Raw genomic sequence first — 67,001 nt, 5'->3', positions numbered from 1 at the left:
TATATATATATGATTTCTCTCTAGAATGGTAAAATTTACGAGGGAAGATATAGGAAATTTAATATGTTGAGACGCATCTGTTTGTGATGCAAAATGTGTTGGTAACATTAATTTTTTTTTATTTGAAGCAACTTGATTTCCTTTAGAGCGAAACTCAGAGGTCTTTCGTTTGTTAAAACACTTAGTTTTAAGCAAAGACTGCTTGTGCAATTTTTCGTTGAACTTGATGCTTTTTTGTAGCGACTGGAGCGCCGATCTCACCGTAATAAGTAATCATGAATGTAATACCACCCGTCGAACCAAGATTGTTTACGATGTTATTTTTATTGTCTTCTAACAGATTTTGAACTATTTCGATTTCGAATGTATTCGTTGCTGCAGGGTGTGCTATATTCAATAACTATATCTGTTATTAGTTAGATAACCTATAGTTATGAATAAAAAGTTTGCCGTTTATATTTAGGAAAACTATTATTACGCCGAAAGCTATCATCATTATATTGTTGTGATCTGGAGTAACTTTTAAGACACTTTCTCTACATTTTGACAAAACGTAGAATGTATTTATGTATGTTTAGCTACATACTTCTCAAACATAATTTAGTGGCGTTTTTCCGTGTTCGTCCAACTATATTTGAGGTTTCGGCTATCAACGCATGTGTGACGCTATTTGTTTAAATAAAACGAGTATAAAATCCTGTCTGTTCTCTTATATTAAATAAACACCTCATAAAAATGTGACCTTATGGGCTAAGGTTATTATTATATAGTTTATTTCTCGAGCTTTTATTTCTATTCGGAGGCAAATTTAGTCATACATTACGCGAGGGTACACATAGTCTCCAATTTTTGTTGTTCGACGTTTTGGAATAAGGTCTAGATGTAGCAGCAGCGTGATAGCAATCAGCGATTCCACTACCCGCGCAGAATTAGACTTATATTTAGAAATCTCAAACCTACAAAAGTTTTGATCTTGTTGCATTGACTTTACTTCATTTTTAAAATAGACTTCTGTCTATAATTTTCACATTTATATGTCGTAAAATCTGATCATAGGGTATATAGAGATCATAAGATCTTCATTCTCAACCGTTGCGAAAGTAGCCATCTGAATTATGAAGGTGAAATCCTAGTAAATCGTAAAGCTGTAAAATATGAGCTGAAACTTCTCAGGAGCCTTCGTGTTAATTAAGTAATTTTTTCATAGTATGAGTTGTCGAAAGACCGTTTTTTTTCTAGATAAACGACGTATATCAATCACGTATCTCAAACAACGAGTTGGGTCGACGTTAGTGTTATTTGAAAACTTAAATTTGACAGTAGTAGAAATGCAAAAATTGTTTAAACTTTTTTATTCAGATTTAAGACAAAGCGCTTTAATCATGAATGAAATTTCTGTTTTAAAAAATCGCCATTTTTTAACTTTTTACGACAAAAGCACAAATGCTGCCAAAAAAAGCTCGTAAAAAATTATGCTATTTGTAATTAAGATGCGTTATCGAAAGAAATAGCTTAACGATGGTTTGGTTGTTTTCATTTTGAAAATTTCGATGTAAAAATGCTTCTCCAATTGCGAAAAAAATTAATAAAATTATTGTGGAAGTTGAACAAGACCGACGCGTAAGTAACCGTAATATTGTTAAGTAACTGAATACACACCACCAAAGCTTTAAGCCATTTCAAAAAAGGCTGACTAATAAAAAGAAGCTCGGTGTATTATGCGTGCTACACGAACTGACGCGAAAGAATTTACTCGCCTATATTTCCGTCTGCGAAACTGCACAAACAAAATGAAAGTGAGCCATTTCTTAAGCGGTTGACCACGAGTGATGGAAAGTGAATGCCAATATGTGAAAAAAAATACGCTTCACAATCTGTAGACTAACTCGGCCTGATAGCGAAGATGATGTAATGTGTTTGGTAAAATTGAAAGGGAGCCATATTTCATAAGCTACTGCCGCATGGCAAAATGATTGATTGCGACCTTTACTGGTAACAACTAATAAGATTATAACAAGCCATTAACAAGCCAACAGTGAAGAGCAAGGACGTCGTCTTTCATTATAAAAGCGCCGTACCACATACGTCTTTAACTTCCCGACGAAAACTGAGAGGACATGTTTTATGTATCCACCGCATACCCTGAATCCTGCACCATCTGTTTCGGTCTCCACAGAACTACCTTAATGGTGTCAGTTTAGTTCCAGTGTCGATGCAAAAATCACTTGTCACAATTTTTTCAATAGAAACCATATAGGTTTTACAGTAACGGGAATATGTTGTTAGAAAAATGGCAAAAGGTCATCGATCAAAATAGTGCATGTTTAGTTTAGTAAAATTGTTTTGAAACACAGAAAGATATTATTTCAATTCTGGCTTCAAGACCATCAATAATTTCGCGATGCTCCGTTATATATATATACTAATATATATATATATATATATATATCCATGGGATTCTTCTTTAGAACTGTCTTAAAATCACCTCATAGATTGCACCTCTTTTTAATAAGTCAAATGTAACTTCATCACAAAATCCACCTATTCTTCGAAGATAGAGCAACTGAAGTTGCTGTGGATCACTAGCCCTCAGCTTTCGTTGCTGAACTTTGATAATTATTCAGTCATATTTACTTTACTAGTTTAGTGTAAATGTTAAAACAGGCGTACAAATGTTATTGTTACAACGTGTTTTCGCTTCCGACCTGTTATGGATGTCGGTGTCCTCCCGCCCACCCATCAGTCGCCAGTTTTCAATGGTCGAGCTTTGTTTGCTACAAATTTCGCGATACTCTGCGACTTAAAGGAATATGAATGACTTAATTCTCCGCTTCGCGAACAATTGCTCCGTGACCGTGTGGATCGCTCTCTACCTGTTCTTTTTCTTGCGAATGGGCTACGGCAGTCGTTATGCAGAAAATATCGAAGCGTACCAGACGCTGCCACAGGGCCTTGAAGTAGCTAACATTGTCCTGACAGCTGCGTCCATAGCCCAGTAGCGGTCCTTGACGGCGTCGAGGGCTTCTACCACGGTTTGGGTTGTCGTGCCACAGGCCGCTAAAAGGTGAACAAAACGGATGCAGTAGTCTGTACCCACTAGCACGAACAGAGATGCCTTACCAGGCACACGCAGAGGCCCCGTTAAACTAGACCTATCTTTACGAAAGGGTCGGCGGGTCTACAGGTGTCTGGGGCAGACGGCGCCCGCAGCTTGATTTTGTCCGCTGACAAATGCCACAGCTGCGGACGTGCATCAGGATTTTCGCCTATATTCTCATTTTGAGACGTAACGAGACGTCAAGTAGTGAGCAGTTTTCGTCAAGTTCAGACGATCTTGGTGGCAGAACGAATACTGCTCACACGGCAAAACCGGTCATAGAGGCATGAGGTGTGGGTAGAATTGCCTTTCCGGCCTCACAACAGCCAAACACTCCGTTTTCGACAGGTGCTACTTCATCTCTTGAATTGTGAGACGCCCATTAACATAAACCGTCATGCGCTCTAAGTCCATCTAAGTCCTCGTCAAACTAGACGATCATCACCATTGGACCGTCGTCGCTCGAGGTGGGTTCACTCATCAGGGTTCCTTTCAAGGCTTGAAATGTTGCCTGGGGAGATGCAGTTCACCGAGAGAGATGTCCGCTTTCAACAAATTGTATACTAAAGTCGCGTACTAACCGGCGGTAAGACGTCACCCCCAGAAAACTCCGTAACAAACTAGTAGTAGAAGCGCTAACGTATCTTCCGCCGCAACCTTTAGTGAGGAAGCCCCGTGTTCAAGGTACACGTCGTTCTCCACAAAGGACGAATACTTTCACATCTTAAGGTGTAAATCAGTAGCATGGAGAACAGAGTACCTCTTGAAAATTGTGTAGATATTATTCAAACTGCGCAGAGAATATGTTAACGATAGAGACTGGAGCACCCTAATACTTCAGCCTACCCAATAACGTATCAGTCGTCGAAGCATTGGCTAACCAAAAAAGCATCCGCGTGAATTAATATAGACAATTTAAGGCATAAAATGCGGTTTCTTCTTTGTGCCACGGGGATCTGCTAACAGCTATCCATAAAGTCCAGGGTAGAAAACACCTGCGCCTGCTTCAACTCATCCAGGGCGTCATTGGTCCGCGGCAATGGAAAGACTTCTTTCTTTATTACCGCGTTTAGTTCGCAGTGGTTCACACAAACACGGATAGAACCGTTTTCCTTTATCAGAAGGACCAGCCTGCCTATTGCACAAGTGCTGAATCACGTAATTTAACATTTGTTGTTTTCTTTGCGACATAAACCAATTGCATCCTCGACTCACCGGTAATGGGGGTGCTCATTGGTGAGTACGAAACGACTCACGAAGTACGTTCCCGGTACCTTTCTTAGTTTCCCGTACTTATCGTAGACTTACTAGATTCCGCAGTCGCTTGGCTTCTCCGTCCCCGCAATGCTTCTGGCGGTCGCCCTCACAATGAGTATTACAATTAGCGAGGCCTTACGCGCAGCTTCACTCGAATTACTCTACTAGTTAAAGTTTGCCAGAACTGTCAGGACCGCGGTTAGGCCAAGAGCCCGGTCGTGTCCAAACTAAAGACCGAAACCCATGCCCGGGTGTTCGCCAATAGAAACGGGTTCCAGAATATACAACCTCCTCGACAGGTGCTCCGGCCTGGGAAGTCAATCTTCTTGCATGCTTTACTCCAACATCCTCATATGTCGTAGAAGCTTCTACCTTGATTGAAGCCAGAATGCAGTGTTGAAAAGCAAATCGTACAGTACATGTACTGCAAACCACGGCAGCGTCGCGTCACTGCTAACGTACATCACATCTGAAAAGATTGGGCGCAAGATAAAGGTATCCTACGGGCAATGTGGACGAGTGAAAAGGATATATTTCTTATATCTAATATACACATATATTAGATACAATAAATCTGTTTCCGATTCTGACCTGCTATGAGTGTATAAAGCCTTTCTGTTAGCTCTTCCAGCTTCCAGCGGTCGTATTTTATAATGCAATATACGTCATAAGTATAAATATAATGTCAAAACTTGTTGAAGTTGTTAAAAATTTTACTTTACATTAAAAAGCTAGATATTTAATCTCGATACCTGATTCATCGTACAAATTAGGCTGCATCGGCCGAAATAATCTATAGAGTTTACTTTCACAATATTTACACATGCAGCTTTTCATACTATCATTGGGTTTCATAAGCCAGATAATGAAATAATTGGACTAGTAACCGCATTATTATGTCACGATCATTCCTGTTAGTAATTCAACCATTCCGCTACGACTATTAGGTCTAGAGAAATAAAAATAACACACTTTTTGACCGTATGCAGAACACATAGCGTCCGTAGGATTAAACTAGTCGTCTGAGTCATAAGAATTTTTACTGAATGGAAGCTTGAAATAAACATATTTTTTGTGCTGGGAACCAACTGCCTGAAATAATGTTTAAGAGCAGTGCCGACCTTAGGAACTTGAGACATTTACTTATTAAACCCTAAATGACATTTGAATTGACTTAGTCTACAACCAATGTTACATTTGCAAATAAATAGTTCTAGAATTTTGCAAGGTCTTTACCGTAGAGCGGAAAAGTCACGCCACCACTTTTAATTGCGGCAAATTGGGGTATTTTTAAAATGTTGCTTTTTATGATCTTTGTGATCTCACTTTTTCAAGTAATTATTAACATCCTTAACGATTATGACATAACCTTCTCAAGATACGGAGTACACGATACTTGTGAATAATAGACTGATGCATGTTCCTATACTTATTCTCTTAGTTGTCGAGACAAATTGCATAGTATGTGTTATACTACACATATTACATAATTTCGATTGAACTTGAAGTATCGGAAGAACTATCGAATATAGCTTCAACTACGTTCAAAGTTTCTAGAATATTAGATACATTTCGAAATGATGCCAAATATCGACTGTAGTTCTGGCTATTAAATCTAGCGTTCAGTGATGCTGGTTAAACCAGACTGGTATCAGAAAAACTGAAATAACTCAACAAATACATTAAAAACTTTAAAAAGTAAACGCTTTCTTCGCATAATGGATAAGACTTGAAAAAATATGAATGAAGAAATTTATCTAGACGTCTAGCTGCTTCTCATTAAACACGTTGAAATTAGTACGGGTGTCTGACATTACAGACAGATATGATCTGAGTTTTTCAATAATGTTCTTGCAAACTTCTTATGTAAACTGGACCGTTTTAGAGAAAATAAAAACTTATACTGCGATTACCTTATATCTGAATTTCAGGTATAAGTTTAAAGATCGCTCTTGAATAAATGTTATCTCAGGATTTCATAAATATAACAAACTAAGTCAGGTTTAATTTTAACAAACATTTTAAGTTGAAGCCTATAAAATCTGTTTGTTCGGAGAGATTTGACTCCTTCTTACTCACACAAAATTCTGTTAACATGTTGCTCCAAAAAATGTGGAAGGGAGTCACATTGAACTTGTAAACTTAGCTGAGGATACTTCGTTTATAATCATCTTCGAATTTTGCACCTTATGTCTAAGCGAAAGCTCGATGTTGAAAAAGTGGGAGACAAGAATTTCTTTTTGTCGAAATGAGTGTCTTTGTCCCATAGTAGTTAGCTTACTTTAGTCTCATTGAAAAAAAAATGGCTATCATGTTGTCGTTTCTATCTTTGGAATAAACGGGACTGTACATTAATTTATTTATACTACAGTATCAAATAATACAAAACAAAGAAAAAGTATTCTTTGATCTGTTATAGATACATAGTAGAAATTAGTTAAAAAAAAATGTTGTCTTTTTGTGTTATTTTCCAGAGTCAGTCAACCCTACTGCTTCACTGTTGGACTCTCCTGACGCCTCAAAGTAATCATCAAATCGCTAAAATCTCAAGCCTATTGCATAACATTAGGTTGTTCAGAGCTAATTAAGAACTCTAAGCCTCAGAAATTTTAAAATATACTTTCTCGGCAAGGATGTACTATAGAGAAGCGGTTTTTATTTACACAGAAATTAATCCCTTGATAGCTCCTGATTAATAGTATACGCTGCATATATATATATAGAAATCCATTATACTGTTTTATATATATATATATATATATATATATATAAAATAGTATAATGGGTTTCTATGGGTTAAATTAAAGGATTATAGTTATTACTCGTTAATTAAATCGTTGGCTAAATTAAAAAGTGATCGCTAACCAGTTGTTTTTCAAATAGTTTTTTCTTCCCATTTCCGTCGCTGACTATTGTTAAATGTATCGAGTAAATCTGAGTCAAGTATTGAGAGGGCATTCACAGGCTATATAGACGGAAACGACGCTGTAATGGAATAACTTTTACAACAAACTTGTTCTTATACTTCAATGGCTCCGACGGTGGTTTATATTGATGTTTCTTGGAGCTCTTGTCATTGAAGTGGTACAACAAAAACGCACTGGATGAAAGAATTCGATACGTGGTTGATCCATACTGAGTTCCAACTAAATAAGAACGGGCCTTGGCAGTTCATTTCTATAGAGGTGTTTTTTATTATCATTCTATTATATATTTGACGTTTTTAATAATTTATTATAATGTGTCGTTGCATATATATAAGTGTAAATATAGTGTATTTTTTGTAAATAAAGTTTGTTTTAAAACAGCTTACTCTCTACAGAATCGCTGTAGTCGTTCGATGGTCAGTATTTGATCGGGATCAAGGCAAATAATATAAACAATAAAAAGAGCGATCGCCGTTACTATAAGTTCAACAAGTATAAAAATTAAAACTTAAAAAAACTGCACCCCTGACAATGCATATACGTAATATGTACATACGACGTAGCCGGTAAATAGGACCGAAATTTGAACATCGCGGTTTTTGTTCTATCTTAATATCTTCTATAAAGTCTGGGAAAAACTAAACTTCAACCTCGATTTGCCTTAGTCTAAAATGAAGATTAGGTTGACAGGCTTGTGGTTGTAGTGGTAGACTAAACGGCAAGTTAGACTCTGAATGGGCTGTGGCTTGGGGTAGCTGGCCAATAATATCTAGTGTTGGCCCACAACCATAAGATGGCGATGGGCCATCGTTGGCTAAAGAGTTGCTTGCTTGTTGCCAGAGACGCGGGAAGGGGGTCTAGGTTTAAGGACAGTGCGAAAAAAGTAAGGTGAATTAGGTACGAATTAGGAAATGGTCGAGTTTTCTGCGCGTGTTGGCGAAGGGTCCGTACTCGTGCTTTCCGGCGATAACCGCTGCGCCATAGGTAGCGGCGATGGTGCACTTTATAAGCCGCGCAGCCGAGGGGGCTGCGACCCTGGGGACTGTAGGATACGTCGTGTTTGAACTAAGCAGGAGGAGTGAGGGGTCGACTCCTGAACATGATGGTAAAGGCAGTGACGGCGACAGCGGCAGCAGCGGACAAGGCTGTCGTCTTCTGACGCATGCGTGGTTTCCTTCCCCTTTGCGCGACCTCACAGACCACAGGAAATGCGTGCAGCAGGCTATCCTACCGACGTGCTGGTTTGCCTTTGGCTCTTCGTTAATCTACATATACCTGCTACGGAGTTCGCTGCTTGCTGACTTTCTTCCTCCTCGCACGTTATAAAGTTGATAAGCCATACATTCACACGCCAACATCCACTGCTTACACACATACACACAGACAAGTATGCAGGCGCAGATACGTACACTTGGCACATCCGCAAACACATAGACACACGACAAAAACGAATGAATCATAAATAGATATTTAGGGAGAACCAAATGCCCATATATGACACATATAAAAAGCACACAGACTCTCCCAACTACACAAGGCGGATATACACACAAATTCCAAAGGCAAAGACTCAAGCTGAGGGACCGACTAACCGAGCCACTAACGAGCCAGTGCCTGTTTCGCTGGGTGGGAAGAATGTGTGTGTGCGCGCGCCTCCGTGTTCGAGTGCGCGGTCGAGCGGGCGAGCGAACGAACGAAAGAACCGTGTCCAAAGGATGGCCGACGGCCGCGACTGCTGTTTCTGCACCTGCAAGTAGCAACTGGGCAACAGAGCAAAAGGAGGAAGGCAGACAAGCAGTTGTCCTGCGGTTAAAGATAGACGTGGTTAAAGCGATGTGGTGTATTCCGTACCCCAATAACAAGGAACAGGAATACAAGCGCAGGATAGCATTGTTCGGTCGCATTTATGCCCGTTTTGACGCTTTAATCAATCTGTCTGCAGACTAATTGAGCAATACCAAAACTAACTAACAGTGTCTAGCCAACTGTCCTGTGTGCGGTTAACAGCTGAGCACACGCGTTCCATATATGCTGGAGACAGCAGTAACGAGTTGACAAAAAAAGGAACGACAAAGAGTGACGGGCTAATTCGATCTGTGTGTGCGTGTGACTGGTAATTGCGTGTCATACGTGTGTGAAGCCACTTGAGCAGAAACGGCGATATTCATCAACTGCTTTATTCTATTGACGATTGCAACAACATCAACAACTAGTAAGCAAACGCCTCGACATTTACGTCGTTGTAGAGACCTCTAGCGTCGAGCGCCCGGACACGCTTAACAAAGTGTCTGAGGAACACCGAACAGGGTTAGCTGACTAAGTAGGGAACACCTGAGTTGCGTTTGACGCGGTGGCAGCCTGGAACCGTGGTTGTGACAGTTATCCTTTCGCGTCTCATTGTGTTAGTCTATTTGTTCGTCTGTTGAAACACTCTTCTCTCGAAACACTATCGGCAGCCCTAGCAGCCTCTGATACTACCGCTAAATCTGGGGCTACTGCCGTAGCAGTGTCTATTGTGAGGGCGCCAGCCATCGCAGTTACAATCGTGCATTGATAAACTGCCACAGTCACATAGCCTCTGCTGTCGTCGTCGTCATCGTTCCACACGGACGGTGGCTGTGCCAACCGTTTGTAAAAAGCGACTGTGGAAGTGTGAGCATAGTAAGCATTTCCTCGTTTTTGTCGCTGCTGCTGCCGGCGTGTAATGCTCGTACCTCTACTCGTCGTCATTGTCGTCGAGTAAGCAGAGAGGAGTAGAGCGGAGTCACATCGTGGAGCGAACGAACGTTGAGCGGTGGTCGCCCAGTTTGGTAATGTTGACAAGCGGGCGGGCGGACAAGCGAGCGAGCGGATAAGCAGTATTTCAGCAGCGAACTGCTAAACAGCAGTAGTGCATTTGTGACATGTCCTTTTTGGGTCTGTGATGCTTGTAGTGCAAACTGAGGATTGTGTAGAGCTAAAGGTTGCCGCCGAAGTTAGCGTTAGCCGGAAGAAACATGAAGATGGCCGGTCAGGGTTCTGACGAAGACACGATTCGTGCATGCGAGGCGTACTGTGAGAAGCACGAAATACAACGCTTGCTCAAAGAGTGCATCGTACAGCTGTGCGTGCAAAGACCCAGTAACCCTGTGGTCTTCCTCAGAGACTACTTCGCCAAGCTGGATAAGGTACGTATACGTCAATATACCATCAAGTGGAGCCGAGGCTTCCTGTACTAAACGCATCTTTGAAAATTCACTTATACGTGTCTAGTAGCACTAATCTGCATTTTGTTAAATAGCGTCTGTTCTCCAATATACTTCCCAATAAAAATACTGGTCGAGATGAAAGTGTTTATTTGCAAAAGTAGGTTTAATAGCAAAGTTGAATAAATTGCTCATTGTTTTCTATATCAAAAAGGTAAGGCGGATCCCGTACATCCGTCTTAATAGAAACAAGGTGTCTTATTATTTAATAGCATTAATTGCTGTAATATCATTAGAATAAGCCGTCAATGCTAGCAGATATGGTCCGCATGCAATGCTTTGCCTTATCGGCTGCTGTTGCCATTATTTGGTTATACCTGTTGGTTGGTGCCTGCACTAGGAACAATAGCCGTTATGGCGGCCGTGGCGGCGGAGCTAGCAACGACGGCAGCAGGAAGTAAATGCAACAGATGAATGAATAACAGCGTAATGCTGAATGTGCAGGAGGCGTGCGCGACTTCTTCAGAGTGTCGCCGGTAGTCATTAAGGCTTACGTTAAGGCAACCGTTTCCAACCGGGTTCTCGAGCTTGTTGAGTGTTATACATTGATATCGTCGACAGCGGCCACTGCCGCTGCCGCCATCGCCGCCAAAGCAGAAACGCGGCGTGGCACTATCTGCATCCGTCTCTGTTGTACATACGCATGAATGAATGAACGAACGAACGGATGGACGGGCCCTCCAGTGGCTGTTTAATGGTTGGCCGTACAGTGGCGACACTAATGCTGCTAGTGTCAGTGTCTATGCGGCAGCGAGCGCCACTAGTCCGCTTATTGGAAACAAGCTGTTGTAATGAGTGAGGGGGGCCTTTTTCCCTCGCCCGTTGTGTGGTTCCGCTCTGACCTACAAAGCAGCTCCAAAATGGCGGCCCCACTGCTCCTGCCAGCTCCGACGGCCATGCAAGACTGAGCAGCAGCCATACACGATTGGAAGCTGCTAACAGCAGCCAGTGAGACCCAATTAAAGTGAATAAACTCGAGTAGTGAATTGGATGCAGACGGGTGGACGAAACAATCCGCAGCGATGTGCTTGCACGTGAGTATCATTACGATGAAGATGATAACGCCAAGATTTTTAAGAAATTAATTCGACGCACAATAAACCCACATCATACTAGTAGAATTAGATATGATGACCGATACCAGTGAATACACTCACACCTACAAATATTCAAAGAAATAGATACTTATATTACACGTATTAACGCTAGTTAAGGATCGTGAAGACTTCGTCACCGCCGTTGACGCTCTCGTCGCAGTTCTGAGCGCCGATTATCCACCACATCTGCCACAAGCACATCACACACAGCACTGAATCGATGTAGTGATGCCAGTGAAACGACACTCATTATACAACAACGATTAGGCAACCAGCAGCGTATGAAGGTAGCACGAGCACGTCTACCGTCATCATCATCAAAAGCAGCACCATCGACCGCCAGTTACCTCAACCGATTCTGATTGCTTATATATGCATACTATGTTCGCTATTTCATCTTACATACTAGCCATCGGCCCACGTCTGCCTTTATCAGTACCTATCAGAGCTTTCAACGTAAGCTCTAATGTACATAACAGCAATAAACAAATAGCAACTGGGGAGGAGGATATGGATTGGAAACAATGCACTGTGCGGAACCTTAGCTTTCACTACTCAGTATCAAACTTGTGGATAGTAATTATTTCCATTTTGTTACTTTGACCACCTATGTATTGTACTATGGTTATAAATCGAAAGTGTATTCGTGTTTTGGCTGTTATTGTCGCCGATGCAGTTTAGCGGCAATGCTATCAAGAAGAAAAATGAACAGTTGATGATTCTCGCCGATCGTGATTTTGCGAGATATTGTGATCATTTAGCACATTGCGTTGAGTATGGAATGTACTTGCGTACAAGACTTCCGAGTCGTGTTTGTCATTCCATGAATAATTGTGTACCACTACTACAATTACAAAAAAACATTATTGGGGGAGTCTGCTCTGATCTGTGCCTCAGCAGCTGCTGGGAGGTTAGGTGCTCGTTGCTAGTAGGCTGATTGGCCGTTAGCTACAGAGATGACCGGGAGGAGCTCTGAGCGCCACCCTGTGATGTGTGTTAGAGGAAATTATTTTAGTCGCATGTACAGGCTTTGTGCTTCTCTCAGTTTACGCTCAGCTCATGGCTACCCATTAACCCGAGAGAAGATACGCCTGGGAGATTCTCTTAACAACAGAGCTTAAGTCTCATAGCAAGCTGTAACCTATGCTATGCTGCATCCACCGAAGAGAGCGAGAAGCTACTGATTCCCCCTCTGTGTCGCCCTTCATCGCCTTGCTCGACGAAGAACGTCAACCAGCCTTAACTTGGTGTTCCTATCTGCTTGGTGTGTACACCGGCGCGAAAAAGCAACTTTGCCATCGCTTTTGCCCATTTGGCGTTTATACCAGCCCGTCACTAGGCCGCCAGTCCCCTTGTCGTCGTTGTTAAGCGCAAGCAATGGCTGGGTCAACTGGTGACCCACCAGGGCGGTGCGCGTCGGGATAACAGCAACAACAACGGTGGCACAACCGCCACCAAGCCACTGCCACGACAGTGTCATTGATCGTCGTCTAGCTTCTAACGGTTGAATGGCTGAAAGACTAGCAAACAGTATACGGTGACGGGCGTGCCCTCTTAACTAAGAATTAATGTAGTTTGGCATTTCGGTTTGGGTTCGCTGCTGTGGCATCTCTCCACCGAAAATCGTTGCGGACAAACGCAGCAAGCACAGAGCATCTTCTCCGCCGCATCTCATCTGTCTCCTAGCAGAACTACCAACCCCTATAGTCTGCGGCAGCAGCAGTCAACTATGCTGCCACACATCTAGCCCTTGCAGCCCTTTACGGCACCCTTTCCGGCCTGTGTCACGGCTGTGGCCCGACGTTCCCGATCGGTCCTCTGTCTATGTCCAAAGACAACAACCAACGAGAGCTAAGTACTGAGTGCCAACCTGGGCCTACAACCGGCCGAAAACACACTGCATTAGAATCAGCAGTAGCACCCGCAACAGCCGAAGTAGACCACGAAACTGAACTGCGACCAGTAAACAAACAAAAAAAAGTCATAACGTTCAAACAGAAAACAAAACTGTGAAATCAGCTAATCAACTACGATAAGCCACGAACTAGTAATAATGATATATTTATCGATGTCATTAATGTGTAACAGTCAGATTACAACTGCGTAAACGGGGTCAGCAATCACGTATCGGAACTCTGCATCACACAGCGCCAGAAAGGATAAAAAGAAATCAAGAAGAAAGGAAGAATTCACGCCAATAAAATCGGACGACGATAACAACAACAACGAGGACGTGATGGCTGTACGTTATTGACTGACTGTGTGTTATACGTAACATTATAACACCACTATGAAACAAATTACGATCACCATTCTTGAGCTAGCTTAACCAAATCTGATCGGTCCAGTCCCGGTGCAGCACCAATGCGTTTCACTAAATATCTGAATCGGCAGTGACCGGCTTGTCATTTTCGTGATGTCAAAGTTATCTTCGTACCTGACCATTGAAATAATTAGAATAGACAGTGCGCGGCAATGACCTGTTAGCGAAAAGCGAATTCATTTCATCTGGTTATGGTGTCTTTGGTAATCCCAGCTATAGTCGATATCACAGTGCGTTTCATGTCGGATTATCGATGCGCTAAGCTCTCAACTTGATGCCTTGTCGTCCACGCGCTACACGTACATACAATTCGAAGTAGTTTCTTGATTGGTTGCTGTGTTGCTCAATTATTCAACATAGTGTGATGGTTCGCAGCGTGTGAATGTTGTGTGTGTGACGTCACATATTTGTTATTCTACTTATAATCATCGTGTGTTAAACAAATGTTCGTTCCAACTTATACAATAGATCGTCTCCAATTCCGCGATCACTGCAAGCCAGATTATCTCGCCGTCACTTCCAGTCTGTCCCAATTAGTGACATTCCGCTTGTTGTGCTACCTCCTGTTTTGTCGCGTTTGTATACCGAGACCTCGGCGCGTGCAGTAGCACAAACAAAGTCGGCCCGACGACGTTATTTTGGACGCGGGCGAGAGATTTTTCATCCGGATATCTTGAGGAACACTGCGACTCCTTTTACTGCAACAAGTCGCGATTCATAGCACCAACGGCAGCTGCAACAACTGTAACTGGAAAATGGTTACATGCTCTCAATGACGCTTACAGTTCACGATGTTACTATGTTTACCACCTGCTGGGCTTAACAATCTCTGCACGTTTGTATACGATAAGGCAGAAAACATATTTCGAATTTCAAGACGAACACATTTATATAAAATACAAAAGACTTTATTTACACGACCACGTGAATTGAGCATAGGTGATTCGCTAGGTAGTATCGGATCAGGTCACGATAGCATTAGTGGCAGCAGGTGATGGTGCTGTTCACGCCAGAGTGAGGATATCCGCTGTTGATAACAAGAAGCTTACTTATTTCGAACAGGAGCCTGTTCCGGTCGAATTTTCTTCATTGATTCGAACGAGCTAATATACTGCAATCAAGTAGTTGCATCCATGACTCAATTTTAGATCGACTTTTGCTTTTCCTTTTTAGAACCCGTGAGACGCACGCTTAGGCCAGTGACTAACTGCCGACCCTTTTTTTGATCGATTTTTGGGTACGACGATCAGGAGCTTCCTTTCATAATCAGAATCGAAAAAAGATCAGGACGATTATATTTTGTGTTACACTTCTACCTTAGAAATCCTGAGTGCTCAGAATTTCAATGCCAAGTAAAATCTTGAAGGGGCCTTATTTGAGCACATGGTCGTTGCCCAAGTACAATAGCCTTGATCATAAATAGATGTAGAATGTACGAATACCTAGTTCACTGCTTCGGAGGGCAACATCTTATGCACCTGTCAACAGTATATGGAAAGACGTTATCAACTATTGCTACTTTTAATCTTTGCTACGTCGTCTTGTCATGAAGCCTTTTCGTCCCTTCGTAAGGTTTCTGTCTGTTTAGCAGTCACTTGTGTTGTTTTGACAACCAACCTAAATGCAGCGGCTGCACTTGCAGCGTATGCCATTCAAAAGGCTACTGCACAGCTTTCTTGATTAATCGCCTGTCTTTGAAAGTGCACTCACAGTAATTCTGCCTATTAGTCGTATGTTAAGCCACTCGGAGCCTCGTATAAATATATGAGCAAATAAGGCTGTCTTTGACCCTCTGCACTGGGAAATCCACTAATAGAGCAAGATACACGATGCGCCTTTTTGAATGCTCCAAAGTCACGTCAATGAGATACCCAATAAGCTGGCTGTACTCTTTTCGTTTTACAGCATAGTAGCAATGTAATAATGGTGAGTCCGACGGTACGGCAGTGAGTGAGCAGGCGTTCACCGACCGATCTGACTGGTGCCGTTGTTCACTCAGTCATTACCAAGTGAATCTAGAAGCATTCAATCTAAATTTGGATTTAATCGGCACCCCGTTCGGTTGAATATTTTGGGTTCTACTGTGACACAAACAATGCAGGCAGATGCTGTGCAGCGCTACTGCTACTCTAAGCGGAATAGCAGTGGCTGCAGGTGGTCTGAATGCGTGTAGAATATGTATAATAGCATTAATAATTCGCTGCCTGTCTGATGCCTGGCTTTCTTCCTTTTTAAACGGACGACGAATGAGCAGGCACGTAACTAATGAATTGAGCGCAGTACTTGTCTCTCCCCCACTGGCCAGATCCACATTCATTCGAATAGACGCAGAAGCTTAAACAGAACATTCTGCATCATGGCAACGAGTGTTTCGAAGGCAAGCTGCTTTATCATGCTGTCGTTGATGGCAAACGGCGGTAGACCTTTGGCATCGGACTAAGTTATTTGGGCATCTCTTTCGCTGGTCGGACGTGACCTCATACTCAGCCAGTGTACCTGAAATCTTCCTCTGTATCTATTCGCGTACCTGTCGTCTCTTCACACTGATACCTGCGCAGTGGTGTTCTGTCATTTCGAATGGCCGGGTTAAGGTGCCGTTCCTGCCTGTTTCCCTGCAGGCCACCCGTTCATCTGTACATTTCCAGTGTGTGGCTGACTGCTAACGGGCGTCGACTGCCGGCAGGCACTGCAACAGTAAAAGCAGTGCTGCCTTTAATGCACAAGCGTCGGCTGTGCCAACGACGGAAGCATGGTGCGGTAACAATGATGCCCGACGTCAGCCACTCGGCGCTCACTCTAGCTGAAGCAGCAATGACGTAGGGCGCATCAGTTTGCAGGTTATAGTAGCAGCAGAAGCAATGGTCATGGCGGTAGCTGATGGAGGTGATGATAGTCAAAGGGCTCGTTTGGCCCAGCTCGTTCGACAAGATGTACGTCAATACAGAAGTGACCGCCGTCTATCCACATGGTATATGAGTGCTTATGGCAGTGGCTGAAACGACTGATGGCAATACTTTAATCATAATTCCAACATATTTGCTTATCAATCAGAAGAAAACCAAGCGCCACTCCAGGACGTGTAAATTATCTAAGTTATTATTTTTTGTGCAGGTAACGATGTGTACCAGAATGGTATTTAACGTATTAAACTGTTTTTTTTGCTGTTGTTATCGTCCTTTCGTTCCGCTTCTGATTTAGGAAACTGCGATGAAAAGCAAGGGTTGCCTGACCACGTCTGGGTCGGGGGACCAGTCTGGAGAAGAGGCTCTTTCACCTTTGCCACAACCCCCAGCGAGGAGTCGTCGAGGCGCCGTTTCTGCCGAAACCTATTCAGAGGAAGATGCGACAAATTACGTGAAAAAAGTGAGAAAAATATCTTAATCAGATTAACGCTATTATTATATTCGACTAAGACAACTGACCTTAATTTTACTTTATATCAATTTTTGTTCTGACGAATAGGAGTTTAAGGTATACTATGTGAACCAGTTACAACGTCTACACACTTGAGATTTGCTGAAAGGTTTCGAAAGGCAATTATAGTAACTTTTTATTAATAAAAGCCGTATGTTATGAAAAGAAATTCTATAAACCACAAAACAAAGTTCTGAAGGCATACTCATGTATAATACCTGTGCATTCTCTAAGCATTTCCCAGGCGACCTACTTATTATGCTGTTTTATGAGAACAACCTTACTTTTCGACTTATTCCTTATGGAGCTAGCCGATTCTAATTTGTCATTTCTTTTTCACTAATTTACCGCTCTCTTCAAGCAAAAAAAATCACTCCTTGGTAAATGAAACAGAATTAACAATGCTTTAGTGTTTATACAAAACAACGTCCGTATATAAATATACCTTAAAACGTTTTCTGCGAAAAAAAAAAGCTCTTTGTAAGGCAACCGATTGAATGGCAAACTGAAATACTGTTTTCTAATAAACGGGGATAACTGTGAAACGTACCAATTTCCTATAATCTTCTTTTTAAGGTGTCAGAGCAAAAAGCGCCCATGGCAGCCGGATATACTTGGTAGTTCGGATCTCAACGGTAGCCTTCTATAACGTATCAATGCATAGCGTGACCTCATTTGGAAATAATTTAGCAATATTTTGACGCGTCATTCACCTGTTTAGCTGTTCCGGCGTCTAGTAGACGAGCCGGGAGGTGGCGCAGTTAATAACCCTTTAGAGGTCGCTGGCAAACCATCTCGTTTGCTACTGCCGCCGGTACTGCTCTTAGGCGCCTGGTTGCTGTGTAGCAATAATCGGCGTAGTATGTGGCTGATTCGTTTTTTAGTTGGTCGGTTCCTGCCTTCGTTCCTCTCCTCCATACTACATTATGCATTAGAACACAGCAGGCAACAGCAGCAACGTCCTGACGCTGAAGGCCAGAATATTACCAGTCCTGACTAACGCACTAAAAAGAGCTAGCTCTCACCTTGAAACTTGTGTCGTCGGAAAGCGTCAGCTGACGACAAAGCAAAAGCAGCTATGTTGCTGCAGAGGTCGGAGCACTGACACGAACAAACACTAAAATGACATGAGACCGTTATTTTGCCTGCATTTAGGGTACGAAAGGCTACTTTGAATAATATAGCGTTTCCCTAAAGTGCAAAGCGTTTGAAGGTAAAAGGAAAGGAAGAAGGAAAAAAGATATAGTCATAACAAATTAAAAAAATATTGCAAATATGGTTCGTATAGGACACAGGTTAGACAACCAAAGCGGTTCACGGCCTGTTATATACTCTGTCCTTGTAATGGCTCTGCAAATAACTATGAGGAACACAGTTTGATATTGAAACTGCTCATCAATATAACTTTTTGCAAAAAGCATTAACTTTCACACGAAATGGTGGTTTAAGCGATATATAGAGCAGGGGACAAACCTAATTTTTGAACAGTTATTTTAAATAGAACCACCTCGATCTGGATCCGATTTCCTCCATGCTAGGTACAATTTTAGGTATGTAGATTTGACACAGTGTTTAATGCGCACTCATTTTGCTATAACATGTACACAAATCGGTTACGTACAATGGTGTAAGTAGGTGCCATCAGTATGATGATGGTGCTTAGGTTGGTACAGTCCTCAATGTTTGTACCGATACTGTATCTACTATTATGTATTTTTGTTGTTCTTACATCTGCTCTGTTAAGCTGTGGCGTTGTTGGATTCTTCATTGAGTAACGCGCATTGCTTTTTCAAAGTTCTGTCTATTGAACGTTTGAATTTGCGTTCTTCGATCTATTTTTGTCATCTTTAGCAATCGAAACTGCGGTATTAATAGAATTAGTAGTATTAGTAAACCTAAGCTATTGCCACCGCACTTCAATTTATTCTGTTGTTGGGTAGACAGTGGTATCGATCGTTTCTATTATCGCTGTGTGTGCAAATCGCAGATCCAAGTAAAACGATTGCGAACATGTTGTGTATGCCGATTAGGACTTATAGTCTCTAAGTCGATGTAGCTAGTCGACGCGCCGTCGAATAACCGAAGCTACGGCTGGATCACGACCATTGGTTGGACTTGCCCAACTGGCTATAGTAAAATTTGTTGCGAACCGGGTTGGCTGCATGGCAAACAATTCTTGTCAGAACTAGTTCAGATTTTGGTGCTTCTTCTCAAAAACTTGTTTCTGAGCGACCTCGCAAAAACGTACGGTGCTGATATTATTCTTGGAAGGCTGTCGCTTGTTGGGTTGTTGTTTATTTGGGAAACTAAAACCGATGCGGTTGCAGCTTCCATGCGAATTGGTAGTTGCATCTAACTTCTCTTGTTGCAAATCTTTGGACAAATTTTATAAAACAGGTTTGTAAGTTTATAAGATAAGTTTGCCATGGATTTTGTCACAATTCTCGCCATTCCGAAAGATCTTTGTTTCGTTGATGTACGATAGGCTGCATGCCTTGTTTACACTCGATGCTAATAAAGGTAACTGCGAAACGAAACTTTCAGTTATTAAAATTTCTGCCTTTCTTCCCTGTTGTCTCGTTCGGAAATACAGAGATATGTATATATGTATTATGCGCCACAACATGGTACACTTCTACTAACAAAAGTAAATGCTCTTTTTATTATACGTGTATTAACAAACAAAAATAACACAAAATCGAAAATTTGATCATCGCTAAGCAAGGGCCAACTTAAATGTTAAAAAAAATTGTGGATAATTGAATTCACAACGCTATACGGTTACGCAGTTGAAGTGTGGAAAATTTATTTTTTGGTAGGAATTACAAGTTGTACAATCTTTGAAGTAGCGTGCGCGAATTTATGTTTTCTTGAGAAATTTTGTAATTACTACTGTAAGTTTGCTCTGGAATGAGTTCCCAAATAACATCAACATTTTGAAGCAAAGGAACTACGTGGAGGTGAATTTTTGCTCTCGCCAAATCGTGTGCGGGTATACATATAATACGTAAGCTTGTAATACAGCTAACAATGCACTTTATCCATCTTACAATTGTACTTGCCCAGGAGCTAAAAATTTTACTTTAGTGGTTGCAAAATGGAAGGTTGTTGTCTATTTGGTGGGGTACACAAAAAAGGCATTCAGTTCACAAAACCGTAGAATATGAACAAGAGTAGATTCAATCCTATGCCGGCCTTTAACACTGCTGTGTACATATCTAATTTATCTCGTTACCATAGAACCTAAATTGTACTTAAACAGTACTATAATAAATAACGTGATCTCTATGGGACTATTCTCGCCTAGGAAACGAAGCCCACAAAGTGGACATTCAACTCTTTTGACAGGTGCTCTCATGGTGTGCTCATAATGTAGTAAAACGTGTAGCCTCTTTACTGAGTAGCTTTAATTGTTTGCAAGTCTTGTTTTGACAATAGAAAACTCTATGAGAAACGCAGGTAAAGTACAATCCGCTACCGCAAAAAACGGTGTTTTCCTTAGGGGCCCTTTCTGTTCTATTTTATAGTTTGAAGAACATCACATGTGCAGGTTTTACATTTGCTGTAAACATGTATTTTACGGACACGGTAGGATACATAGCTAAAAGGAGACATTTTCAAGAAAATTGTTTTTCGCCTCCAAATTTTAAAGCTTACAACAAAACAAGACCAAACTTTGACAGCTGTTTGCCCAGACTTGGAAGAAAAACGGAAAAGCCAAATCAGTTCAGTCCTCTCGGACCCCGCTGAAGATTCCAAGGTCCATGACAAGCAGATGATTCTTGGATATTACAAACGAATATCACAATAGGGCTTAAAAAAAAACAGTTGCGAACAGAGGATCTATTATTTTATTTATTTGCTTCCAGAGGTCTTAAGGTTTCAGAGAAGCTTTGTGAGACTTACAGTCGGGAGTTTTAAAACAATATTGCGCAAATCATTTAACCTGTGCCCACACAAAGCACAATCTGTTTGTCCTAGTAGTGTTATGCTCCATATAGTTATTTTCAGTAACATACCGTGCATAGACACTCAAAGCTGACTGAAAATCCGATCAGGGTTGTTATAAACTTAACAGGTGGCCACGATAATACAATGCGCTCGAGTTTAGAAGGGGGAATGATTAACGTGTGCCGTGTATTAGGTGTCAACTTGGACAAATAATTGTAATAGATCTATGAAGAGTATGAATTTATAAAAGATATTTTCGACTTGATTTCGATTTTCCTTGTGGTACAGGCCTAACTTTCTACTACAATGAAGATCTACGCAGTTACTGGACCCGAACAAATTGTCAAAGAAACTATGATTGCATAAACCGTTTTCAACTTTTCAATTGGCTGTTTCGTAATACATTACATCTTCATCCGACATACTACGAGCGTGTGAGGCTTAAAAGGGTTAAGCTGTTGCGCTGCATTTCAGTCAGATGTTTCTTCGTAAGATTTTTCTTATATGGCTGATTTGTGGAGTTTTAACTCCAATTAATTACGTTGTGAAAATGTAAGATCTGCATTAAGATTATATCATTATTAGAACCTGTATTTATTTGTAGACATATAACGAATGGAGATGTGCCTAATGCGATTTATTATTTACAGGTGGTTCCAAAGGACTACAAAACAATGGCGGCACTTTCAAAGGCGATCGAGAAAAACGTTCTATTCAGCCATCTAGATGAGAAGGAAAAGTCAGATATCTTCGACGCTATGTTCGGCGTTGAAGCAAAAGCTGGCGAAACAATTATTCAACAAGGAGACGATGGTGACAACTTCTATATTATTGATTCGGGAACCGTCGACGTAAGTATCTACATCTGTAACATAATAGAGCACTTGATTTTATTCTTCGCTCGCTATCGTTGGTTATCATACAGTTGTTGAACAAAACAGCTTTCTTTATTCTACAATGAAGAAAGCTGTTTTGTCCTATATTAACGACCATATTTAACAATATAATAAAAACTTCTATTAAATTTTCAATGCATGTCGGATTTTGCAGCACAAAATAGCCGTCACTGGTTCATGTCTGATAATTTTTTACATGACTTGCTTGGTCATATCTTGAATAGTTACTTTACTTGGTTTCATTGTTCTGCAAGAATTTCCTGTTGTGAGTTGTGTCATGAACTCATATTGGCGGTATGAGCTGCTAATCGCTACTGTAAGGACTAGGCACCATGATGATGCCCAATATACAAAAACTGCACTGCAGTCATTATTGATGTGTAACATTGAACTGGCAGTGTTAGTGCGTAGGCGCTGCTGATACTGTCGTTGTTGTTGGTGCTACTGTTTTTATCTACGCATGCTTTATACCATGTAGTCACTCCCAGATTGACGTCAAAATCGACGCACTTGAACTTAACGAGCCATTAGTGTGATGTTCACTTCACAAATGTTCTATGAGAGAAGTACGCATTAGGATTTGTAGATATAAATTGGTAAGATTATAAAAAGAAATGCGAACGGGCTCTTGTTTGCATGTACAAGTATAGGCATTCGGTTATCTTAATGATGATAGGCGTCTGTGGTGACACTAACCAATGTGTAAGCAAAAGTAGTCGAATCAGTCTCGTTTTTCCCCCAGTCTCGCCTGTGGTTGATTCGCGTCTTTATTTACGGGCACTTTTTTTACATGCTTTAGATCTACGTGAACAATCGATTGGTGACGTCCATCGTTGACGTAGGCAGTTTCGGTGAATTGGCGCTGATCTACGGCACTCCGCGTGCTGCCACGGTGAAAGCGAAAACCGACGTCAAGTTATGGGCCATTGATCGTGACACCTATCGACGTATTCTCATGGGTTCTACCATTCGAAAGAGAAAACTGTACGAGGAGTTTCTTTCAAAGGTCAATATTGCCGTCTCTCACTAATAAAAAGGTTTCCATGTGTTTACATTGTTCAACGTGGCAGAAAAACGTGTTAACTATTTATAAATATATAACTTACTCCTGATGGTGAGTGTTGGTGGACCATACAAACTTACTAAAAATAAAAAATTTATTTCTTTTCATGTAAAACACATTTACGTAAAAATTGTATAATTCATATTAGTGTGAAATAAACATGTGCGCTCATTCCATAGCTAACGGATCAACCAAAATCTCAACAAAAAAAATCTGAAAATAGCTACTACGCATCTGTTCTATATTTTTTAAGTTTTACTGAAACTGGCTGTGTAGCGTGATACGGGTTGCAGCAGAATATGGCGCTTCTTTTATCGACTGCTGCGATTCTCACATCGAAGCCGCCAAGTTATTTGCAACTTTTGTTCAGATATGTTATTCATCATTTTGACGTTATGTACTAACCTGAAGAACGCGACTTTTTTCAGTAGTTGCAAAGCCAAAGGCTTATTTTTAAAAGTAAATGGTCAATGTGCTGCATATTTTAGGTTTCGATTTTGGAGTCGCTGGACAAATGGGAGCGTCTTACAGTCGCCGACGCATTAGAGCCCGTCCAGTTCCAAGATGGCGATGTTATTGTTGAGCAGGGTCAAGCCGGTGATGATTTCTTCATAATTGAGGAAGGACACGCTAAGGTCCTGCAGAGAAGAGCACCTGGAGAACCGCAAGAGGAGGTTGGACAACTTGGGAAGTCCGACTACTTTGGTTAGTATTGCAGGAATAAGCGCACTTGCGAAAATAAACAATGAATAATAATTATAAATACAATAATTTTTAAAAGTATTTGGCTATGACTTTTTATTATCTCAGACAAGTTGGTCTGAATAATGCAATTGAACATGAAAAGCGCATTCGCTAAGTAAGTGCTCATTATACAATCGATGCTTAAAAATACTCTTTCATCGACAAAGATGACGGTTCCTACATCAACTTAGCATGGCGCAATACTCCCATTTTATATAATGCATATGCAGAGTTGTTTCATAATAAATAGGTAAGCTAATTCTTGCGTTGGCTAGTTCCGCTCAGTATAGTAAATCCGAGTGGTAGGGAAAAAGGTGAAGAGTGTAACAAATATTTTGGCAATTTAATTTTGGTGCCGTATGATGAATGAGATAGATTATTGCCGTAATGTACTTTCCAAATGTAACTAGTTGGTTTGCAGTTTAGATAAGAAAACTTCCAACAAACTAACAAAAGAACAGGCGCAAGGTTTGTGGTTTGCGACGAAACGTTTGTGGTTATGCGAGCTATCAGGAATCGAGGTGTAAGTGTTATGCGAATAGGTGAAATGTTATCAAGAAGCGACGCACATGTCTTTCGCACTTATCGGGCAAACTGTCATTGCACGTTCACCTTTAATTTTTGGAAGAAGGTCAACGTATGGCTACAAACGAAAGTTTTAACGCTTGTTTTTGTGCGGAATTCTGAACCTTAAACATTTGCGCGGATAGCTAGGCCATTTTGTGCTATCGTTTGTAGAATATGTATTTCATTTCTTATTCTTACTTGGATTCAGCCATCCGTAGGGCACTAACCTATCGATTTATGATAACGTCCCTGGCCACAAATTTTTCGTCTTCCACCGTCAAAACTTGGAATGATTCTACTCTTTGCCTGTTTGCCCAAGGTTCCGCAATCGCTGAATAACTATTCACATTGTGAGTAATGTTCACCGTACGTATGCAGTGATTTACTTTCGTCATATACAAGTTAATCTATATAATCTGAGCTACATCTTGTGTCTGTACCTTGGTGAATGAAGTTATTGAACCACGTTAAATTAATGCTAGAGTCGTTGTCTTGGGCAAAAAAAACGAACACTCCGGTACACTTTTTCAGCGATATCGTTCCCAACGTTTTATTTATAAAACATTGGGAACAAACAGGTTTCAATCAATTATTCTTTGTCGTATTTTTGGAACAAATTTGTCCGAAATAACAAAATAGTTGCATACTTTGATGTCACTTATAGATTCACCTTCCTATATAGGTACAAATCTAATTGTTTGAAGGTTTTTTAATTACCAGTTAAAATTTAACCCTCCTTGTACCACTTGCCTGTATACGAATAAATGTAATTGTATGGCTTTTACTCAAAATTCTAGGTGAAATTGCACTTCTCCTGGATCGGCCGCGGGCGGCCACAGTTGTAGCTAGAGGTCCTCTAAAATGCGTTAAGTTGGATAGGTCTCGATTTGAACGTGTTTTGGGCCCTTGTGGAGAGATCCTCAAGAGGAACATGACCCACTACAACTCGCTCATATCTCTGTCTGTCTAGGTCACTCCAGATCCTTATCGACCAACTGCCATCAGTCAGCGAACCAAAAGACCCCTATCGACCCGACCAGGCGCCATCCCACCAGCATCAACTCTAGCTACCAAGCAGGCAAACCGTTAAACAACAACAACAGTATCGGTTGTATTGAACCATCCATTCTACCCAAAATGAATGGCATCGAATGACAACAATATATGTTTAATAATGGCACCAACAACAGTAACTAAAGCCAGTACCAAACAGGTAGACGGGAACGAAACAAACAAAAAGAAACCTGAAAAATCCTATTGAACGTGCGCATAATAAACACATTATGTTAAAAATAATAGTGATAATAATTGTGAATAATATCCCACTCTACGGTGTATCTGTATTTATCTATACATAGATCAATGAGTCGATTCGTAATGATAATATTATGTATGTGCGTGTATACGAAGGATTGATAGGTAGTTGCAGTCGAATAGTGCATTGCTTATGGGACTTTCACACGTAGGCCATTAGGGCCGACACGCCCTAAGAGGACGGGCAGATTGACCATGTTGATAACATCAGGCACAATTACACGCAAGCCGGTACTACGCACAGGCCCCTTCAGTTTAAATAAAAATAATAATAAAGACAAAAATAAGAATTCTACAGAATTTACCTTTCATAACAAAAAAATGACTCCGAAATTACAACATTGTAGAGACAGTAATAAATACAATACTTAACCAGCTCTCCATGAATTGAGTCACCTCTAGAAGTAATAGTTGATAATCAGCCTGTTTCTCCTTTATTTTATTCTGGATCTTCACCGGTCAATCATCCGACCACACAAAAAGGTAGCTCGACTAGACAGACACGGGTGTTGATGCTAACCAGTTAAATATATATATATATATTATAGACAGTAACGTCGCCTCTGATATTTCAGCGGTCATCTAGGCCAACATCAAATCAAGATAAGAGGGAAGGGGGAGATAAAAAGGAACCATTTTGCGACACGTACAACAGTACAATGATGAAAAATTAATTCATGCGTCTAGTTCCGGCAAAACAAAGTCTACAACGATTACATCGAGAAAAGGCGGAAAAAAGTGATGAGCGAAACATTGGCCAGCCATCTTGCGTAACGTTGTGGAAACGACAATTAAGCAGCAGCATTCTAAATTACAACTATAAAATGTGAAAGTGAAAGTGACAACAACAACAGTGGCACCAACAACAAATAATAATAACAATAACATTAGTAAAAATCAAAATAATAACAATAACAACAATAACACCATGATCGAGCTAATGATGCATACCAAGCCACCGCGGCAAAATCATGGACAAATGATTATGCTTACGTGTTTGTGCTGCGTGCATCATGAAGATAAAGTGCATGATAAGGATAAGGTTTCTGTTGTTGCTCCTGTTCAACCATGCGTGGTGTAGTTGCGTGCCCAACATACAATGAATGAATGAATAAATGATTAATAATGATGAAAATGGACTGGCTATCTGCTCGCTTAGTCGCAACGAAAGCTTAGGGGTCGATTAGCAGCGTTGCGGGATACCTAGTGGGTTCAAGAAAGGCTCGTCGAAATTACTCTTGCGCGCACCGGGTTCTGTCGGTTCTCACCCGGGGGTTACTGTCATTTGCCAGAGAAGTATAGTATTTAATAGTAACACACATAACAATATTAATAATGATGGTAACAATAATACACTTACAAAAACACCGATTGGATCAGATGATCAAGACGTAAGCGCAGCATATCTGTGGAACAATTCGATGGATATTAAAACATTACAATGTCACACAAAGTTATTGTCGTTTTGACGCAGGCGGTGGTGTATTGTTTATTGTGACTACTCTTTTTCTATTTAATTACCAAGGCACCAGGCTGCCTAGAAGGACTAATACACAAGCAGAACAAAGTAATCATATGGCGGAGATAATAATTGGCAATTGAATTAGTGTCCTTTATATATAGTTAGGGGTAGATGGGTTGTATAAGGTTAGCATGTATGATGTTTTGTCCGGTAAATACTTGCCGATCTACCTAAAATAAGGAATTTTTTTACACATAACCTGTGGGGTTCTTAGAAAATGTCCACAAAATCTGACGATCTATTACCAGAGATGAAAGGTTAAGAAACCAATAAATCTTTGCGCCCCTTTTATTGAATTGTCTCGTCTTAATTTATTTTGAATACCATTTCACCAATTTCTGACCATGAAATAACTGATACTACAAGCTGTTGAGAAACAAGCCTTTCTGCCTGCGTAGCATACGTAAGATTTACATAAGTATGTCTGAATAAATAACTTCATCGTACTGATGGCAAAAGTTATCCGCAAACATTCTACCAAATCAAACATGCCCGTTGAATACTATCTACTAGAATGGCTTCAGTACGGGAAAGACCTCCCTAACATCCTATGTTTTCCATCATTATCAGAGAAAGTCCACCTTTGTTTTGTAAATCGGTAAGAAAACTCGATTACTATGGTATTAAACCCGCAAGACGCAGTCGAGTCTCGTAAATACACCAGGACATACCAATACGACAAAACCACCCACTGCAATGCAGTATGCGCCCTTTTAGTCTTCCTTCAGCTTCTCTTTATCACCTTTCTCTTGTATGATTACTAGTATTTTTCAAACGCTGCTGCTGTTGCGGTGAAAGCGACGGTTCATTCAGTAACAGAATAACTTAGTCAATCATGACCAACAATATTATCACTCATATATGAATGGATAAGCTGCTAGCCAGCGGGTTCATGAATTATATTCACTATTGTTTACTTATTGTTTTTGTTAATTTAAATCGATTATTTGCAGCAAAAGCTTTTCTATTTTCTATTTTTTAACTTTTAGTGAATTATCCATCTAAAAAGTATAATCGTTTATATCGTCAGTGTATGGGCATGCTGTGGCTGCTTCATAAACAAACAGTTACATGCGCAACCTCTTAATGAAATATTCTAGACTGTTTGCATAAATATATCTACTGTAGTTTCAAATAATGGGACTGGTCCAACAACAACAAACTAAATATTAAAGTTCATTTTGAGGGGTTCATTAAGGTAATCATGGATTTAATACTTCGCAGATACGCCCACCAGTCGTTGGTCCGAAGTTCTTTGAACAAAATTACACCAGACCGGTGATGTATGCAAATACACGATTTAAACCGAGTCGCATCCTGCTTCTAGAACGTGTAAGAGAAATGGTGGTTGGAAGCATCTCTTACGATGACCTTAGCAGTTATATGACATCTACGGTGAATAATGGCTTATATCTCCAATGTATGTGTATCTCGCGGCTGCTTCGTAAATATGCAGCTGCACGCGCAACATTTCAAAAAGAGCGTGAAACAAATAACAGATAATAGGAGGTATATTATACGCGGAGCGGTATGAAACGATTGTTCGATATATTGATGCAATGCCAACAAATTAGATAGGATTACAGGATGGACATAGTGAAAGACATAAAAAAACGTCACAATGGCTTTCGCTTTTAATTCTAAAGATAGCAACTTCATTCAAGACTGGTACTAACTGCTTAATACAAACAGACGAACATCGGTAAAATCACATATGCAAAAATACTAGACAACAGCTTTTCCTCTACTTCTGAAATGGCGGCGAAAGTCGTGTTGCGTTATACAGCGGCAATCGGGCCGGGAAGAATTGGGGTCGTCTGGTTTGAATGTATTACATTAGTATGTAAATGAGAATTGGTAATTGGCATGGGAAAAAAATGTCAACGATTGCAGATTAAGTTCGACTTGATTCGTGCCGGCTGCCTTCAAAAGCTTATCAAAAGAAAAGCAATAACAGTATAAAAGTTCCGCTTCCAGTTGAATGTATGTTGCAACGGAAGCAAAAGAAGCTGAGAATGTGTGGAACATGAAGCCGAGATTAAGTTTCAAAGGCAGGAACTCTCACATACCGCATAGGCTTGTCTAGCACAACTAAAACCGCACGTAAAACCTGTAATATCGAAAGACAGGCCCACAAACGGATACAACCAAACACCGATAATAATAGTATAATGACATTCATGTTGAATAACAAGATGTTGACTGTACGTGTTACTTGGTGGATCCATGATGACGATTAGGTGACAAATTAAATACGGTGATATGATTTGAAATAGTTACTGCCTTTCTAAATGGTAGAGTCGGACTTTTAATTATGTATTTTATCTGAAGCAGTTAATAAATACCGCTCCAATCACAATAAAGAATACTAATGTTGATAATAACTCCCATCTAATCCGCTATTAACATTTCGAGTTGAGTTTAACAAATCACTAATGAGAGAACGCTGCAACAAAACAATAAATAATAGAAGCAGAAAAAAAAAAGACAAGCTCTCTATTCTTAGCCTATTCCAATATATCGGCGGGATTTTTTGGGAATCACTACAAAGCGATTGTGACATTGTCACAGCATATATATATATATAGCAAACAGAAATTTCGATTTTTAAATACTCTCTAAAGACGATAACAGATTTGAATGAGTTTTAATGATAGTTGACTTAAGCAAAAAAAAAGTGTAAACTGGACCTGCTATGTTTGAAAATATCCTCCTATTTGATCTATTAGAATAACAAATATCAAACAACAATAGAATACAACCGATTTGTAATGCAATTGGCAGATTTAATTCGGTTGTCTAGTAGTCGACTTTACTCCCATTATAATCGATATCCTTATCATTTTGACCTACACTTGCGTAAGTGACACGTTTTTTCATCGTTTACAAATGCATGTACTTGGTGCAGATTCGTACATATTATTAATATATTTATTATAGAGTAATACTAATTCTTTAGGTACCTTATTCAATCTTCTTAATACTATTTTAAGTTATTAATCAAAGGAACAATTGGCAGACGTAGGGCTGCTTTGGTGGTCAGCTGGCAACATAAAGAAAAAGGCTATTGATATTAATGTCTGTGTTCCGTCCGACCTCATTTCTACTGTTTCGATCTCTGATCACTGAATTAACCTTTGAACTGGCGTTATTTATGAGTTCTCCGAGTCCCATTTGACACTGCTTCTATGCTCTTCGTTTTTAAACATTGAAGGGAAACCAGTCAGTTATGAACATGCTGATTATAAGATGAACCAGGTAGTAGAAAAAAGCATTTTAATTAACAGATCGATCGTTTGTACATAGTTTTGTTGCAGAAACTGTCGGTTACATTTTGATCAGCATCGACAAAACATTTTTTATGCCATGAATGAATGAATGAATGAACATCGTTGTTACAAATTAGTTCCATACTAATATTGTCAAATAAGTTTTATTTATCCCAAATATAGATTTCGGTTCAAAGATATAACTTCCCCGTTATTGCAAAATAATTTTATTGACCTTTTAGTTCAACATAAAAACGATGTAACCTTATATGGCGTAACGCAAAAGTTGCTGATTGGGAATTCTATACTAAAATAAATTAGAGGTTTGCTAAGTTGTTAGAATATTGAGTAAAGGATAACCTCGGCCTTAGCGTTGTGTTAATTATAATACGAAAAAGCGATATATATTATTCTATCTAGGTATCATAAGTTTTCAGTGTTATTTTAGGGTGAGTAAAGCGACCATGCAAAATCATAATCATCAATCAAGCAATCAACGCGAAACAATTACAAGTATGAACCCAAGAAGGAAAGTAGAGTGAGCAGAACAAATAAATAAGCATGTGTAGGAAGGAGGCTCTAGTTAGCTTGACTGAAAATTATGATTACAACGCGTTTTTTTTTGGAGAGCGTGTGTGGCAGTCAGGCCTGTGCCTAGATATGTCTTGAAATTGTTAGCATTCACTCTAACATAAATAAAAGAACATACAAATTTTTGTGTTTGTTTGTAACCTAAAGAGTAAAAAAATACTAAGCAAGCTTTTTAACAAGATAAAACTTTAACAAGAAAATCCTAACTAACAGTGAGTATTACTAATGAGAAAAATAATAATGATCGTGCGAACGCTATTACGGTAGTCGAAATAGTAATCACGAGGTTGAACGCCAACCGGTGTGGAATATGTTACATGGTATTGAGTATGATGGCTACACCATAAAACGATTACATGTAGATATTAACTTGTCAATTTCATTTACGTAAAAAATGCACGTCGCTCTGATCTAATGAGCCGAACAACTCGACCGTGATTTAACATCCTCGATTTCAAATAATGTAGCAAAAAAATATGAATGTAAATGGGGATGTTCACAAAACTGTAGATCACGTTCGGCACGAGTGTGTGGGATAACGGTGAACATCGCCAGCCAACTCTATCGCAACTGCACGCGTTGTGTGATTGCATGTATATATCGATTATAACAATGATTAGCAACATTATGACGATTACTTCTGTCGAAGGAATCAAAATGATATGGCGATTATAATGACATTGACTTTAACGATAACCATGCTAAAAAAAGGATAGTGGGAAGACGGGACTGACACAATGCAAGTAAAATCAAACGACTAAATTGTTTAACATGGGCACTCGGGGCAACTGCCTGCCTAAAGATACCAACACCTATACTTCAAAGAGTCAGCGATTGTAGCAACATAAATTAATTAGCCGCGATTACGAAAATAGAGATGAAACGAACAGACGACAAATGCGGAAAGCGAATACGATTTGTTATTGCAGCAACCGAATATGATGACGTCGACGAAAACCGAGAGAGGTAGAGACGGGAAGGCGAGGAGAAGACGTACAGCGAGATGGGGGCGCAAAGCAGAATACTGTTCGTGTTCTAAATGATCGCTTCGCGAACCGCCTTCGCTGACTTGTGCGATGAATACAAAGGTATAGACAAATTAACTAGCCCTTATAAGCGTCTTCCAACAATGACGCAGAAGGATAAAGAGAAGGAAGGCAGCAAAAGATCATCGTCAAGGCTACGAGCTTCGATTGAAGACGAGAGAAATGGAAGCACGTAAAAGAGAAAGGGGAGAGAGAAGTGCAGGGAGAAAAAAGGAGTGGACGGTGAGCGAACAGTAGAAACACTGCATCGACAGGTTACTATAAGGAAATAATTAATTGATAATTAAAAAAGGATACTGCGTCCTGAATTATTTCATGTTGAGCGGGTTAAATGAATAGCGCTAATTACCATCGGTAATTGTACTTCCTCGCTGATTCTGGTGTAAAACAAATTCCTTGGATTGAATAACACCTTTATTGACCCAAATGGAAATGTGTGGTATATGAATAGGTAATGTCTAGCATATAATTACTAAGGAAAAATGCACGTGTGTTACTTTCGTCGACACATAATTATCGTTTACAGTTTGATTTTGCTCAGTGAAACTATAACATATTTACTTCGAAAATTATTGGCTCTGCAAAATAAGGATTCGCATACCTTTAACCACGAGGTTGTGTTTCATGAGATTAGTTGTCGCTGAACGAGGATTGTGGTATGTTTAAGATTTAATACAGATAGCAAAGAAAGTCACACTGACATATGATTTACTATTATATCGAATATATTTATACAACATAACATGATAATAAAGAGAAAATCAATTTTTGATTTTCACCGAACGTTACTAGGTTAGCCATCTTTTCACTACAACAAAAAATGCATATAACGGCAAAGAATTGTTGTTGAAGTTTAACCTTCATCTGGTAGCCTCGTTATGGAATCCGCTAAAGAAAGCATCCACGTACGTAACTAGAAACGCAGCACCCATATTAAAAGTCATTAAAAGGCGAAACATAGTTGCGCGACCGGCCCGGGTTTATGCGTTTAACCCGTTTCTTAGTTTATTTAGCAACTGATTTTTAAATGTTTTGAGTCGTACGGCCGTTACTGGCATGAGTAACGACTGACAGTAACTGTTATCGTCTGTTTATCAGACGGAAAAGACAACAAAATTTGTGCTTCAAGTGATAGTTGGATACCTTGATCAGCAGTGGCAAGAAATGTGCACAGTTTCAGTCAGCCTTGATCCTACCACAATGTAATTCATTTTCCGAAGTGAACAGCGAAATAGAACCTAGGCCGATCACTTGGCAAATCTCTCTTAATGTGGTATCTTTCCAGTGCTCGATGTCACCTTTGACCACCTCCGTATATAAAGCATCGATGTCTCTCTGCTGTGTATCTTTGAATACACATACTAAAATTGAATCAAGACAGAGAAGGTCAGCATGACCCTTGCGCAAAGATGACACGCAAAATCGTGATGCGTTCAACATTCTTAAAGCTACTATTTCAAAAGTAATTTATTCTTAACTTTCAGATTTTCAGAACTAAATATCACGCTTACCCGAATGTCTCCTTATATCTGCAGTATTTTTGCATTGTAAGGCAGAGTTTGTAAACTAGTCGTCAATCAAACATATTTTATTTTTATTTAGTTTTCGATGGCCATCTGCAATAATAGAGATGCAGAAAGAAATGCGATTCTAGGATCTTAGGATAGCATTAGGATCTTCAAGCTTCATTTACGTAAGATCTCGTGGTTCTCCAATATTTTATAGCTAGAAATTCATAAATGGACTTCCCCCAGGATGCTGGTATCGTTAACTTAGTTGTAACTTGTCAAGTTAGAAATATTTTTCGCTTTTTTAGAACTTTTTACGGCGCTTTGGATAGCGTACATTATAGAAAGAGACCTATACTCTCATTTAAGACTTGTGCTCTGAAGCAAGACTTATATAATTTTGATACAAACGGATAGCCTTTATCGAGATACAAATCTTCGAGTTAAACATGTCATAAACTCTCCTAAAAATCGCGTTTCAATCCCATTTTGAGCAAGCTTCAAAAAGTAATATTTAAATAATTAGGCATTGTTTACACTAATTCTACTACAATTGTCGCGAATGTCAGCGATTTATAAAAAAGATGATTAGCCAAATCATAGCATTGTGGTCCGCAAATACGTGAACAGATGAGCACGTTAAGCCGTTATGATGACTACTTAATAAACTTCGGAAATGTTTTAAATTATTTTGCCAGACAGAGACAACCATGCAAGTATATGTATAAAGCATATAGTATTTATTTTAGAAGTACAAATCAGCCACACGATTACTTTCTGTCGATCGTTGAAGACCATAACTTTTGCAGATAAAGCTACTTGGTGATATACAAATAATAATAATAGTCATGATAATAGTAATAATATACAAAGGAAAGTAGAGCAGGAATATGCAAAACTATTAGCAAAACAGTATAATATAAGATATAAATACAGGGTTATATGGATAAAAGTAGAATAGGCAAAAGTAAATTAGCTTCGCAAACGTGAAATAACAGAGCTTTTAGGATTCTTGCTTGCGCTCATTATCTGTGGCTCATGCACGCATCTGTGAGGTCTTTTACCTCTTTTGATCTCGAGACAGGGGTGCCGAAGGAAGCTTACGGCTTACCCTAAGGGTTCAACAGTGGATTGTGACCTCATAGAGTAACTAGGATCAGACAAAGGAATAGTGGATAGTGAGGATAGTAAATATACATATACATTCAAATAAAAAATACATATATAGAGTAAATCATTAGTAATATTCAACAATGAAGGCGTTTTATGTCGCAAGCTAATGTTATTTAGGTACTAACTATAGCTGTTCTCTTATAATTACATAAATGAAAGACGTTATTTCAGATATAATATTTTAACAAATCTGGCTACCGGGAGATCAAGGCAAGTCGTACCGTACTGGATGCGCTTCTCCACCTACTAGGGTTTGCCATTATTACATGCAGACGAAATTCGTTTAGCTTTGTTGAATTCACGATGAGTGCAATGGATTCATGCAAATCGTTGTTGCTTTTGCAACTTCGATATTACTTCATAATCGTAGTAAGATAACAACTCGTAATTCATCCTTCGTTCTTAATTACTCTTGATCAATTTTTAACATCCTGGTTGTTACAATGGGACAAGAAGAAGCTCACCTGTACATTGTGTTGTTGAAAATTGATTGTCAATAAGAATGGGGAACGAAGAGTACGTTGGAGTTATCTTTGCTATTGCTATAAAATAATATTGTGGTTGCAAAAATTGTTCACAGCGTTTTACATTATACTCGTTGTACTTAATCTGACCACAAAAAAGCTAAACGAACTTCAGTATGCTTCCAAAATCACAAACCGTAATAGGCGAAGAACCGTATCTGGTACGTTACGACTTACATTGATTCCCCGGTAGCCAGATTTGTTAAAAAAATATAGCTAAAGTACCATTTTTCATTTATATATTTAATTATAAGAGAACAACTATGGTTAGTCATTCGATACATTGCGTGTTCAAACCTATATATATATATACATATATTACAAATAATTATTCAAGACACAAGAAATTGGCCTTAAATCCGCAATAATGTTACCCGTGTATTTGTTTACCCTGGTCTGCGTGGGTTCATTATATTGTTTTTCTTGTGAGAAGATCTTGTGAGAAAAGAAAACCGTAATCATACACTAGTCATCATAAAGACGGGACTTTTTTCGAATATGAGCTAAGGTCAACTATTTTTATCCTCTACGTGCGAGCAAACTCTTATCAAGGTATAAACTTCTAAAAAATTGACTGTCTTGTACCGTTATCGGTCATTAAATGGCTTCCGAAGGGTTTGAAACAGAATTTTGTGTGCCAAGACGCAAGACAAGAAGATGCGCAATAGGAGCAAAAGAAATGATCACAAGAAAGAGTCATTTATGACCATCTTAGGAGTTCTTATGCACAAACGAGAGATTTATTTATATCAGCTATAGTGTGCATATACGCTGTAATAGTCGGATTTCTTGATCCCTCATGCCTCCTTGTACCTTGCGGACTCCTTTGTTTTGGCCTTTTTAGATTTTTGGAACTTTTGACCTACTGTGAGCTCAAAAGGTAATCAATATACTGAATTTTGTATGATTTTTTTTTCAAAATTTTAGAAAACTGAGATTTACCAGTGTCGCTTCAATCATAATTCTAATTAGAAATATATTCGGGAATCGAAAACAAAGCTTTTTTATTTCTAATTGATTTTCCTCAATCCATAACTGCGTCCGTGAGAGACGTTTCTTCATACAATGAAGTAGTAACTTAAATATTATCAATTAATAAAAATATAAATAGATGGAAATGAGAAAAGACAGAGGGATATTCCAAGTACCGTTTTTTTCTAAAATATAGTTATCCAGGGTTTACTTTTAACTCAAACAAAATAGTGTGGAATGTTGTCGGTAATTCTTTTTTCTAGACCTTTTTCGATCTAGAAATTTATGCACGTACATATGAAAATAATCTGCTAAAAGTCGGACATAATATAGCCGGAAGGAGCATCTATGGGAAGGTAAGCAACTTACCAGAGATTAACTTGAAACATAGGCAATCTCATACCAAAATTGCTACCTTCCTTTGTTCTGGTGGTAATGAATCTATTTAATTCGGAAGAGGATCGAAATGTGAACTCGGACTAAACTGAACACCTAATTCTTGTAAGCTTCCTTTTTACTAATCACGCGAACGCGGCACTTTATTATCAATTGTAAGTAAAAGTAACATGAAAAAATACGCTATATATATGAGCCTTACTACCCTCTATGAACTGCATTTATAATAAGTAGATCTTTCAGGAACTGTCATCACTAATAAGAATAACGGGTCGTATTTCATCAATAAATAAAGTGTCGATTATATTTTTTATTGATAGCGAACATTCACTTCGATTTACTTCGTGTTCGTTTATGACGAACTTGCCTTAATTTCAAAGCGACACATTTTTACGGCATATATGGCGTGTCGCTTATTCCGACTTTCATCTCACATTGATTTCACAGTATTAATTTATCATCGGATATAGCTACTTCATTACGGTTTTTACGTCGGCCTACCGTGTGCATTTTTCTACTGATTTTTACTATTATATTTACACATTTGTACTTTGGTATAGTAGGACACGGTTTTCTTAAGACAGCTTACTGTTTCACTTACTTTCATACGTCCCACACATTTATGAACCTCCTTATTTTTTTAACCCTATATGTTATGGCCACACACGAACATCGCTGCCTTTCAGAATTTCTTTGCCTATAAATTTGTCTGGTGGATATCGTTTGCAGTCCTTTTCTCTCGTTTTTTTTTCAGTAAAGTATTATTTTCACTAGTGAATTGTATATCTCATCATATTAAATATTTCATATGCCCAACTATTCTATTTATGGCAAATGCAGGCGTGGTGTTGGCTTACCGTCCAAGTACACAATGCAGACGTTTTGCTTTACCTAGATTACAAAAAGTAATATATATATATTTTGCATATACTACATAATCAATGTATACGACCGCATTTCGTGTGTTTGCTTAGTTGTGTACTGCATGAACTTATGGGTGTTGCTTGTGATTCGTGTTAATCTTTCTGTAAGCTTTAGTATATGTTCCTGTACACAATACGGTCTTTAATCGATGATATATTTATGCAAGCATTAATTTGCGCTTGAATGAGATTCGTGCATCCTTCACAACGACAATTAATTAATGGCTGAGAGCTATTAGAACATAATCGTCTCTTTTGGTCAATCTTCTAACATCCCTCGTCATACATAATAATTATTAGTGCGATTATCGTTAATATCCACAAATTGTAATATGAAGAAATAAAATAATTGTCATTCCCTATTTCCATTATTTCTCAGTATACACTTCTCCTTCAGACTCAGATCTTAGCCGAAAACGAGTATTTGTCGTACCCGCACAATGGCGACTTCGTATCACAAAACATAATATTCATACACAATGTTATTATTCTGTTCGCTCTGTCCCGTCGCAGTTTGGTTATGTAGCGGGAAATCCGGTTTAAAAGAACCAGATATGCTATTTTGCTACGGCTCAGATCTGCAAAATGTGACCTAGCGCTAAAGAACCTAAAAGCATTTTATGAGTATTTGATGGCACTCAACTGAAAGATGGCAACTGGTTCTCATCGTCACCGGATGATTACCAGATAAGTGATATGTACAGTGGTAGTGTAGAGCTTACGACGTTGAGTTATGTGGGGCGTTGTTGAACCCATCAACGGCGCCGCCGTCATCAAAATCATTATCCACCCATATCGAATTTCCTTGGCATAGCTTATTTGCCAATTAACAATTTCAAGCGGCACGCTTACCGAATCAACGCCACATCACTCGACTTGTTATACCTTACAGAATTCGAAAGTCGAATGTATTTCGTTGATTACTCGGTCTCTTCTTCAGTGTCTTCATTATCCTTCTCCGACCGAAGTTCGTCCCTCTCAGATTCTTTTTCTTCCGAGGCGTCGCTTTTTTTTGTATCAGCTTTCTGCTTTGCCTCTTTCTGTTCTTTTGCTTGGGACTGCATTTCACGGAGCTCTTTCATTTCTTTTTCAGTTGCACCGGACCGTTTCGAGACGAGTTCCATTTCAAAGTCAAACAGCGCTTGGTGAATTTTGTTGACAACATATAACTGTTGGACCTTATCGTGAGTCCGGATACGTCCGCCAATGTAATTGACAAAGTGTTCGATGAAATCTTTATTGTCATCCTTGTTAGTTTCGCAGCCACTGTCATGTTCTGAGGCTGAGGCACTGTTCCTACAACAAAACGAACACGCATATAATTAGTACCCAATAACACTAATTAGTTGATGTCGGTAGAGCGTTCACGCAAGGAACGATGTGTTACACAATATACGGCTAAATAAATTGTAAGAGCAAGAAGCAGTGAAGAGAAATAAAAAAATGATCAAAAAACGAGCACTTACTTCCTCTTTTTCGGCGGAGGTGCATCACCTGAATCGGTTCTTTTTGGTGCAGGCGGCGGTGGAGCGGCATTTTCCTTGTGGGAGGTAAGTGAGTGATGCGATTGGGCGTCATTGCCAGACGATGAGGAAGCGGCATCATCCATCTCCTTATCGTGCTCACCATCCAGCTCTTTGTCATCATGATCTTCATCGTGATCCTGATCGTCCTCGAAGTGTGTTTCCGTCACCATGAAGTCGGCCGCTATGATCTCGTCCTTATCCGAACCCGGTTCGAGGCCCTGTGTCGAGTTAAGGCTCTGGTTCATGGCGGCCTGCTGAAGGGCGGCGGAATAGAGCTGGGCGGCATTGGCAAAATTGATGGTTGTTATTGGCGAAATAGAACCTGGCGAGACTGCGCCTGCACCAGCTTGGGTATTCTTCTGGGTTGGGGTTACTGGAATATTGGTTGAAGAGTAGTTTTTGCAGAGCATCCCGTGTAAGACATCAAAAAACTTCCAGGATGGCTGGAAATGTTCGCCTCTTGCTTGCTTCACCATCACTTCGTTAAGAATACGCTTGTAACGATCACGGATATGAGTCCATTTCTTGACCATCTGTGGCCCTGTCATAGCGTATCGGCTTCCGATCTCAGCCCATCTGCATATAAAGTTTAAAAAATTAATACCAACTTTTTGCTCATACGTTTGTTTCATCTTTAGTGCATTATTGAACATTTTATTATATTCACGTGTAAGAAATATAAGGGAAGGCACTCAAGCCTTACCTAAATATACCAATAATAATTTAACTTACCGGACATCCTTGATGTGGCTGTCCCGATAGAGGCGGTGGTATTTATCGTATAAATAAGGTGTAGCTTTAACTAGCTCAATGAAGTCTTCTACCGAGTAATACTTTTCAGGGTTTCCGACGTATTCCTTGTCTTTGGTCAACTGTAAAGGGCTTTGATTTCCGTCATTGAGAGGAATAAGGGATAAAGAGTTGTTGAGGGTCGAATTGAATGAAGAGTCCATTTTGAGTTTGTCGCTTTTTCTAGTGGATTTCGTATCCATGGTAGGAAGGCCTTGAAATGCGAGTCCAAACTGTTTCGCCAAACCCGGAATGATCTGAAATCAAACAAATATACTATATTAGGAAGATTATATCAATGGACTACTAATTTGGCGCTACACCTAAACGATTACTTTATGGTAATTCTTTTTCTTTTCATTTACTCGCTAGCGTGCTCTTACCATGTTACAACGCTTCCACTGAAAACGTTTTGGTTTTTTACCTGAATCGTTCGACTAGCCTGACTCGTCTAAGAATGGCGATGAGTAAACAAACTACTGCGAACGGCAACGGCCAGCTGCCCCTTAGATGGCATCGTGGCGTTGTCGCCAAAAGCAAACCAACTGGCGACGACCAATGTAAGTGAGTCAGAAAGCGTTAAAGCGGCAGCGATTGCCGCCGTCTATCGTTCTGATCGGGGCTTTGGCGACGTCTCGAGATTCCAGGGCGTCGAGCAGCAGCATCAATCGCCACCGCCAGCGAAGCGCTATGGTTCTTGCTGAGCTTGGCTAACCGCCGGTGGCGGCGGGCCGTCGGCCTGCCATCCTGGCGGCCGTAGCGACCGCAGCCGGCGGCGCTTGCCTTCTGCTATCACTGTTGCTGAACACCTTCCGACCGGGCGTCGTATTAGCCTGCAATATCGAGGCCGTGCCCATTGGGCGCATAGGGCCACCAGACAACGAGGTAACAGCTAAGACAGCAAACGACAAAACGCCGCTTGTTCAGTTTCAAAGACGACGACAACGCCTCCTCCTCAGTGTATTGCTGCTGCGTCTCTCGGCCTCCGGTCGCCGGCAGCCACATCCCCGCATCACGCTGTCGTGGGCCTCCTCCCTCTGAGTCGAAATCGAAAGAGCACAACCCTCAAGAAGAACCATAGCGACAATCGCAGCAACATCAGTAGCAACAGTAAGCAAAGAAAGCTAACAGCAACGGCAACGGCGGCGCCACCAGCAGCCACAGTCAAGGCGAACCGTGGCGCTTTTCCAGCGGCGGCTCCCGTTCCCCGAAGAGCGTTAGCGACCAGTAGCGTGGAGGCGACGGGCCCGGACCCTGGAAGCAGCGAGTCCCAATCACTGCAGCAGCAACAGCAGACGTGCCAGAGGCACGCTATCGCCCGTTGTTCGCTACTCTGCCGTTGTTGCTGCTTTTATTTGCCAGATGAACAACTAGCGACTCCGAGGACGGGAAGACGGAGGGGACGACGACCGACGGAGACGATGACGCCGCGGAAAGATGTTCGTTCGTTTGTGCGAAAGGCCCTACTACCGCGGACACGCCATTGGCCATGCTTCTTATGGTGCTATTACCGTCTTTGCTTTCGGCCGGCTGAAAAAAGAGTAGAAGAGGAAAAAGAAGACGGCCTGGGGGAGGGGAGGGGGTTAGGTAGAAAGAAGGACAAGAAAGCTAGAGAAGAAACAGCGATGGTGGTGGTGTTGCCGCGACTGAGGCCTCTCTTCGAGCGCTTGAGTCCAGTTCAGCCGTTGTCGTCTTTTCGGTTTAGGTTGTCTTTGCCTCGGCAGCGTGCCACTACCGTCGCCTGGATGGTCTGCGTCAATGACTAACCCAACCTAGCCGGCGCCAGCGTATGTCATCCGTAGCTGAACACTACCGTTTCGACAGTAGTAACAACAACAGGCAACTACGATCAAACGATATTCGCGTTTTGGTTTACTGCGACGCGGCGGCAGGCCTTCCTGCCCGCTAGATTTGATGCCGTGCGGTTGCTCGATTGCTCGCTTGGCCCGTTGCTCGGCAAATCTCTGTCTGCGTAGCGAGAATGGACCCGCACCGGCTCGTTCGACCGGGGACTGGGACGCCTTGCACCACGCCAATGTATCTACCTTTACGCGTGGCGACAGAAACAACGAACAGTCATCTCCGTTAATCTACATGTTCTATGTCCCCTACGGGCCGCCACCGCCTGAAAGCCCACTACTACCACTGCGGCGACACACTCATTTGCTCGCTCGGTTACTGTTTCCTTGTGTCTCCCCTTCTTCCTGCAACCCGCTCATCACGACGCAACCGCAAATGCCCGCAAGCGTTCGCGCACAGCCTGTCCTGCTGATGTTGCTGCTGGTGTTGATGTTGCCGCCACCTAGCCGTTGCCGCTGTCGCTCTTTCATCCTACCCGTCGTCGTCGCCATCGTCGTCATCGAAACGCGTGCCGAATCACGCCAGCAGCCCGAATACGGGAACAGGACCAACCTGACGGTCGCTATTATTAGAACAGGCCACGGGCAGCACGACAGCGAATGACGAGCTTTTACGGAAAGCGGTTTCCTCTGATCAGAAGCCGCGAGCTTGGATAGATAGAGGAAGCACGGCGGCCAAACGGCCACACACGCTTAAACCGAATGACGACGGCAAACCTTAGATATGACAGACTAAGCAGCACAGTACTTTCTATTGAGACGCACATACGGAATAAGAATTCCTCTCGATTCGCTCGCCTGCCCACATCTCTCACTGTCTGTAAATCTGCGAGTGGCCTGTTGCTGAGAAGCAAAATTTTGATGTAACATATTTCGTTGTCTCATCCTCTTGACCTCCACGAGAACAGCCGTACGTCCTGCTACGGACGCTGATCTATCCTGTTTACCAGAAAGATCAACTAATATTTGGAGTCGCTGATGCGCGTTGCCCGATCGTTAGCGCTATTTAAATTTGTTGCGATGACTCGGGCAGCAGTGGCAGCTGTTTCTTCGCAAACGTTCTTTAGTCATACAGCCTCAGCTGAATCTGAGGGTGCTCCGCAGTAGGGTTTAACCCTGGGGAATCGCGCGAGTTTGGAATATCAAAGCCAGTAGATGCATTTAGCTGAGCACCATTGACGCTAAAGCAGCTTGAGTTCTGCGTTTAGCAATGACAACTCAACGCATAACTAAGCTAAATACTACTCAGTTCATATCGATGCTTCATGTGCTTGCTCGTATTTAGTATCACAGGCGTAGTAGACGTGTAATATGCCAGGATGCCACTGTCACGGCCAGTCCCTTTGAAAAGCTGAACCACTTTAGTCATTCACTATTTTGTTATTATATATGGATTTTTGGTCATTCAGTGTGTGACAGTTTCTAATCGAACCGAAATTAGCGCTCCTGTAATCTGTATACCGTTAATGTAAGATTCAATATTTTTAAACTCCAACACGTAAAACTCGTGAAAATAATATTCAGCCATCATATGTTAGGGTTCAAGAGAGTTAATTTTTTGGCGTAGACACGGAATGCCAACGTGCGACATTCCTAGGATAATCGCGATGGCGAGTGTCGAAAATGTGTCCTATTGATAAGCCTAAGCTAGTCGAACCCTATCAGCTTCACTACAACGATATATCGCCGTACATGTATAATATGAGAGAATGGTACTGTTGTCGTTGCTGCCACCGCATCGAGTCAGTTGATGGTGGGTCCTTTGCTTAATGCTTATGCGTACCTCAGGCCTTTGGGTATCCGTCCGCATTGCATAGCTTCGGCAGCCTCTACTTCCTCCTGTAGCCGAACAAGAACCTCGGTCACTCCCGACGCCCCAGAGCCACGCCGCTTCTTTGCTATAGCAGCACCTTGCTCCGACCACCACCGATCTCTGCTCTCGGTCGGTAGCGCGGCGGTGGGTCTAATCGTCCGGTCAGGAGTCGTAGCAGTAGCGCGAATAGCAGCACAACGGCCAGATGCACTCCGAGCAAACCGTGAGCCCGAGACTGAAATGACGCATCCGCCACTCATCCGGGGCTCCCCTCAACAAAATTCGCATCTCTTCCTCCCCTTCTCTTGGTGTCTCGGTCTCGAATTCGCTCAATTCTCTTGTCCGCGTATCGCTACCGCCGACTCCTCTAGTCGTCCTTTGCGAGCGACGCTCGCTGTCACTGGCGACCGCGGGCGTACAGCAGTACAGACATGAGCCACAAGAAGAATAACACACGGACTCTCGGAGTCGAGGCCGGAGGGAGGAACGGAGGTAGGGAGCGGACCGTGTTCAGTTCTCAGTGCTTCTCCGACTCGATCCAAAGCTCGCTCACTCTTCATAGCTAAGCTGCCTGCTTGGCTGGCTGGCTGGCAGGCTAAAGCTATGTAGCTAGAGCTCTTCCCCGTCTCTCAATGCTCAGCAGCCGTACGACTCAAAAGCACCGCGCTCCGGGAGACCCTAACGCCCGGTCTGTCCGCCGTATCTCTCTCTCACACATATCCATAGGCCAACAGAGACAGCCAGGCAGGCAACGAGCCTCGCTAGGGCCAGTTGCTTTCTTAGCACGGCAGCTTTACCGGCTGCGCCAGGCAGGGAGACCGACCGGCACGGTTAAGTCTTCCCCTAGCCATGAGCTCGGAGCCCACACGATCCGTAGAGCGCTTCTGCGGCTGCAGTTCGCTCACTCTCGAAGCTCCCGCGCTCGAACGCGTCACTCGGTCCTGCCGAACTCTTCTGTCTGTCGCTCGCTCTCCTTTCGCTGTCTCTCAGTGGCGGCTGCGAAGCAGTAGTGGCACAAAGAAATAGACAGGCAGACGCATAGAACAGATGGTGGGAAGGAGCGCCGGGGGCCGCGCGCCGAGATGCCGCGTTCAGATCTCAATGCAGCAGCAAGCGCCGAAGCGACCGACTCAACCGGAGAGAGTGGCCAAGCGTCACCGAGTTCCCTAACACGGCCAACGTGCGGTGGGACCGACAGCCTTCCCGAGCAAGCGGCTGACGCTACCATCGCCGCCAACACCATCAGCACGACGAATACAGCTCGAGTCGCACACCTGGCCTCACCAGCCATCTCGCAGAAGCAAAACGAACGAACAGGGGAGCGGGCGATCCAGCCATCAGCCAGGCTCACAGAGCGACCACGCTTTGCTGGCAAGCTGCCGCTGCCGCCGTTGCTGCTGGGACAGGGACGCGACCGACATAGAGGCGACCGACCGACATCGACAGCCTATGCCATTGTATACATACGAGCCCGACGACGGCAGTGAAGCAACGCTATGAAAAGACAAGATAGCGAAAGGTAACTTGCGCACGCGGGGACGGCCTGTGGTACGAGCGCTGCGCCATTTTTGCATGAGGAACCGCCAAACTCAGCAGCAGCAGCAGCATCACTGGCAGCACCGCCTGCCTCGCAAGCAGAAGCACCAACGGCAAAATAACTGCTACTACCGTCTTCGACATATTACACTGTACCATTTATCGTCATCGTGCTTATGGTCATCATGAAAATATCGACCACCATTAGCAACGGGCAGAAGTCCAATAAATCGCGCTCATCAAATAACGGCTACGAATAACGCTACAAATTACAAAAAAACTCACATGATACTGACCGCAAGATGCGCAGACTCAATATTTATTAAATACGTACGTTTCCTATGTTATCGTAAAAATTGAGTAACTAACGCACCACTTCAGCCATTAAATATATACTACCTCTTCAGTGGAGACTTCTGAGATGGACCTGGCGCTTTCACCATTTGTTATTAGCTGATGTTGAGCAGACAAATCCGACGGATCATCACAAGCTATTGCCAGGACCTTATTTTCCTTATTTTCGGCGCGACATCGCAGCTTAAGCACAGCAAGGAGTCTTAACGAGCTAATGAGTTTATCGACGTACGGTTTGTTCATCGGATCGCACGCGGAGTTCAAAGCCTGCCCGTGCTCATGCGCTCGACTCAAAAGCGCATCAACAATACACTCACTGAGCTGAACCACTTTTAAAGTAACGTTTCTATAAAACTGTTGACAAGTTTCCGCCAATTTATCCACTTCACGACGCACATTTCGCATGGATTTACCCTTACTGGCTAGGTCAGTTTGTGCCATCATCCGGCACTGAGTTCTCTCCCGTTCCAGTTCAATTGAGGAATATTGCTGTTGTAGAGGCATAAGTAGAACTGGAATCGAACGGAACTAAACCTTACGCAGCTAAAACGCACGGAGTTAGTTCTATGTATCGATCACTAAACTTTAGCAGCTTGGTGATTATGAGTAATCTGATGTTTACAAAGCACATGGATAGCCCAGTATTCGAGAAAACTAAATTTGAATTTGTGACTTTTAACTATAAGAATGATTAGGTCGGAGGTGTGGTTGCTGCCTTCGGCGTTGACAAGAACACAAATAACCAAAGTCAACTTAAAGGGGAATGAGGCATGCCAACAGTTGCATGAAGTTGAGAGCAAATGACGGAGAGAAAATGCGTCGTCTTGCGCACGGACTCGCCCGCCCTCTCTCAACTACTGAGATTCAAGCGGTGCGCACCTGCACCCTGCAATGATCTGGCTTTGTAGATGTGTGTGTGTGTAGGTTTGTGTATGCATATACAAATAATGCACTGGCCGCTTACAGTTCCTTCTCTCTTTGGCTTATTTAGCCGTTCGTGGAACGGCGATTGACTAGGAACACCTGATCTTCGTTCTCGACCAAAAAGGCACTAATTGAGACACCACTTAACATCTCCAACGCAAGAGTTTATACTATTCAACATCGAAGTAGCTTTGGTTATTAGTATCTGATTGTCCGAAAGATGAGTTAAATGCACAGTACCCTTCTATGCGACTCCTAATGCGACTGTTTGTACACAAACAGCATCGGTACAAATAAAGACAATTTCCCAACAGGCTTCCTGGCGACTTATGTTCGCTCAACCTACGCCGCATCAAATGCATCATGCGTTTGTATGTAGCACTGACGTAAGAGGCATTCTTTTAACGGTCTTCTTTTAACCAACTCTACCAGTGCTAATTACAATATTTGACGTAAACGAAAACGGTTTGACGAATTTGACGTGAACTGGTACGCGTTTTGAACAGCAGGAAATTGCTGCAACGGAAATTCAGCTCAGATATCACCGATCCAAACATATGCACTTTACACAGGCAGTGCGATCTTAAATGCTCTCTAACAACGGCAACAGCCGTCGCAACAATACTGATGTAGCATAGTACTTCCGTGAACGGCAGACACGTAACAAAGACACGGCATTATTATATGCTCACAATGTGGGAGATCTTCTTTATAACAGTTACAGCAGTTAGAAATATTTTTTACTGAGACAGCTTGGCGGTCTCGAAATGCATCAAAAGCTGTATTGGGACTCAGCGGCACGCAGACGCCTCAGATACATATACAGTGACACGCAAATATATATATATTATATACATATACAGATTTATCATGTATATTACGGCCAAACTAGCAAACCTACTGGTGCTTCTTTACGCCAGCGTTTCAAGCAGTTGCTTCTCTCCAAGATGCAACTTGATTCGCGAGTGGAGACAGCATCGATCGAGCTATTCGACTGACAAACCACATGCATAGCCTTCCGTAGTCGATTACGTCCAAGTCTATTTCGCTGCTGACAGGGTAAAGCTGTTTATCGCATCATATATCGGCTGCAGTGTGATCAACCAACACCTTTATTACAGAATTTTAACAATATATTGACATTTGAGTTCAAACAGAAACGCAGATCGGAAAAGTGTTATTCATCTTTACATATTGTTCATTCATTCTTCGCCATGGTGATGATCATGCTATAAATTGTAATCACTGTCATGTATGTAGTATATGCTAAACCTGTATCAGCTGAAACTGATTCCACTGAGAGGCGACCATAACAGAAGCGTACCAATCAACGGAACTATATATTACTACCTATTTTAATAATATAACGCAGTTATATTATCTGTGGTTAGGAATTCTAAGTTGTTTCTACCATCAGTAATCGTGCCTCAAACGGTAACTTCTATGATTAAGATTCATCACTTCGTCGCACTTCAAACATGGCGTCGAAACGGGATTTGGCTCAAGATCCTTCGTGGAATTATGTTTGGTTGTCCCCACCGAAATTCATTGACTCTATTCAAAAAACAGAAAGCAGAGCGCGCACCACTCATTCAATGTAGCGAAAACCCATGCTGCAGCGGAAGCAGCGTTGTCCGCCGCACTCGGCAGCGGACCTGTGGGTCCGTTGCACCAGTAGCAGCACCGCATGTGATGTGATGCTGTGACAATGCTGATTCTCAGGCTCCGTCCGAGCGTTACTGCTTCTCACCATCGTCAGCAGCAGTAAAACGAACAGAGAGGAAAACAGCAACAGCCCCAGTGCCATCCTTCTGACTCGCTGAGGTCGAGAGTCGAGGTCCTCAGTGACGGAGAACAACTGCTCCTAAGATTGTGGCTGGGCGGATGGCGAAGGGGCGAGACGAGTTCGTTGCCTTAAACTGAGATTACTATCTGCCCCTGTTATTCACCTAGCGAGTAATCGCTGAACACAGCTAGGAGCGACCAAAGCAAGAATCAAATCCACTTGTTTATGCCGTTTGCTCAAGCCGCACTGCTATACTTCCCGCCCCCCAGTTTATCATTCTCTTCTACTCGACGCAATCGCTGAGCAGATAAACTCTTGACTACTACTGCTGCCAGCACAACCAACTCAACCTAAATAGGAACAGAGCAGAAGTTACCGCACATGCATACACACATGCATAGACTTTCGACCAGGCCCCTACGACTATTTCGTTTACGGCCTGTAGAATGCTTGCTGTACACATGAATCTCAATTTTGTATGTGTATGCATTCTACGTCTCTAAGACCCTAGCGTTTGCGGTGCCGTCTTCGGGCATTTACTTCTACACACTTCTCTCCCTGCCTTCTGTGTTGGACTCACTTCAGTTGAATGTATTCTTCGAGCCCCCGTCGGAACCGTCGCCTGCCCGCTCCGTATTCTGCTACCCCTCCTTCCATGTGGTTGTTGACCGCCCACGGAATTCTCGCCATCGCTGCCGTTTCACGGACCAGAACCTAAACTCGCCCGGCCAGGGCAACATCGAAGAAGTGACCTGGTCCGCTAAGCGGTGCTAGTATCAAGTTTCGGCCTATTTCCTATTTCGACTTGTCCGAAGACGTCTTTCTATATACATGCTCGTTTCAGCTCACAAAATGACAAACTCCAACGAAAGCTCTTATTTCAGAATTGAAATGCCAGAGTCAACACCAGGACTCAATCATCTTTCAACAAACATATTTTTTCAATAGATTGGCTTATAGACGACTAGTTTAACAGCGCACTAAAACTGACTGATTGACTGGTGGCAACTGGTTACTGTGCAACGATGCTGATACTGCTGGTAGCGTTGTATGCTTTCCGTTTAGGACACAGCTGCTCGGCTTGATACGCACGCCCGTGTGTAAACTAACCGCACGCAGGAGCATTGAAGTCGGTCGGTCAAAAAGGGGACTGAGGCGGTCGGTGGTGGGGTACACACCGGCTGGCTACCGTGCTTACTCCCGGGGAAAGCGCTAGCGAAGGGTGGACGTGCCCTTTCGAGGCCACGGGCGCTGCGATGATGTTGACCGTTTCTAAAATGGTCACCGGTTTGCGTGTTTCCCATGGCATCAAGCATCAAGCAACCTTAGGTCGGATCATAAGATGGGTGCGAATCCCGCATCGGCCGTGCGGGCGGCACGATCTCTCGTCCCTCCCCATTCTCGACTGCGTGTTCGCCAGTTACCGACAGCTACCAACCATCAAGCGGCCCACTACTCAGTCACTTCTGTGTCGGCGGCCGCAGGAACAACGGTTTATCTGGTGGCCAGCATCGCGACTACGACGATGATGGTGATGATAATAGGAATGCTGATGATGGTGGGCACCTTTAGCGGCGCTGTGTCCTGCGTACCCTACCACAGCACTCGCTACTGGCGCAACCCGAAATAGCTTTGCACGCCACGCCACGCCTCGCCTCGCCTCGGGCAACCTGTCCAATACCACTGGCAGTCCACGACGCACCCGAACTACAAACAGAAGCTTGGCACCCTTCACTCGCTCACTCGATATCAGTGGCGAGCTAGTAAGCTAAGCACCCGGTTCCAGTCCACCAAATAGATAGCCAGCAGACAGCACCAGCGGGTATGATGACGCCAATGATGACCATTCTAAAATTCTTTGGTAAATATGGCGGCCAGAACGTCCACGTTTCGTTTATTTTGACGAACTAAGAGGGATCACGTCGTGGTAATATGGGTAAACAGTTACTATCTGATATCGAATACGTCTCACCGTCATCATCCACGATCGTCCTGACCATTCTTCGAGTTTTTTTTTTATTGTTGATATTTCTGCAGCTGGAATATGCATGGGGCACCCTCTACTCTCTAAGCGACGACAGCTAAAGACAGAGTATCGCTATGAAGAGCGTCTCTACAGAAATGACGACATTTAACTTCTAACTGGCGTCCATCCTCTGAAAGACGGTCGACCAGAAAGTGCGCCCGCACGTTGCCTGCCTGCCTTCCCCATCCATCGATGGACGGACGGACGAGCAAGAGGATTGACGGTGGAACGAGAGGAAGAGTGAGTGAGCAAACGAACAAACAGACAGTGTACGAAGGCATACACACACAGACACATTGACCTCTTGTCTTCTCCGTTTCACTCCGGTCCAGTTCGCTCCACTCGACTCCAAAGAACGTCGCCATATCCCATCAACATTTCCATAGTCTGAGCCTCCCCATTATACAAGCAGCACAAGCCGTTCTGCCTGCTCTTACTGCCACTGCTGCTGTGCTGCTTCTAGCTGTTTCAATGGGGCGCGCCGCCGACTCGACGATTCGCGGCGTTCACAAAGTCGCTGCGTCCATGTCGGCAACATAGCGCATCGGAGCGGTCCATCATGGATACGTTTCCCTAGAAACCAGTATCAGTTTTCAAGGCTTCTTCCCCTGCTCACCCCACTGCATTCACCATGACCTCTGCTGCCCAACCCCCTGGAGAGGAGCCCGTTGCGATCAGCGTCGTGTTGGCCTGGCTAAGCCGGCCTCGAAACGGATCGGCGTGCTCCTCCGATCTTCGTCAGCAGCAGACGCAATGAGGCTTTGATTGCACTTACTTCGGCGTACCGACAAGCAGCGCTTCTTGTACTTCGAAACAAACACGCAAACACACATATGTATATATATATATATATACATATATATCTGCGACGCATATAGTATACTACAAGCGTACACTCGCAAATTCTTCGGTGAGTCTGATGCAACTAGCAAGCCATCTAGCCAATCAGTCGGTCAGTCATGCCGCCTGGCTGGCTGACAGGTAGGCAGGCGATCAGGCGGCCATCTCATAGTAGGTGACACCAAACGGCTTTGCTGTTTTGTTCTGCACTACACTGTGCTGTACTGAACTGTACTGCTAGCAGGCAGTTCCGCCGCATAGCCAGCCCCCTCGCTCTGTCCCGCCCGATTCCACCCGCCATCTCTCAGCGAGTGATTCTCCCTCCCGCGGATACCCCGCATCCCTAGTCTTTTCCCCTACCCTCGATCGCTCTCTACGCCTCCCCTTCATCCCCTATCCTCAATTCCTCGTGCTTCTCTCTGTCCGTCGTATGGGCCGCTCTCTCTTTCTGCGCTGGCGGGGGCTCAGTAGGGTCCCCCGCCGTGCTTCTACCCCCCTCCTCCCGTGCGAGCCGCTCTCCTCGCAGCAGCAACTCCTCGCACTGCGCTCGCCTTCACCGCGACCCGGTCCCGCACACGCAACCAACGTGTGACTCACCACCCCCACCCGACTGCTGCTGGCCTGCAAGACCCCGCTTCCCTTCCCCCCGTTCTCTTTACCGCTTAGGCGGCAGAGAAGACGGGACAGGACGCGACGGTAGGGACACCACAGCACTGGCGGCAGCATCAACAGCAGCAGGACCAGCACACGGCTATTACTATCAACAACATGAGTCGAACAATGTTCGGACGGACCGACAGTACAGGCAGAGTATAGGCAGACCTGGAGCTTCACAGAAGCAAGCCTGAACGCAACTATGATCGACGTTTCTAGAACGGACTTAATGTCTGTTCAGATGGGTACGTTGCCAAACGCGGCATGTTGAATCGATTGACGCGATAAGCGTAGGTCTGGTGAGAGCTAGATTCCGCAGGTAATTGTTAGCAGGAAGAGTTGCAGTGACGTTCGAACAAAATGTTGCTATTGTCGTGCTGAAGTTTTTGTTGTTGTTGTCGTTGTCGTTGTTGGTCATGGCGATAGTTCTTTCGATTCACTCCATGTTCATTCTTCATTCCGTCTTCTGCCGCTCTGTTTGGCTCGTCATCGGGCCACAGCGCATGTTCGGGCTTCTTTTTCTTGTTAGCTGAAGACGAACTTGTGAGGTAGAGGTACCAGGATTTAGGCTGGCCGTACGCGGTCGATCCCACGGAAAAAGGCGTCGAGTAAAGACCGCGGTCGATCGTTCGGTCGTCAGTTCGGTATGAAGATTGCTTGGTCGAACTGATTCACCAACTGGATTGGCCCAGAGGCCACGATAGTTATGAGAGGTCGCAGATGGCGGCGTACGACGGATCAGAAACGAGTGCGCTTTCGTGAGGTGCAGACTCCGGAGCCTGTTGCTGCCGCCGCCGCCGCCGCCGTGGCTGCTGTCGAACATGCTCTTCGCTGCTTTCTGGTGTATTGTAGTATAGTTGCTGGCAGTGCTGCTGTAGCACCGAGTTGAGAAGCGAAGTGCGGAGGCCACGCTCAACGGAAACGCTCTTCGCTGCTACTGTTAGTTCGTTTGTTCGTTGCTGTTCGCCGGTGTATGCTGCTGCTGCTGCTGGCGGTGTCGCTGCTCCATGCACAGCAGTAGCAGCAGCTACTCGCTCCAGCGGTCGCTCAGCGGTTTGATCTCGTCGTTCGTCTCCCCGTCGACTCGAGTTGAGGCGAGTCGACTCCAATCGGTGCAGGACGAACTACGGAGGCTGGGCACGATCAAACACCGAACCAGAACGGCTGGCGGTGGTGCGGTGCATTCTCTGAACATCTGGTCGATCGCTCTGTCCGTCGGTCCGTCGCGCTCTTTCTTGTCTTTCGGTCGTCCAACTCCGGTCGGACCAACACTGGACCGATTTTGTCTTCTTCCTTTACCGCTGCTGCGTGCGAGAGTATGCTCCGTTCCTCTGCTCACACTATGCAGACAGATAAACTCGGCGCTGAGATCACAGTCACGGAGAGAATCAGAGCGGGGCGCCACGGCCGACGATTTTCGGTGCATTCTTCTCTCAAGAGATCCCTCCATGTCGGACAGCAACCGTCGCTGGTGTGTCTCGTATTCGCCAGTGATGACAACAACGACGACGACAGAAACCAGCAGAAACGGTGGCATTCTTCACCATGAGCAGCGTTTCTCTAGGATAAATAGCTCGGCCTAACCGAATGTCTGTCGTCTAGCCCCGATTATCGCAGTACGACTACCGCTGCTACGACAGCAGCGACGACGACGACGACTATCCCACGGCCGGTAGGGGAGGGGACACTCAACCGCAAGGCAGGTTGACATAGAATGCATACACGTCAATGATAACAATGGCTATAGTTTAACGACGACAACGACACACCGTCCTAGCGCATGTCGTAGAGACAGACACGGCTCTACTTATGCTGTTGCCGCTGTCGATTTTGTTGGAGTTGCGATGGGCACGAACGGCGGCCGACGGCACGCAGCAATAGAACCGCTAGTGCGCGTACTGATTGTGCATAGCTTATAATGGCCATTTCCAAATGCCCTCGTCGTCGCATTAATGTCACGTTTGATACTGAAGCGATCCCACAACTTTGGCTTCGTTTTAGTTCGATAAGTAAATAAAATTGCTCCTTTTCGGTACCTAGAGTCTTCTATTAGGCGCTAGATCAATACGGCACGCGTCTCGAAAAGACGAACGTAAAATTCATACGAATCCATTGTTTAGAACGTACTATATATAACAGATCTTCAGCGTTCACTTGTAACTTACTTGTATATACATGCACTAGGTTTTTGTAAAATCCCGTAATCAAACTCAAAATATGGCCGGCACAGCTGACTGTCGGAAAGTCACGCGGCTCCTGTGACCTTACACTGATTTCGGTATAGAGAGATGCAGGTAGATCGTGTCAGTCAGGGCAACTCAAGCAGTCACTTTGAAGTAGGAAATAGCAAAGCAGATTGCTACGTTTCCAATAGTCACAGATCAACCAACATATCTGCACATGCTATACAATTGACAATTATATTTGTTATTATTACCTACACATAAATGGGTCGCTGACTCTTAATAACAAATGCAGTATATCGTGTAAGATTTCACTCACCGGGCTAATGGTCAGGTCGCCGAACATGTTGTGGCCCAGCTTCGTTTCCGTCGCCGTAAAACGGGACGTCATCACGCAGTTGTCTGGGGTCTGCTGGCGCAAGAACGGCCCTAGTCGGTGAAAAGCGTCGTCACACACAGTTGACAAGGATCACTTAGGAATAGAATTGGGGGAAACACTTTAGCGGCGAGTTTGTCACTGAGAGTTTGCTACTGCTGCTGCCTGAAGCGGGAGGTATGGGGGCGCGTGCAAAAAGCGTGGACTGAAAAAATGAAAGCGGATGGTCACTCTCTACAAGTCCGAAAACGGCCACTGCTGCTGGTCGTTGTCGTCGTACCTTCCTTCCTTCCTTCCTGACTGCCTGCCTGCCTGCCGGCTCGAGATCAGTTAGTTTTGTTCTGCGCTGTGTTACTCCGCCGACCCGCCGTGCTCTCGGCCCAAACTCCGTGAGTGGAGAGAGAACCACTCGGTGCCCTCTCCCTCGTACTAAGTAGCAGCAGTAGTGCCACTGTTGACTACGGTAGCAGCAGCAGCAGCCCTGCGGCTGTGGCGCGTCGGTTTGGTCGGCGGTCGGTCAGTCCGGTTCGTCCGTCCGTTGCGCGCTTCTACTACTGCTTACTACTACTGATCCTCCTACTGCTGCTGCGGTTGTACGGCTACCACTGCTGCTTGTGAGCTTGCGCTGCTTTACTCGTAGCGGTCGTTGTGATGATGATGATACTGATGGTAGTGGTGACGGCGGCGCCGGCTGCTGCCACGCAGCAGTTCTTCTGTGTCGGTCTGCTTCGACTGCTACTGCTGCTTGCCCGATTATTTGGTTGCGCGCCGCGATCTAATGCTGCGCTGCATGCAGTGCTATCCTCTGAGTCGTGTTCTCTGTTCCTGCGGCAGTTTTCTTCCTTGGCGTTGTTCGCTTGCTGGCTTACTCAGTCTGGCTGGCCGCTGCAGCAGCAGTTGGCTCAGTGGCAATCATTTTCGGGGAGGTTGGGAGCAGCGCACAAGAGACCGGGCCAGGACCGAACCAACCAGTCACCCGCGCGGCCGCCGCCCGATCTGTCTGTATCTGTGCGTTGGCCAGAGAGAGAGAGAGAAGTAGAGCAGGCCAGAGCCGCTGGAGGACGACGCCAACGATGCCACTAGCAGCACTGCCGAATGCTAGCCTAACCGACAGCCCAGGCTGTGAAGAAAGCAACCAAGCCACGCAGGATATGGGCGGGGGGCGAGTAGTGGGAACTGGGGTGTGGGGTGACGACGACTGAAATAGAAGAGAGAGAGAAAGCGAGAGAGCTGTGGCGCAGAGACTGCTGTTGCCACTGCTACGACAACGACGAGAGAGCGGCATACTCGACTGAGGAGCTGCGACCACGAATCGCCTTTGATTCGCCGTTTCCCGTCGGATAAACAGGAGACGAGTCCCTTCTCCAGTTCGAACGCAGCAAGACGACGCAAACGAGGGAATGGGCCATCGAGATGACGGCATAGATATGAGAAGAGAGAAGGGACTGTAACAAAAACGAACGATAGGAGCAAAGCATAAACCTAGTTAAGCTGCCAGAGCGTTAAGGAACTTCACTATTACTAGCATATGCTTTTTCTATTCCTAATACTGATCATATGAGGATCGATCGCAATCAGCATAGTCTCACTGGAATTACTTCGGTGATATTCAGGTACATACTGGCTTATATCTTGTTATTAAAGGCTTAAAACTAGTTGCTTGTTCTCTTAAATTTCAGAACTGGGTTGAACACAGGGCAAATAATTGCATAGAGATTCATTTCTGGAAAATATGTTTGATGGCTGTCATTAGAGGCAGTAATATCGATGTCGGTCAGTGTCAAGGATATTGCATTTGAAGCCCGAAGGCCAGTAAGCAAAATTGTAGCTGTTTTGAATACGTAAAGTTATTTCCAAAATAAAACAAGGAAAGTGTCTTAACAAAAACTCACGGCGGAGTTGGCAGTGCGAGTGTCTAAGGACACGATGGCCTGTCTGTCTGCCAGACCCGCCAAACTCTTCGTGAAGGCTTGCTGGCGTCATGGAGTTTCAGCTGTGAGCGACGCTCTCTCCGTACACTCAACGGACCCCCCTCGGATACGCGCTACCACCCTTCCCCCGGCGGAATCCCACAATTCCTCCCTATCTGCCTGCCTAGAACTTCCTAAGAACCCACTGCTCGCTCTCTTTCTTTCCCTGCCTACCCCGACCAGGACACCCCCCCCCCCCCCCGGTAGCACTCTCCTATAGGACGGAAGATAGAGTGCAGGGGAAACGGTCAACTGTTCGACTACGAAGGGTTGAAGTTTCTGCCACTAAAAGGCACTGAGAGACAGAATCCGGGAAGGATAGACACATTAGACGGATGTCTAGTTAAGACAAATTACATTGTTTGATTGAGCAGAAATATTACGGTGACGTTGCTTCTCTGGTTAAAGTACGAAAATTGAGCTTTGTGGAAAGCGCTGTTCTTTGCAAGAAAGCGTACGGTCTCTCTGCAGAACTTTTGGCTGGTACGCCGGCCAAGTGACTGAAGCGGCGACGGTGGTAGTGTTCGTGGCGATGGTGCTGCTGCTGCACATGAGTCAGCCGTTCGTGGAAGCCTCCCGGTCTCGATCCCTTCTACCACTACCAGGCGGTGGTTCCGCTCTGCTTTGCTGTGGTCCCTCCCCTCAGATGGCACACCGTCTGCCGCCGTTCGTTCGCTCATTCAACCCCTGTGTTAGAGTCCTTAGCTGCGTAGCAGGCAGCTCTGCCTGGCAGGCGAGACCGGGCTGGAGCAGCGTTAGAGGAGCACCGGAGCGCTGATGCTCCGGTTGCCAAGGCTCTGGCTCGTTGACCGTGCTGGAGCGTGGGGGTTCTGATGATCAGACGACGCCCCCCCTCCCCCCTGCAGCACACCGCGCAATCGGACGCCTGCGGGGACGCCAGGGGGAACGGGTAGAAAACCGGGGGAATGCTGTATGTAGGTAGGGGAGACGTAGGGCACCGCCGTGGGCTAGCTAGTAGATGGTGCACGTTGGCTGCGGAAAAGGGAGAGGAGAACACAGACAGCAGCGCTTGAGGGGGACTGGGAAGGAAACCTGGGGGCTTGGGGAGGGCGGGTAAGAGCTAAAGCGAATGGTGCTATATACAGAAAGATCCGACTGGGTTCTCTGCCTGGGTGGGGTGGGTTAGAGGGCGCCATGGTGAGGGGGGAGGAAGTACGGAGGGGATGGCACATGGGGGCTAAGGGAGCTGAGGGAGTCGAGAAGAGAGAAAGATGCAGAGGGGACAAAGAGCAGTGAGGCTGCTCCTGCTGCTACGCCGGTGATGGCGGTGGCGGTGGCGGCGGCGGTGGCGGCGGCGGCGGCGGCGGCGGCGGCTGCTGCTGCTGCTGCTACTACTTCTGAGCGAACGCGGGACGTGGCGGGCAGGAGCGGCAAACGGGGACGCCTTCTTTCGACAACAAGAACGACGACGACGAGGAGGACCATGGGCAGACGCAGTAATAGTGCTTCGATGTTCAAGGATAGCGCGGACGCTCGCTGGCGGTAGATTCAGGCGTGCCAGAGGGAACGGAAGGGACGCTCAGGCCTTGGGGTGGAGGATCAGAGAGGTCGCCTGTCAGTTCGGCCGCCACAGCAAGCTGTTTCATCGCTTGTCGGAGAATGGGGGAACTGGCCAGCGGAGACGCCATGGATCGAGGAGAAGAATGAAAGGCAGCGGTACAGCAGCAGCAATAATAGTAGCCTACATTTGCTCGACACTCCCTAACACTGGCTGGTCAACAGCCAGCTTGCAGTTAGTTAGCCAGTTACCGAGATAGTTTAACGAAGCTAATAAAGGCTACGTATATATATTAGATTAAGGAGACGACGTATTGTATTGCATTTTGAAGTATGACGTAATTTTCACATATGCGGTACCATCGTAATATGGTTGGTATCACATAACATGATAACGCAATAGTTGGTGAACAAGTTCATATCGGCTATACTCAAATCATTTCACTTCTGTAGCTATGCTAGTTTGATAATTAAAACCCTCAAGTAGCAACTTGCGGACGATCTCTCCTGGTAATCTAATAAAGTCGTTTTCTCGCGTTAACCAAAAATGCCCTCTGCTTATGAGAAAATCACATTTTTTGATATTCGTATTATAGTTTTTGACACTGCATTTGACTTGCATGTCTTTGATGGCTTTAGCGAATTTTCTTATCGTTATTCTGCCAAGTTCTTTATCAACTTTAGGTATCGAATTAAACGGCTACCCAATTTTTCCTTTTGCATATACCGATAATTTGGTAATACAAATAATAAGAAGAGTGCATTTTCGTGCTAAATAGCTAACTTTTTTGAGCTATACCTTTGTCTCCTTCCCTAGCACCAATAGTCTAGTAATATATTTTTAAGGAAGCCGCAACGAAGCCACTGGACAGGATATGACCCCTTCGCAAAAACGGCGCAAGCTCACTTACAAATTCAGCAATTACGTAAATTTAAATTTTCCTAGTTGCCGAATATACGCATATTACGCGAAGCCGATAAAAACGAATGCTCTTTTGCACTGAAGAACTTATGCATACGCTTACAGCGTTATCAGAAAGTTTCAGTTAGATAACAGATATGGTTATTTTTTCACTGTTGTATCGACATTTTTGACCCTGAAGTACTTTTTCATAAGGTTTCATTAACTTTTGTGATATTGCATGGCAGAGTGGTTTCATAGATGGTAGCAAACCACATATGGCTGTAGTCGTTTGAGACCTGTTCATATCGTCTTTCAGATTCTATCGGGAACTATGGGGGCCGGCCTTAAAAGAGACATTGTGGTAGACTAGTGGTGGCCAACGCGTGTTGACGTGTCCAATTCGGGTGGAGCACGACTAAACCGTCAGGGTCAGGCACTGTTTATGTCAGCGAAGCGTTCACTAACACATCAGGTATTCAGCCACTGTAGTTTTGTAGACACGTAGTGAACTTCCGACGTTTAGCAACGCAATAACGGTAGACGTTGTAAAGTCAGCGATGCAACTACATCACATAAACGAGTAATGTTACTGACACTGATTCTTGGTTGGTCGTACCGACTGGACAAATGCTCTCGCAGAACGGCGATGAAAAAATCTGGTTGATCCTATATAAATAAAAATGATTTCAAGCCTTTAGAAGGAAATACATGAGTAGTCACCGACATATCTTAGAGGTAAGGCTGTCCGAAATGACGAAGCTTTATTGCACCAATTTTTATGGCCAATAACACTACATTGGTTTTTATTAGTCTTTTCTACATTTAATGTACACCAATCGAGGATACCGTATCTCTTCACTCCGCTTTCTTGTGTGGAATAGTAGTTGTAGCAATATTGTTGTTGAACTATTTTGCTCCTATTTTATTTCTTTAATTAAACGAAAACGCTTTCCTACACCTTTTCTGCAGAAAAAAATCGTCTTCAGCTCCTTGCTCAGATCGTAGATACTTAGAGAACAAGCTTACGTACTCTAAGGTATGGTTTGCGAATAACTAACGTCGTTTTTATACCTGGTCATTGATCTTCTTCTTCTTAAAATTGTGTGGAAAGCTCCCCTGCGATGTAGATATAACTATGCATCAACGGCAGGTGTATTTTTGCTGTTCTCGTTGACAAGAACCCTTGGCTTAATAAAGATATTCTTAAATTTGATTCAACTAGAGGTAACCGTCCCGCAAGTGAAAAACGGGCAAACAAGGTAGACAAATGAAGCGAGTCGAAAGGCAATACGTTGATACTTGACAATTTAACAAGTTTTTTTTTTTTTTTTTAGCAAGCACTGACGCGACAATCTCGTACAGAGCGTACACATCAAAAATCCACATGTACAGTGACGACCTAGAAAAAAAACGATCCACAAAACGCTGTAGACAACTGAAATACTTTTAACTGTGAAAAACGTGCCTACCATCAAGTTATTCATTTAGGTCACCGAACCTCATACTTCCATACATGCACTTTTTATTAAATAGTTATGAAATTTGTATTGTATACCTCTTAGAGACAACCAAAGAGGCAGTGACTTTTGATTGGATAGAAGTGCAATTGCTGATAGTTGTCAACTAACGACGCCTTATACATACTGTATCCACAAAGGTCCTATCTTATCCAATAAATTCCGTATACTAAAACTGTATAGATTATTCTAATACACTAATACTGGCTTTGCGCGTTTCTAGAATATATGGCACAGCCTGTTGAAGTACGACCCTTGCTGAAAGGAAGTAATACGAAATTTCTGCTAATCATTGCTGATATTTGCGTACCCCGTCATAAACTAGAAATACTGGGTGCGACCAAGCTGGCAGGCGCCATTTTTGTATCTCTTATCACAGCTCAACCGAACTAATCGCAGAACACGGCGGGAGAACCGCTTTTGTGGTCATCGGGGTTTCTGGCGTATTATAGTCTCGCACGCCAAAATGGCAGCGAAGTCAATAGCGATTAAAGCCAGGAGCTGGGATTCAAGCGCCAACGTAGTCCGTAACTACGCAGCATCGGACGCCTTTCCGACATAAGATGACCAAAATACGTTCCATCTGTCGCACGCTTCGTGCACCAAAGTATGTTTAAACACACTACAGTGTACAGCGTCAACTACACAGCGAAACATCAGTATAATAGGTAGCACTAATAGACTCATTGGTAGGAGTGCATTACGGCAAAACGACGACTCTCATCTTGCACTTACGGCGATGTCGGCTCCGCCCTGATCGGAGCGTTGCTCGAGAGCGGCTCACGTTTGCTGATTCGTTTCTCAACGCTACCAGTCATCAAGACCATCATGATCATCCGGTGCCTGAACGCTTAACGCGTTTAAGCCCCTCACTTTCTCTCTCGTGCCTTCACGTAACTGTAACGCAGACCATCTGGTATCCCACCGCGCTTCTTCTCCATGAGCCCCAAACGCACAGACAGCGCACGTGATTACTAGACAGGCACACATACACCCACGAGCAAATATAGGCAGACTACATGAAGGCGCATATGTATCGCCCTTTCATAAATCTGCATATTGTATAAAATTCGCTATAGAACCTGTGTTGACTGAAAGCAAATATCGGTCCTAACACCAAAAGTGTTTCGGCGCCTCGGATTTATGGTTCTTCAGGCTGTCAATAAAAACTATAATCGATATATATTTTTCTAATGCGTGCGGCCGCCCCTTATAATTTACAATATCCTAAAGAGAACTTCCACTATATGGGCGAATTCGTAAATCAGAAGTTCCCGGAAAGGGCAAAGAAAACAAGTTAATTTTATAAAAAATAAAGTTTAATTAGAATGCTAAATTCTTTACCTCCTGAAGCAAAGTATAACTCGGCTTAAGAATCGGAAAATTCTACGTATTTCATTTAATCAGCTGTGAAGTCAACCTGGCTAAAGAATCGATTGGTTAATCCTCCAAATCTTCGTGGTGGGAACGGCCTTGGAAAATTCAGTCGTACTTTCGGATTTCAATAACACTTCTACTTGAGTACTATGAATTCTTTTAGTGAGCTTAAAACAAGACAGACCTTGTAGAGGGTCATGACAGAGTTAGCTGCGGGGCTGTTGTCTTGTACAGAACAGTACACAGCTATGAAAATCATCTATTCGAGTTTCAGATAAATCACACTGCTGTTGTACTATATCACTGATGTTTCTAGTGCCGATGATGATCGCGATTCCGCCACTGCCGCTCACAGCGATCTCGTTCAGCTTTCTTCCGTTCCCGTTTCGCTGACGGAGCATCTGGCGAAGAGAGGGGAAACGCCACTGTACATTACGGCTATGGCTACTAGTGCCAGTCATCGTCGCAAATATTCAGTCGTAAGGAAGATTTAACCAAAGCGTTTCATCTTGACTGGAGCAATTGGAACAAAGATGCGCTAGTATAGCAGGCAGCGCACGACGACCGCATAGCGTAACGGACTAACAACAGAAACAATCGTAGCGCTATTGGCATGAAAGCGGCGCCAATACAACAGGGGCACGACGTCGAAAACGCACTGTTACAGACTCGTAAAAGTTGTGGCAGTTATCGTGGATAGTACAGGTTCACCCTGGACGCTTTCCATCACAAATCACATCCGTCAGTTGACTGCTTCTTCCCGAATCAGTAATGTTACAATGAACTACAAGAAACTATTGTTAATGTATGGCCAGTGAACGGACAGTTAAGTGAGGCAGAAAAGGTGTTAGCGGGAGATGAAAGCTTTTTAGTTACATGCAAAGCTGATTAACTTCATTATTTTCAACAACTAACTGTACAATCAATTTGACTCATTTATTTTGTGGAAACAGAAGTTCACGGGTAAAATTGTATTCTTAAAATTTGTTGGTAAACCCGGAGCATATTTGTTTTTTAGGTTCTCAAGTTTATAAGATATTTTTTTATGAGAAAAAATTTCAATATTTTTTTCTGCGAATACATTCTATCAACCTAAGGGTTTTACTTTTTTTTTACCAATATCTAGTCATAATGATCTCTGTGTAATAGAAATTTAACTACAATTGCATTCCGTAGGTTTTCAAAAGGTACACACGTTTCTCAATAATTATATTTTCGGCTATTATTTATATGTAAACGAATAGTGTTATCATGATTATTGTGCAATTTAGGGCTAATTCGTAACAAATTTTGAAATGCTGATATATCATTTTCTTCTAAGTTTCCAAAAATATAGAAAAATACGTTACATTTTTTTTATCTGTTGTTTATAGGTTTCTTGGAAATCACTGCAGCATAGTTATTTGGCGCATAAATAATGCCTAATATTTAAATTAAAAATTTGCGAGAAATAAGTTGAGATAATACTACAAAGAAAGTTTAAGAGAATTAATTAAAAAACGTATGCAAGAGGCTGGGCATTACGAAAGAAAGTTTATCAAGTTAAAAAGATGAAAGCACTTAATATTAACCTAACTGTAGATATATTTTCAGCTTGTCGGACTTGTTTTAGACACATTTTCCTGACATGTTTAGTTATGTAGGAACAGAAGAGTAATAAATTGCAAAACTTGGACATTGCACGTTTCACATGTGTTTACATACTGGACATTATATATTGAATACCGTGGTGGCCTCATGCTGCGGAGGTCTAAATGGAACCTCAACTCAAGTACCTAGATAGTTACTATCATAAAAAATATATCTTACATGTTTTATTTATCTGTATGTTATCTTGAATTTAACTTCATGTAAGTTCCTTAGACCAGACTTTTCGTGCAAGTCAATTCCAATAATACTAGGTTGCGCCTTACCACACACTTCCATTGATCTGCCTCTAATGGTTGGTTTAAAATAATTATAAAACGGCGAATAAAAGTAAGGGTTCGGTATATAAATGGCGCAGTGAAATTCAATGCAATAAGCTTGTTTGAGACTCAGTAGCCTTAGAACATTTTTAATTCAGACTTTAGGAATCGGCCATCCTCCTTTCATCGATTCGGCGAGCATCTATCAATAGTTATGAGTGTCTGATGATAAGTGTGTAGGTTGCTAAGCTAAGGCGAATCACTTGTGAAGGATTTATCGTATATATTATTCGATCAGAAGTGGACCCTTTTGCAAAAGCTGTATCACTAGATCGAACGACAGAAGGCAGAGAGGGAGTTGTTACTGAGAGACAAATATACGGCGGTAACTGTATCAGATATCTTTATCATTCTCACAGTCTAGCGCAACATACAAGCACTGAGGCACTTTCATAGCCCTCAGTGTGGTCAATGACGTAACGGCCTAGACAAGAGGTGTTGATCGGTTCAAAATGTTGCTAGTCACTATAATGATACATCGCGTTGTCCAAAAGCAAAAGGCAGAGGGAATTTCATGACAAAGTAGGACAACAAGCTACTATCTCGCAGATATCAGTAATTTGTATCTAATATTAACTTACGATGAATGCCTTTTCAAATTTAGTCAAAGCAAAACCTTTGAAAGGCATGAAAAAGTATAAAGCATCTACGTAGTAAAGATCTCCATAATATATCCTAATACTGAATTGACTACTAGAACTTTCAGTCGTATTGCAATGTTCCTCATTTCAATTCTGTTATTCCAGCACAAATTACAGTAGATGCAGTAATTAAAGTAAATGTAATAGCGAGCAAGTCATTACAATTACGAACGCTTAAACGTCATCAATTCAAGCAAATGCTTAGTACGATCTAGTTCCTGTATTGTGTCAACTTCTTACCGTTATCCGCTACATTTACACAGTACTCACTAATAACAAAAAAAGGCTTCCTACAAAATAATGAATAATAGAATTTACAAATCAAATCGTGTCCTTTATGACCAAAGCTTATTTATTCACCGAGGAACTTAATCTGTTCCGTTACTAACCTTTTAAATTAGCTGTACTATATAACGCCACAGATGCAGTTTCAAGATCATCGATCGGAATTTCTGTCTTTGCAGAGATTATATATGATTCTACCATTCTGTACTAAACTAAATACTACTTTGACATTTGATTACCTCATGAAGTCACATTGAAAAAATACTTCATATTTGTATGAAGTATTTTCTTAATGATTTTATGAATTTATGAATTTTATTCAAGATTCATACGAGATTCGTTATTTTCAGGTACACAAGCTATTTATATGAGACTCTATTATACTGAACATACAGTGCAGGCTAAACTCTAATAAATTAACTTCGTTAATTTAGTTCCCTGAGCAGTATTATGTATATGGTAAAGATCAACCCTCACTCTAGAAGGCAATCAAATCTATGCCAGATAGTCAATTGAAGCTTTCCGGAAAAGGAGTATCCACTCATTTAGATGAACCTTCAACCGCTTCGGCGTCATTTTAAACGATCAAGCTTCGAAATGATGTCGCGAACATATAAAGACTAAAAAATGTAGGTGGTCAGTTATCCATGAAAGGTTTGGTGTTTTCAGAACGTTTCCAGCAGACATATGTTTCTCCTTATCTAACACGTATTGGACGTATTATTGATATAAAATTCCAAGACTTTGTTGTCTAAATTCTATGGTTTTTACTAGAACCGTGCTTCATGTCACGCACTTTTCTTTCTTAAGTTGAAAGTACCTCATACTATTCCACTGAACTGTAAATAGCGGCGCCTCTACACTTGCGGGTCGTGAGTTCTAACAGCCGCTTTTACCAATATGCCGCCTGTCGTACGGGCAAATATAATATGGCTTCACCTTCATTTCGGCAGGTTTGTCTTCAACCTCTCAGTGAAGAGAATGAGAAGAGGAGCGGCTTGGCACTTCACCATGATCAGAAACAGTTCTGGACAACGAGAGGCTATGGCAGTATAATCCCGTTATAAATCTTGCTATGGCATCGATGATGGTCGTTGATAATGATATTTTGATACATAGAGCGCTCTGAATAAAGCTGGCAAAAAAAGAGTATATATAGAGCTCTTGGTGGGACACATTAGATTTGATCAGGACTATTGAACGGATTGTTGCGGATTCTCTTTCTTTAAGGTTTCGTTTGGCTTGTGTCTAAATGGCGTTAGCTTAAATATGAACAAAAAAACAAACTGTAAAGATCTGTTCATCTGGAAAGCTAGAAAGGAATACTTAACAAGTACAGACGCTTCGCTCAAATTGTATACGGGAACGTTCCAAATGCTAATGATCCCGTTCACCGTTGTAGTTTCTCTAGCAGAGGCTCTGATGGCTTGCAAAACCGTCACGCCATGGAACAAACTCCGCTAACTTTTAACACCTGAAGCAATAGAAGACAACCGAAGGTACCGATTTTATTTTCGAGCCAGACCATCTACGATTATTAATTTCGATCGCACAGTCTAATCTTACCAAGGCAATCAAATAGAGTATTTGAGCTTGGTGTAATACTTAAACTCCTGAATGAGCTGGAAGATAGGCAATTGGTTCGGCATTTAACTCTGACTAGAAGCAGGCTTTTTTAGCCTTCTCCTTGTTCGATTCTTATTTCTCAGATGAAACTTTCGCCTACCCTTTGTTTATAAGTTTTGTCGTTAGGGAATTTGCTTTCAGAGATACTTCATTTTTTGATACTTCTCCCTCTGTTCCTCGCCACGACTCGAACAACAGAATGTACGCACACATATATGCTGGGTCTCCAAGGAAATAAGAAGTCGAATTATAATTACGTGCTTTTACTTTGCACGTAAGGCGCTTTATGATAGTTCAAATTGGAAACCAGTAAACGCTAAGAGCCAACGTTGCAAGCAAGTAAATTACTGATAATGCAAAGAAAAATATTCAAATGCCTCTCGATGTTCGTCTAAAAAACTGACAGTACTCCAATTGGACACTTAGCACCTTTGGATGGCGACTCATAAAAGAACAATGCTAGTTATGATCAATTTAGAATGAACAGATTTACAAATCAATTATAAGCGAACTAGCCAATTATTTAAAAGTTTCATCCTTTTTGTATTTACGCCGCCTTAAATTAACACATATCTTCATCCTATATTGAATCCAATTTAGCTTTATTCTTAGTTTCCACTTTGCTTTGCGATATTTTTAAGTAAAAATTTGTGATGGATGATTTTCAGCATTCGATATTAATTTTTGAGTATGAGCAGATTGGTGCCCCAT

General features: G+C 42.8%; 2 protein-coding genes, 1 long non-coding RNA gene and 1 other non-coding gene across 18 annotated transcripts; 2 read left to right on the top strand and 2 right to left on the bottom strand.

The window, feature by feature from the left end:
- Positions 1 to 7,524: 7,524 nt before the first annotated feature.
- On the bottom strand, positions 7,525 to 9,014 carry LOC147756309 (uncharacterized). Its single transcript, XR_015327351.1, has 2 exons — positions 8,874 to 9,014; positions 7,525 to 8,691 (listed from the first exon to the last, which is right to left on the bottom strand). It is a non-coding gene; the product is annotated as an uncharacterized LOC147756309 (long non-coding RNA).
- Positions 9,015 to 10,010: 996 nt separating this feature from the next.
- Pka-R1 (protein kinase, cAMP-dependent, regulatory subunit type 1) lies at positions 10,011 to 27,713 on the top strand. Of its 10 annotated transcripts, XM_086988433.1 has the most exons (8): positions 14,340 to 16,914; positions 17,145 to 17,309; positions 21,600 to 21,799; positions 21,962 to 22,162; positions 23,007 to 23,213; positions 23,759 to 23,975; positions 24,901 to 24,931; positions 25,379 to 25,519. In XM_086988433.1, the coding sequence occupies exons 1-7, from the start codon at positions 16,824 to 16,826 to the stop codon at positions 24,918 to 24,920; spliced, it is 1,101 nt and encodes a 366-aa protein (XP_086844559.1). In that variant the 5' UTR covers positions 14,340 to 16,823; the 3' UTR covers positions 24,921 to 24,931; positions 25,379 to 25,519. The 10 variants fall into 10 exon arrangements, with proteins under 10 accessions (XP_022660638.1, XP_022660639.1, XP_022660642.1 ...); XM_086988431.1 differs by lacking the exons at positions 14,340 to 16,914; positions 24,901 to 24,931; positions 25,379 to 25,519 and adding exons at positions 14,206 to 14,245; positions 25,552 to 27,713; XM_086988429.1 differs by lacking the exons at positions 24,901 to 24,931; positions 25,379 to 25,519 and adding an exon at positions 25,552 to 27,713 and having other exon boundaries at positions 15,870 to 16,914.
- A 5,952-nt stretch (positions 27,714 to 33,665) lies between these two features.
- Positions 33,666 to 33,767, top strand: LOC147756308 (U6 spliceosomal RNA). The gene has a single exon (XR_015327699.1). It is a non-coding gene; the product is annotated as a U6 spliceosomal RNA (small nuclear RNA).
- Positions 33,768 to 37,173: 3,406 nt separating this feature from the next.
- On the bottom strand, positions 37,174 to 62,692 carry LOC111249800 (uncharacterized). 6 transcript variants are annotated; one of them, XM_086988427.1, is made up of 6 exons: positions 61,956 to 62,692; positions 55,773 to 55,930; positions 54,429 to 54,581; positions 40,078 to 40,391; positions 39,286 to 39,921; positions 37,174 to 39,115 (listed from the first exon to the last, which is right to left on the bottom strand). In XM_086988427.1, the coding sequence occupies exons 3-6, from the start codon at positions 54,498 to 54,500 to the stop codon at positions 38,740 to 38,742; spliced, it is 1,398 nt and encodes a 465-aa protein (XP_086844553.1). In that variant the 5' UTR covers positions 54,501 to 54,581; positions 55,773 to 55,930; positions 61,956 to 62,692; the 3' UTR covers positions 37,174 to 38,739. The 6 variants fall into 6 exon arrangements, with proteins under 6 accessions (XP_086844553.1, XP_086844552.1, XP_022659866.1 ...); XM_086988426.1 differs by lacking the exon at positions 61,956 to 62,692 and adding an exon at positions 56,378 to 56,529; XM_022804131.2 differs by lacking the exons at positions 55,773 to 55,930; positions 61,956 to 62,692 and adding an exon at positions 47,522 to 47,730 and having other exon boundaries at positions 54,429 to 55,705.
- Between the last annotated feature and the right edge of the window lie 4,309 nt (positions 62,693 to 67,001).

Source organism: Varroa destructor, unplaced genomic scaffold (assembly GCF_002443255.2).
Source record: "Varroa destructor unplaced genomic scaffold, Vdes_3.0 BEIS01000004.1, whole genome shotgun sequence".
Classification (NCBI taxonomy): Eukaryota; Metazoa; Arthropoda; class Arachnida; order Mesostigmata; family Varroidae; genus Varroa; species Varroa destructor.
Note: the sequence above shows the minus strand (reverse complement) of the source record. Positions and strands in the feature narration are given on the sequence as shown.

Coding starts and splice junctions, on each gene's coding strand:
- Pka-R1 (XM_086988429.1), top strand. CDS start 16,824: ATGGAGGTGATGATAGTCAAAGGGCTCGTTTGGCCCAGCTCGTTCGAC. Junction 16,915..17,144: donor GACCGCCGTCTATCCACATG/GTATATGAGTGC, acceptor CTTCTGATTTAG/GAAACTGCGATGAAAAGCAA. Junction 17,310..21,599: donor CGACAAATTACGTGAAAAAA/GTGAGAAAAATA, acceptor CTTGTGGTACAG/GCCTAACTTTCTACTACAAT.
- LOC111249800 (XM_022804130.2), bottom strand. CDS start 46,200: ATGCCTCTACAACAGCAATATTCCTCAATTGAACTGGAACGGGAGAGA. Junction 40,392..45,741: donor CAGAAGTCTCCACTGAAGAG/GTAGTATATATT, acceptor GTTTGATTTCAG/ATCATTCCGGGTTTGGCGAA. Junction 39,116..39,285: donor CCTCCGCCGAAAAAGAGGAA/GTAAGTGCTCGT, acceptor GTTTTGTTGTAG/GAACAGTGCCTCAGCCTCAG.